The 60948-nt window shown below is 32.7% G+C and overlaps 3 protein-coding genes across 7 annotated transcripts; 2 read left to right on the top strand and 1 right to left on the bottom strand.

The window, feature by feature from the left end:
* The first annotated feature begins 7005 nt into the window (after positions 1–7005).
* LOC134683305 (CD151 antigen-like) lies at positions 7006–26938 on the top strand. Of its 2 annotated transcripts, none has more exons than XM_063542508.1 (8): positions 7006–7104; positions 8066–8157; positions 8513–8704; positions 13130–13204; positions 18998–19102; positions 25052–25195; positions 25507–25590; positions 26782–26938. In XM_063542508.1, the coding sequence occupies exons 2-8, from the start codon at positions 8107–8109 to the stop codon at positions 26842–26844; spliced, it is 714 nt and encodes a 237-aa protein (XP_063398578.1). In that variant the 5' UTR covers positions 7006–7104; positions 8066–8106; the 3' UTR covers positions 26845–26938. The 2 variants fall into 2 exon arrangements, with proteins under 2 accessions (XP_063398578.1, XP_063398579.1); XM_063542509.1 differs by lacking the exon at positions 7006–7104 and adding an exon at positions 7928–7950.
* Positions 26939–28598: 1660 nt separating this feature from the next.
* On the top strand, positions 28599–37092 carry LOC134683304 (CD151 antigen-like). Of its 2 annotated transcripts, XM_063542506.1 has the most exons (7): positions 28600–29179; positions 31003–31194; positions 32371–32445; positions 33626–33724; positions 34661–34843; positions 35336–35419; positions 36458–37092. In XM_063542506.1, exons 1-7 carry the CDS (start codon positions 29114–29116, stop codon positions 36515–36517), a joined length of 759 nt encoding a protein of 252 aa, XP_063398576.1. In that variant the 5' UTR covers positions 28600–29113; the 3' UTR covers positions 36518–37092. The 2 variants fall into 2 exon arrangements, with proteins under 2 accessions (XP_063398577.1, XP_063398576.1); XM_063542507.1 differs by lacking the exon at positions 32371–32445 and having other exon boundaries at positions 28599–29179.
* Positions 37093–40775: 3683 nt separating this feature from the next.
* LOC134683303 (zinc finger and BTB domain-containing protein 49-like) lies at positions 40776–58865 on the bottom strand. 3 transcript variants are annotated; one of them, XM_063542502.1, is made up of 5 exons: positions 58768–58865; positions 51347–51746; positions 47985–48212; positions 45919–46961; positions 40776–44135 (listed from the first exon to the last, which is right to left on the bottom strand). In XM_063542502.1, exons 2-5 carry the CDS (start codon positions 51737–51739, stop codon positions 42008–42010), a joined length of 3792 nt encoding a protein of 1263 aa, XP_063398572.1. In that variant the 5' UTR covers positions 51740–51746; positions 58768–58865; the 3' UTR covers positions 40776–42007. The 3 variants fall into 3 exon arrangements, with proteins under 3 accessions (XP_063398572.1, XP_063398573.1, XP_063398574.1); XM_063542503.1 differs by having other exon boundaries at positions 58801–58864; XM_063542504.1 differs by lacking the exon at positions 58768–58865 and adding an exon at positions 58600–58704.
* Between the last annotated feature and the right edge of the window lie 2083 nt (positions 58866–60948).

The raw sequence follows: 60948 nt of genomic DNA, 5'->3' as shown, positions 1-60948 counted from the left end.
GCTTTGAAAAAAGAAATATCAACTTGGACAAAATGGCTACCGTTTAAAAAACGACTGTGTAGAGAAGATTTTATTGAATCAGCAATATTTGAACTCACGAACAATGAGGCAAATATTTGTACTTTTGGTAGATATTATTATTGTCTCACTCTTTTTATTCATTTTCTGCTATATCTACTTATAGAATTAACTTTCAGTCGTTGAGTTAATGAAAAATGTCGTTGGACATTTTTCTTATTCCAGCTTAATATGCAGCCACCGATTCAAATGAAATTTGGCAAAATAACAGCTTTAACGCCACAAAGAACCGACACATGTCGTTGTTCCTGCCAAGTTTCAGGAAGATCAGAGAATAAGAAATAGGATCACTGTACATAAGAGTTAAAACAGTTTTTCATAAATGTAACGTTGAATATCCGTTTCTTCCACATAGCTTTGTTATGTTTATCCTCAAATATACTAGATATTACTTAGTATATGATCAAGAGCTGTAAAAACATAATTTAAAACATATATTGAATTTGTTTTAATATTGGTTCGTGTTTCTAACATTTTTATTTTGTTTTGCGGATGAAATTTCGAAGATTCTGTTTTGAATCCTAGGGGTTGTAGGAATATCGTGCCCAACGTTTGAAAGTAGAAATAGAGCAATCAGTATTCGCCCTTATTACAAGAAGGCATGTAGTTTGCGCTTATATATAGGGAGGTGGAAAGCTTTGCTTGCCTTGGTAGGACTGAATGTCAGTCCTTATTAAATTCACTTATAAATTTTCCAACAAAAAGGAGTTTAATTTAACCTTAAATGGATAAACAAGCCTGGCACGGGCAGTAGCAATTTGAACATACAACAAATGGAAGTTTTTAACGACCTTGACTGGCTATACAGCCCTTGCACGGTCGGCTATTTGAACATATTAAGATCTATAAAATATTTAAGTTTCTCACAGAAGGTAACCAAAGAAGGTAACCAAAGATTTTGCGACGATGCAAATATTAAACTTTACAATATAAATAAATATCTTTAACCAATGAATTCAAATAGCAAAAGCTATGCAATTAACAAATATATACTTATTAAGATTCATGTTAATTATTTAACAATGAAATACATTAAATATGAAATTATGAGTTTTACCAAGGGAGCTAATAATTAATTAATAACACTGTCTGCCACACAGCATATCGGGGACTCTCCCTCTGGTATCTTTCGCCTCTCTTTTATAGCTGACTATGCGGGCTTTTTTCTAATTATTGGGGTCACTATGAACCGGTGCATTATGCTGACGTATATTTTTTAATTTTCTGTGTCATTTAGTCTCTTGGCAATCATAATACATATATTCTTTTATATACATGTATATATATATAGCGATGTCGTTATTACGACATAGCTATGTCGTAAAAACGACATAGTGATGTCGTTATTACGACATGTTATGTCGAAATTACGACATATCGATGTCGTTATAACGACATGCTATGTCGAAATTACGACTTGCTATGTCGTAATTTCGACATAAATTTTTTTTTTTTAATGGCCCTTGTCGGCTTCCGTAGAATTAAGATATAGAAATTTTACAATGACAGATGATATGCACCTTGAAAGTTAAACATCCTATGATAAAAGTTTTGTACATCTAATAATATTTTTTTCTATGGAAAACCGTATACATGTACTTCCGTCCCATCCTTCCTTCATACATTACTTGCGACAGTACTGCATTTTTAGTTGAAATAACTTAAAGGGTAAACATTATTAAATCAATTTCCACAACTTGAGGTAATTTATGATAAAATGACATCTCAAAACGAACAGAACCAGAATCAACCAACATATAAAAAAACGAATAAAACTTGCAAAAATTAATCGAGTCAAAAACCCTCTTCGACGCCGCATTTAAAAGTGTAACGTCGTTTTGTAGGAACATCGTGCCAAACGTTTGAAAGTAGAAATAGAGCAATCAATACTTCAATTAACCCTTAATACCAGAAGGCATGTAGTTTGCGATTATTTAAAGGGGGGTGGAAAGCTTGGCATTATGATGACCTATATTTATTAATTTCTGTGTCATTTAGTCTCTTGGCAATCATAATACATATTCTTTTATATATATAAATTGTCGTTATTACGACATAGCTATGTCGTTAAAATGACATAGTGATGTCGTTAAAATGACATAGTGATGTCGTTATTACGACATGTTATGTCGAAATTACGACATAGCGATGTCGTTGTAACGACATGTTATGTCGTTATATGTCGTTATAACGACATGTTATGTCGTTATAACGACATGTTATGTCGTAATTACGACATCGCGATGTCGTCATAACGACATGTTATGTCGAAATTACGACATGCTATGTCGTAATTACGACATAATTTTTTTTTTGAATGGCCCTTATCGGCTTCCGTAATATACTCCTTCTGAGTCTAAGTTTTTACTAAGTGTGTAAGCTTCTTTCAAAAGAGGATTTAAATTACAGCATTCAAATCTCTTTAAATATAATAAAGTTTGTGTTTTAATATTAAATTCTATAGGAAGTCTCCCCAATTCAGCTCTAGTTGCAAGATCAGATGCATTCTTTCTAGTTCCTAGTAAAAAATTACTAAATTGCAAGACTAATTTTTCAATTGGACTTTTTTCTGCAAAACTTAAAATATCTACTTCTTTTCCAGAATTTAAAGCTCTATTTTTTGCTCTAAAAAGAGATATATATGTGTCTAATTAACTAACCGCGGAGTTGTATATCATTATTGGTTTTATGAGGGAATCAAAGAGGTGGCATGCAACTTTGACTGGTAAATTATTCAAAGACTTTGTGTACAGCTTTCAACCGAAACAAAGCTTTTTGGACATTTTTGACAAGTTCTTTTTTTTTTTTTTATGAATGAATGAATGAATTTTATTTCTCATAAACTACAAGTTACATAGTTACAGAGAATATATAAACAATTACATAAAATATTGAAGCACATGTGAACAATACAAACATAAAGCATTAAATTACAAACTAACCAGGAGGAGTGACCCTCACATTTATAATTTTTATAAATCTACAAAGTTTTTCAAGAACAATATGATTATTAGAGCTCATTAATTGTTGATATTTATAAATATTTGGACGAAGAGTACAATAGTATGGTAACAACCTATTTCTTTCTTGAGTAAGAGCATTACATGACATAACATAATGATATTCATCACCTACGTCACTTGATTCGCAAAGATGGCACAACCTATCATTTCTTGATATGTTATTCCAACTTCCCGTCTCGATAGGTAATCGGTGACTTCCACATCTAAATTTACACAATAAAAATTGATTATATATTAACAATTTAGAAAAAATAGCTTTCTAATTTAATATCAGTTTGTACTATGAGACATGTTGCCATTGTATTTAATTAATAAGCCTAAAAATAAGTATTCTGATACATTATCAATGTTACTGTTTTTAAAATTTAAAAATGTTTTTTTCTAGTTTAGTCCTATTAAATATCATAGAATTTGTCTTTTTAATATTCAATTCTATCTGCCATTTATCACAGTATAAAGCTAAATTATTGAGACTATTCTGTAGCCCTGTTTTAGTTTCTGAACAAGTCATCTGCAAAAAGCAGGCAACTTAGTTTTGAGTCTATAATTTTTAGAGGATAACACAAGTCATTTTCAAAAACCTCTGTGATGTCATTTATGAATATATTAAATAAAGTAGGACTCAGTGAATCACCTTGTTTTACCCCTCTTGTAATATGAAACATATCAGTTACCATGTTTTTGTATTTAGTTGAAGACCCAGTGTCGTCATACTGATGTTTAACACAACAGTTTCTTTCCTATACCCCCATATTATAAAGTTTGTATAAAAGAGCATCTCTCCATACAGAGTCAAACACCTTTCTTAAATCTACAAAACAAGCATAAAATTTCTTTTTGTTTTTATGTAAATACTTATTTATTAGAGATTTTGATATCAAAATGCTATCTGCAGTTCTGTGGTTCTCTCTAAATCCAAATTGGCTGTTACTTAATTGTTCATCTATAATTTTAGTAAACCTATTATTTAGAGTTGCATTAAATATTTTTGCAAGACAATTAATCATAGAGACTCCTCTGTAGTTATTGGGATCATTTTTATCTCCAGATTTATGTAACGGGACTAAAAATGATTTTCTCCATGTTTGAGGGTATTTCCCTGTTAGTAGAATAAACTTAAATATGTTTACATAATTTTTAATCATAAATGGGTTAGAGTATTTTATAACTTCATTTATAATTCTATCAGGACCAGCAACTTTCCCTAATTTAAGTCCATTAATTTTATAACTTGTTTTATTTTTGAGAAACTGAATGGTTTATCTGTTTCTAAATTTTCTATAATATTATTTTCTATATTCTTAAGTTTATTTTCTATTTCCCTTTGTAAGGTAGTATCAATTTGAGTTGGATTTCCTTGATCTTTACCTCATCAGTTTGTCTTCTTCTTTTGATATTTCAGGGATATTTGATATTTCAGGGATATCATCCGTTTCATCTGTTCTCTGTTTTATAAATGATTTTAGAATGTTCCAATATTCTTTTGGACTTTTACCACTTTTATCCGACAGTGAAGCAAATATATTTTCTTTATATTCTATTTTCTTTGTGTTAGCTTTACCATCTTTTAAATATTTTTACACAGAAAAAAATATTTTTGTTTTAAATGATTATTGATAGGGTTATTTTTTATTTTATTACCAATGGAATTAATCTCTCGTTTTGTTTCATAAATAACATTATGTGACCAAGGTTGTCTTTTTTTTTCTTTCTTTTTTTTTGTTACTTCCAATTTTTTTTTTACATATGCTATCTCAGAAATATTTTGTAAAATATGTGTTAGCTTTTCAATTGCTTCATCAACACCATCTTGAGTTTTAGTAATATCAAGTCAGTGGCGGATCCAGGAATTTTCATAAGAGGGTTCCCACTGACTGACCTAAGAGGGGGCCCGCTCCAGTCACGCTTCAGTGGTTTCCTATATCAGCAACCATTTTTTTCCCAAAAAGAAAGGGGGCCGGGTCCCCTGGCCCCCTCTAAATTCGCCTCTGCAAGTATTTCCAGACTAATAATTTGTTCTCTGATATAATCAGTAGATAGAGCATTAATCACCAAGTTCTTTGATTATTCTGTCCATTTATAAGATCTTATAAGTATTAATACTCTTCCATTTATTATTATCTAATTTAAACTCAGTTTGGAGGCTGTACAGTAACCTTTTGTATTTGGCAGTAATGCTGAATCAATTTTAGCATGATCTGAGAGATATGTAAAGTCAATTGTCTTAAAATATTGAACTGAGGACAGAGACTCCCACTCACTAAAGCATAATCAACAGTGCTAAAACCATTTTTAGACATAAATATAATAACCTAACGAGTCTCATAGTTACCTTCCGTTTACTATACGTAGCCCCCAGGACAAGCAGAGATCAAAAAGATTTACCATGTGTATTTAAAACTTTATCTTGGTTACTATATCAATGGCATAGTCTGATGGAAGTAAATCTGAACCATCAAAATTATTTATCTGTAAAGAATAATTTTTAATATAATCTGGTAATTCCCCTTGTCTGGAGTTTAAATCTCCTATAACCAATATCTTATCCCTACTAGATAGAGTGCTCAACTCATGGTCAAGCATAATAAAGTCATTTTCAAAATACGTAGATGAAACTGGAGGAATATAAGAAGCACATATATAAATGTCGTCTGATAAACCAAAAAAATATTTGTCCACCTTCAACCAAAGTCTATTTTCTGATAGTGAAGCATCCTTTAAATAACTAATTCCCTTCATATATTCTTTTCTGATGTAAATTATTATACCTCCACTATATCGTCTCGACCCTAATTTCTGTTAACGACATTTTGAAATTAAGTTAAATCCCTTTTCTTTGAATTCCTCACATTCTCCTTTCCAGGTTTCTAATAAAATATTTATATCACTTTTTTATATTATTTAAAAAGAATGGATCATCTATCTTGTCCCCAAGGCCATGAACATTCCATGATGAAATAGAAAGATGTTCTTTCCTAGATATCATAAAATTAATATATATATATAAAAAAAAAACTCCATTATTTTGGTCTGAGCTAACTTCATCTTGATATAAAAACTATAATATTGCAAATTTTTCAATATATTATATATATAATAAACCATACATGTACATAAAATTCAAGTAAATTACACTTGTAAACTTTTAAATATATGTATCCTATATATACATTTATACTCATATTGCAATGCAAGATATTCAATAATGAAAAATAAATAATGAACTTTTAGTATTCATTATTGAATTTGAATAATGAAAAATGAATAATGGACGTACACACGTACTTCAGTCCGGTCATTTTCCCGTCTGGAAGGGATGAATTTAAAATGCTTTTCCATTCATCAATATATATTTTAAAATTCATCACGAAGACGTCTACATCAACAAACATATTTTTATTAATATTAGTGTTGGTATTGCAAAAGTCCACCAATCGTGAACTGTTTTTAACGATGAAATTTCAAGTTTTTACAATTTTAACGTTTCAGACTGACCTCATCCGCCCATATAAATATTTTCCTGTGTAAAACCTTCCTGTAGTTGGACTCTGCGTGATGAATAATTATTGAAATAATCATATGGAGATATATCATATACAAGCAATGCTATCAAAATTTGAAATGGTGGGGGTTTTATGTGAAATCTTTTCGTCACAACTTTTGCAAGGATAAACCGATTATAAAAAAAAATCAAAATTTGAAGGAATATGGAACTAAAAGATAAATATAAATATAAATACAAGAAAATGGACACAAAACATAAAGAATAGAAAAAATCAGCCTCAAAAATGTAAAAATTATATAAAAATTGAGACACTCGTTAAAATTTTTATGCTTCTTTTCTTCTTTGTCTGTTCTTTGATCATTCCGTAAAAACAAATAAACGTTATCGATTTTTTTACTTTTTTCTTTCTATTATTTCCGGTCTTCAAAAAAACGTCGTCTGCATTTGGAGTTTGACATTTATATGATATATATCTTTGTCATTTAAAAGTCTTCCTTGGTAATTCATAAATATCAAAGCCTAAAATTTCTAACTGCTTTATGTTGCATATCATGGTACTGTTTTATCATGTTATGACTAATCACTTGCAGCGATGTTGTATAACGTCACGGCAGTGTAACGTGACGGTACCCAAATTGCACCTATTTTGACAGTTTTTTCGCCTACGTTTTTTTATCATCAAGAAATAAATGTCCTTAATGTGTTTATTTTGTAGCCCTATCCTTCTTTATTATATAGGTACACCAATTTGATTTTTAATCCATATGGAATCATAGAAAAATTGGTCTAAACTGACCTCCAAACCATCAATTATTCTGAAGTGAGGAGTACCCAAATTGCATCCATGCTTAAATTTGCATTGTCAAAAGTCTAATAACAGAGCATTTGATTAATTTCTTTAAATATTTTGAACATTTGGATATTAGTCCATGCTTTCTATTATTATTTTTTAAGAATTGATACTTGTAACATATTGTATTTGCTCCTTTTAAAAAGATGACGTTTTGATGACGTCGCATGGCGACGTTTCAGTACATTTTGCTTTTTCAGTAAACACTTCATTTGTTGATAAATACTGTGAACGTTCTGTGCATATTTAAATAGTTTTACCTACTTTGAAAGATGTGCATAGTATCAAATAATAAAAAATACAAATTGTTTAGTCTTTAGGAAATCTTGTAAGATTTGCGTTGCTATTTTTTGCTAAATAGGTGCAATTTGGGTACTAGGTGCAATTTGGGTACCCTTACGTTACCCAAAGTGCACCGACCGAGTACCCAAATATTGCACCCTTTTGATGGTCAAATGCTTCTTCAACCACACAAATCATTGTTGCTTGCTTGGGTATTATGCATTTATGAGGCATTTCGTTATAACTTACCTATATGATAACTGTTGATATTTATGTTAATTGTCTTTTAAAATCATTACAAAGTTGTAAAAGTGTTTTACATTTTAGCTTTATAGATTTATTGCATTGCTGAAAGACGCCGAGGAAGCATGTATAAATGTATTCGAAACACAGTTTTGGTATTCAACATTTTATTCCTGGTAAGTATATATACGGTATGATTTATCATTCTCAAACTTGAACTGTTCCAATTTTTTTGCACCATCCAAATATTCCCCCCTTCCCACACACACACAAATATACAATGCGAGTCTCTTCAGTGATATGCGAGCAGTATACAAATTTGAAAAATTTACAGCTTCATATAAAAAAAATAATAAGAGCTGATATCATCAAAAGGTATTTTTGAAAAACTACCAGTACTCGTTTTGCTCTGTTGACAAGTTGAGTGTTGACGACTGTAACAGTGACCTATTTTAAGTGTTGTTCAGGTTGTTCACAACCTTGTCTTTTGCCTTTTTCTTCTTTGTAAATGTTATTTTATGTTTATTTCAGCTCTGTGGACTAGGAGTTTTAGGTATAGGAGTATGGATCCGTATAGATATGGTTCAATTCGATGAATTGCTTGGAAAGTCTATGGTTCCAATAGCTGCTTATATACTTATTGCTGCAGGAGGTGTTGTATTGCTGATTTCTTTGGTGGGATGTTTAGGAGCATTGAAAGAGAATAGAGTTCTGCTTGGTCTGGTCTGTATATACAAAATATTTAGAAATTACTGCATGTAATGTGGTGTTATTTATATGAGAAACACACAATCTTGACTTTCCAAGTTGAGTAAGTATTGTATCTTTAATGTCATTTTTCAGTAGCAAAAATTATTCTATTTGAATATTTGAAGTATTTTTTGAAAGGTAATTAGCAATTACTGTACTAGAGTCAAGGATTTAATTGCTATTATGCATTTTATGAAGTTGTGTTTTTCAAAATATTTTTTGGAGGCTATGAAATGAATGGTGCAAAATCCTGCATTCTAGGCATTTCCAGAGAGATTGACGATGTTTTACATTTGGACACTTTTTATATAAATGTTTCGTATTTAAAGACTTTTGCTAACACTTTTATTTAAATTTATATGTATGATAATCATCCAAATATCAATTTGAGTCTGTCGCCAGAACATAGAACAAACATCGTTTCAGTGGAGTTTGCCAATTTTTCGGTGGCTGGTTTCGCCAAATCGTTTCAGAATATTTGGTCTGTTGACATCCTTATCGCAATGATCATGGAGCATGGCAAGACCTCACAATTTCTCGCCACTCAGTCATGCTCTTTTCAAATTTTCAGTTGTTTCAGGGCAGTCTGTTTTTCTAGCGGTAGCACACTAACATCAACACACACTATGATTGATGTCTTCTTCCGATTCCTTTTCCATCAGCAATTCGGTAGCAGCATCGGTAGTAACAGTTTTGTTTGCAAAAGTGAATTGAGATTTCTTGTAAGCACCGTAATACAGTAGCCGTTTCAAAATATTAAACTCGATTTTCTATCAAACTCGGGATATAATGTATATATGATTCTATCTATAGTAAATATGAAATGGGTACAGGGAAATTGGAATGGAGTTTGCACCGTTTACATGTAGGTCCGTGATTTCAAATTATTTCTTGAAATAGTCGGTGGTATTTTAGCTCAGGGCCAGAATCTATAAAGTTACAGGTTAGGGGTTGGGGTGTTCGATTCCGAAACACTGAATATAAAGACACAAAAGTCCGTAGTCAAGAATAAGTAAAGAGTTACTAAAGACGAAATCCCGTTTTAAAGGGGTGGCTGTTCCTCAATATTGTCAAATTAGAATATAATGGGATGTTCTTTCAATTTTTAACGTTTAAGAAACATGGATAAAAACTAATCCATGCATGTTTCATATTATTTATATGTTTTATGTATCTGTAAAGAGAAAGATTAAAGTTGGTGAAACGTGAGAGAAATGAATACGCAGACAGGACTGCCCCCTAAAGTTGCGATGCCCAGTACTTGATTTGTCAGTCTACTTATCGTTTTTGGATTAGCTCTATTGAAGTTATATTCATAACTCAGACTCTGTTCACCAAATAATAGTTTACTAGAGGTTTTCCTTCTTTACGTTCAGTATCGCTTTTCCTTCTTCTGCATGCAAAAGCCTGTTTTTAACCAGAGATCCATGATGATTATCGTTACTAGGTTAATGTTATCGAGAAACATCACCCATTCAGATGCTGAGTTATGGCCAGGAAGAATGATTTCAAGAAATGAATTGATGTCAAGAAATTACGGTTGAGACAGAACAACAAATGACTATCATATTTATATTTATATAATAAAAAAAAATCAGTGTCGAAATTTAAGTGAGGCAATTGCCTCACTTGCCTCAGGGCAAGTTACGGCCTTGCTCCTGTACAGATCGCACATTTTTTAGGTCAAAAGGTCACGTTATAAGTCATTTGCACTGAGGGGAGTGGACACAACGCCTGCATAAATATTACTGTTTTACCACTTCATATATGATGTTTAATATATTAATTTTTCTATTGTGTATATTGTATTGTATAGTTTGTATATGCCTTCAACCCCCAGGGGTACCCCATAAATGTGCATTTCATTAATAAATAAATAAATATAAAATTTGGTACAAAATTACATTTCTAATTTAATCTAATTTTCGGTCTTGAATATTTTCAAAGGTCACAGGTCCTTTCAAATGAAACGCATACGTCAGTTCGTAAGGTCGCCTGTCGACTCCACAATGTCGTTTGTCGAACCCACAAGGTCGCCTGTCGACCCCACAAGGTCGCCTGTCGACCCCACAATATCGTTTATAGACCCCACAATGTCGTCTGTAGACCCCACAATGTCGCCTGTCGAACCCACAATGTCGCCTGTCGAACCCACCAAGTCGTTTGTTGGACCATGCTGGGCCTACTTAGCTCATGTAGACCTGCGTATCGTTTATTTAGTCTGCCAAGGTAATGCTCTAGTATTGTAAGAGACTGTCAACCTCTCCCACGTGATATTCTATTTAGTCTGCCAATGTAATGCTATAGTATTGTAAGAGACTGTCAACCTCTCCCACATGATATTCTATTTAGTCTGCCAATGTAATGCTCTAGTATTGTAAGAGACTGTCAACCTCTCCCACGTGATATTCTGTTTAGTCTGCCAATGTGGAATGTAATGCTCTAGTATTGTAAGAGACTGTCAACCTCTCCCACATGATATTCTTTTTAGTCTGCCAATGGAATGCTCTAGTATTGTAAGAGACTGTCAACCTCTCCCACGTGATATTCTATTTAGTCTGCCAATGTAATGCTCTAGTATTGTAAGAGACTGTCAACCTCTCCCACGTGATATTCTGTTTAGTCTGCCAATGTAGAATGTAATCTATACTATTAAACGAGAAGACCTCATTTTGGGTGTCGCTTCTCTTCTTTCCACAATAAATTAATCATCATGCCTCTGTGTCCTATGGGTACAGTGCATAATCGCATTTGTCATCCATTCATATGATTATTCGGATTAAGTTATTTTGGGTGAAAAACGAGAAAAAAGACGTCCGGATATGTTTCCGTCATTGGGCGAAATTTTAAGTCAGATTAGACTTCCGGTTTGCGTTTTTCTTTTTACTTTGAAACAAATACCTATACTACGAATAAAGTGTATTTTTCTGTCTGATATAATTTTCAAGTATCCGCGGCAGTCACAGGGTTTATTTAATAGACAGGGTCTGAATAATCAATCAATGACCGCTGTGCATCAATTATTACACTGAGAATTGACTGTAAAAAGAAAATACACTTTCGGGACGTCTGGAACGGGTGTTTATCAGATCGAAATTTCAGGATTGACCATTTCGGGATCCGGGATTTCTTTTTATTTTAATTTCGGGATGTCGAGATATTTAATTTGTAAAATAAATTCAGAACCTCAGGATTTCATGTTTTTAAGCCCGGGATATTGGGATCAGGGCCCCTCCGCAGTGGCGGATCCAGAAAATTTCATACGCAGAGGCCCGTTGACTGCCTAATTGGGGCCCGCTCCGGTCATGCTTCAGTGATTCCCTATATAAGCAACCAATTATTTTCCAAAAAAGGGGGGGCGGGCCCCCTAAATCCGACCCCCCCCCTTTAATGAAAGTTTATTATATACATATAAGCGCTAAAATTATTCATGTGTCATTAAAATTAATAGAGAACAAACAACAAAAAGTGGAAAAAGGAGGAGCCGGGCTAGAAAATCAATTATCCTGTCCCAAATTACCTATGACTTTTGATACCTTTTTCTGAAATTCTCAAGTCACTAAATGTTTTACAAAAAAAGAAGATGTGGTATGAATATCAATGAGAAAGCTCTCCACAAGAGACTAAAATGACACCGAAATTGACATTGAAAGGTCACCTTACGGCCTTCAACAATAAGCAAAAGCCGATACTGCATAGTCTGATATAAAATGCCCCGAAATGATAATGTAAAACAATTCAAACGAGAAAACTAACAGCCTTATTTGTGTACAAAAAATGAACGAAAAACAAATATCACTGAACCACTGAATTACGGGCTCCTGACTGGAATGTTCAAAATACATGTACACTAAATGTATGTTCATAATGAAATTAATAGAAAACAAAAAATGGGAATTTTGGAAATAAAGGAGGAGGGTTAAAAAAACATTTTCCTGTCCCAAAGTACCTTTTAGTACTTTTGATACTTTTCCTGAAATTCTCAAGTCATTAAATCTTTTACAAAATTCTTCCTACAACACTTTACATCCTTTCAAATACGCTCTGAATGCCCGCGATTTCGCGGGTTTGTTCTAGTGTTCTAGTATTGTAAGAGACTGTCAACCTCTCCCACGTGATATTCTATTTAGTCTGCCAATGTAATGCTCTAGTATTGTACGAGACTGTCAACCTCTCCCACGTGATATTCTATTTGGAAAAAACATGCTTGTCCTAACATGAAGACAAAAGTTGAAATTTCCAATATGCAATTTAAAGACCAGACAGCTTTAAAAAAAGCGTTTGCTATTTCGTAAAGGATTAAAATGTAAACATATTAAAAAATATTGAAAGAAAAATTGTGTGACGCTAAAACGTTTCCGAAATATACAAATGATGATTTGCTATGTTTTATTTCAGTATTTTACATTTATGTTGTTTATATTCATGATGGAGGCTGCTGCTGCTGTTCTAGGTTCACTGTTCTATGATCAGGTAAATAATATCAGGACTAGTTAAAAAGTTATCATTTCAAATTCAATGAAAGACTGCTACAGACAGTAGCGAATGAAACCCCGTGTACTTGTTTGGCTGAATAACAAAGTTTTGTTTGCCCCTTTTATGTATAGTAGATAAACAACTAACCATATTAGTTAGACAAATTAGCGGTTAGTTTCTTCTGAAATAACGGCTGTTAACCTCCTGTTTACTGCTTTACTGGATTTCCTTCTAAAACGCATAGAGAGTTCTTAAAATTGTTGCAGCTATGATACAATCGTAGGACCTCACACATACTTTAAGTACAAATGTCTTTCTCTAATGTCATTAATTTCATAAAACAAGTTTCTGTGTGCACCTCATTCACTGGATGTTTCATAGCCGAATAATTACATTTGATGTATGTTTCATTATAATACTTTATTTTGATTGGCTAACTGTATATCATTTGTTATTCCGTAAGCAATTGTATCAGTCAATAAAACTTTTCATTCATGATAACAGTTACACGTGGTCCCACAATAAAGTGCACTGGTGAATAAAATACACAAATTATAAAATTCGTACTTTCGTGATCATAGCAAATAAATGTACTTAATTAAGAATTGAATGCTTCTTTTTGTAACTTTATAGGGTTGTAAAAGCGTTGACAGTGCGCACATTTTTAGTATGAAGCGATTCCGCGCGTTCATACAAAATGGACTTCGGTCAACGCTTTTACACCCCAATAAAGTTACAAAAAGAAGCATTCAATTCTTAATTAAGTACAATTTCTTTTGAGAAAATAAGTAAAATTTCTACTTTGCACTTGCATCTTATATAGAAACTTTTTTAATCATTTTTTAGTCCCTAATTGGAGAGATACCTTATACCTCATTCGAAAGCTCTTCAGTGGAGGAATAAAACGATAAAGTCGATATGTTCCGCAACGTATATTACTAAATTTACTTATCAAAGTAATACTAATATGTATTTATATTTACATATATTTTTATATATGTGTTAACCAATAATCGGTCACACTTGCATTGTGTTTTATAAAAACAAAAAATTGAGCTGCTTGAAAATATTTAGTTAAGAAATTTCACATCACAAACTTTTATTAACTGCTGAATGATATCCGATTTTCTAAAATGTCATGTCGAATGTTTATGCCTTAATTGGTGTAAAATATTCTTCTTCTATAGTTAGACGTTGTATCTTAGCCGAAATAAAAAAAAAAGTGATATGTTTCAAAAATGTATCTTCAATGTTTTCATAATTTTTTTTGTATTTTTTTGTTTGTTTGTTTAATGTTTAATGGACGGGAGTATGCCTGTTTCTATCAAATTGTATCATGTTTATAATATTATAAAAAGATAAATATTTGTTTTAATTAAACACTATTAATTTTGTCACAGAATCTTTTCCCCTGTACCTCTAGACGTTGTCCGTACATTCTTCAGCAAGCATGCGCACCCTCTATAGTCAAGTTACAATCGTGCAGCAACAGAGATCATTTCGGGATCGCGCAAAGCTCTGTTGCAAGATTAAAGACGTGGAACACTGAAGCATAAAAAATGGAAGCAAATTGTGAGAAGAAATATAATTCATCCAGGAAGCCAATCTAATTAAAATATTGATCTCTGATTACGTTATACTGCATTCAATCTTATTTTAATTGGTATACTGCAATGCAATGCAGTATAACGTAATTTTAATTGCAATGCAGTATAACGTAATCAGAGATCAATATTTTAATTGCAATGCAGTATAACGTAATCAGAGATCAATATTTTAATTAGATTGCCAGGAAGCAACAAAGAAAAGAGATTGTTTTGATAATGTGTGTTCAGAGACTTAGCAAATTATTTCATAATAACAGAGTTGTACCTTTTTAGTGAGCCATGATCACGTTCTGAATTATGTGTTATAAGAAACACGACAGTTATATCACATAAGAATAAGAATAAGAACAGACGTCTTTCCACGGAAGAAAGAAAGTGTCACACGGCAATGAACAAGCCCTGTGTAGATCTAAATCCAACACCGCTACTTGATAATATTGAGGTCAACAACGATGACTTACCTTCCATCAGAGATAACCCGAATCGTTTACCCAATTTTCGGAGAAAAGAAGGAGAAACAAAATAGGCAAACGAAAAGGAGTCAATCAGCGCTATGAATACATTTTGTGCAAAATTTAAAAAAAAAGACGTTGATGAAATATTGTCTGGTACAATTAATACACAGGACAGAATAATGAGAACTAAAGCAGCAAAGACCCTGGTGTAAGAACAAGACAAAGTATGACTGTAATGTTGGCAGCTAACTCAAACATGGATGTTAGTTTACCGGGAGAAGTTAATGCCATCCTCAATCACATCCAATATTTCAAGACCACAGTTGACAGCCCATGAGTTACATACTAGAAAAAAGTTTATTTGGACAGTTGGATGGAACTTCAGATCAAGAAAGATAATTTAAAAAAATAAAATGTTATGCTCTAACACCTGGTTTGTCTAAGCTTGTATATATTTAAGAAAATGTGGTATGAGTGCGAATGAGACAACTCCCGATCTGAGCAATAATTTGATAAAGTAAACCATTTTAGGTCTAAGTACGGTCTTCAAAACGGCGCCTTGGTTTACACCAAACAGCAAGCTATAAAAAGCCCCCAAAATGGCTAGTGTTAAACCATTTAAACGGGAAAACCAACTATATTAAAAACCCGATCAACAAACGACAATCACTGAACATCAGGTTTATGACTAAGGACAGGTGCAAACAAATGCAGCAGGTTTAAACGTTTTAAATGATAGGTACCACCCTTCATCCTTTCCGTGAACAATAGTGTAATGTCACAACATAGAAAGACACTATATAAAATATCAACTAAAATGGTTTCACTCAATTAAAAGACATTGGAAAACAAACAAGTTATACACTAAACGAGTACATTTAATCTATGACACGATGCAAATACAAAATCAATAACATAAGGGCTGAGAAAATAAACTATTTCAGAAACTCAATCATATCCTTGAACATAATGCCGCCATGTACATGATAGAACGATAAAAACCTTGAACATAATGCCGCCATGTACATGATAGAACGATAAAAACCTTGAACATAATGCCGCCATGTACATGATATAACGATGAAAACCTTGAACAAAATGCCGCTATGTACATGATATAACGATGAAAACCTGAACATAATGCCGCCATGTACATGATAGAACGATAAAAACCTTGAACATAATGCCGCCATGTACATGATAGAACGATAAAAACCTTGAACATAATGCCGCCATGTACATGATATAACGATGAAAACCTTGAACATAATGCCGCCATGTACATGATATAACGATGAAAACCTGAACATAATGCCGCCATGTACACGATACAACGATGAAAACCTTAAACACAATGCCGTCATGTACATGATAGAACGATGAAAACCTTAAACACAATGCTGCCATGTACATGATATAACGATGAAAACCTTGAACATAATGCCGCCATGTACATGATAGAACGATGAAAACCTTGAACATAATGCCGCCATGTACATGATATAACGATGAAAACCTTGAACAAAATGCCGCCATGTACATGATAGAACGATGAAAACCTTGAACATAATGCCGCCATGTACATGATAGAACGATGAAAACCTTGAACATAATGCCGCCATGTAAATGATAGAACGATGAAAACCTTGACCATAATGCCGCCATGTACACGATATAATGATGAAAACCTCGAACAAAATGCCGCCATGTACATGATATAACGATGAAAACCTTGAACATAATGCCGCCATGTACACGATATAACGATGAAAGCCTTGAACAAAATGCCGCCAAATAAAATGATTTACACATGTACAGGCAACAGAAAATAGTTTTGTAGAGTAAAGAACTTATCAAAGCTGGTATAATTAAATTACAAATAGAGAGACGTGATATAACTTTAAGAAAAAAAAAAGTAAACAATAAATGACAAAAATAAAATCCAGTTCAAATTGTATCAACAGGTCAAATTATGGCGAGAATTTATCACAATGTAAAACATATCATGCTAGGAAACACAAGGACATGTGCTGAATGCCTACTTTACTGACAATATATTTTATTGATAGTCAAAAATATAAACTTAACTTCAACTTTCACATATACTGAACATGATGATAGAAAATGAGGTCAAGGTCAGATAAACCGAACTGAAAATACATGTGACCTTGTGAACTTACATTCATTCCAAACACTTAATATTGCACATAGTATAGATAGATCTGTAAAATACAAACTCAACCAGGAAAAGGAGTATGTTCGATAAGGTCCTAAAATGGCCCCCTTTCTTAGCGTAAATTTCAAATTCGGATTTCTCGACCAATATCATGATAAATTATAGCTAATACATTGAATAGCTAGGATATAAACCATTTTGTTGAAAATTTTACGTTTCTGCGTTCCAGTATGACGTCACAAGTTGTACTCATATTGATTTTTCACGAAAAAATCAATGAAAATGGGTGTATTTCCATAGATTATTGGACAGGAAATATAGAGCGCATACGTCGACAACAAAGATCTTTTAAAATAATGTTTGTGGAGACATTTCACATGTCTTATTTGAATCTTAAGCTTGTCGACGCCTGCGCTCTATGTTTCCTGGTCCTTAATTTGGTTGAAATCTAGCTGATTTTGTCAAATTTCACCAAAATCCCTTATTTTGACCTTTTTTGGAAGATAAAATCAACATGATAGAATTAAACTTTGACAAAAACCGTTCAGTTTAACTTTCTAACATGTCTTTAAAGCAACTTAAAACATTTATTGTCTTGTAACTATGAACTTTATAATTGGGGCCAAATATGGCCCTTATCGAACTTACTCCTTTATTATTGGTAAATGAACCATGAAAATGAGATTAAGGTCAGAAAAACCATCCCAGACAGACATGTACGCCTTACTATCATTAAATGCTTTAAATATAGTTGACCGATTGCATATAATATCTTAGAGAAAAAAGTAACTATAAAAACTTAGTATTGATCAATGAACCATGAAAATGAGGTCATGGTCAGATGATAATTGCCAGACAGCTATATATACACCATGCAATCATCCCACACATCAAATATAGTAAATATATTGCTTATACCTATCCTATTAGACAAACAGACAAAGAAAAATCTGAACACTGAGCAATGAACTGAAAAAAATAGGTTACAGTCAAATAAAAAAGACAGACTGATATGTACAGCGTAAAATATTTTTTGAACTTAACCACTGAACCATGAAAATGAGGTCAAGGTCACATGCCATCTTACAATCTTTCCATATACCAAATATAATACACCTTTTGTTGATAGTATCTGAGATATGGACTTGACCACCAAAACTTAACCTTGTTCACTGATCCATAATACGGGGTCGAAGTCAAGTTATCCTATAACTCATACTAAGAGAGAAATTAATAATACTTAAACAATTCTGAACTTTTTTCTTGTAGTCAATGAACCATGAAAAATGAGGTCAAGGACATTGGTCATATGACAGACGGAAACTTTATAAGAAAAGGCATCTTTATACAAATTATGAAGAATCGAGGTCTTCTTACTTCCAAAATATTAAGCTTTTAAGAATTTTGTAAACGCCGCCGCCGGGAGCACTATCTATATTGTCAAGCTTTCTGAGACAGAAGTCGCAAGCACGACAAGAATCACTAAATATTTTATGTTTTATAAGAGAAAAAAGCATTATAGACTGAAATTCTTCGACCTTTTCATTTTTAGGTAAAACCTTTTATGTCGACATACGTGGAATCAGCCATGATGACAAAGTATGGAGATCCTCATTATGAACTGGTAACCAAGTCTGTTGATAAACTTCAGCAACAGGTAACAGTTGTATTTTCTTTTGTTTTACTTAACCATCTGTGGTGGTCACATGATTTTGCAGTTTAAATAAAATTAGTGAATTAGCACCAGGTAATAAAAGAAGAATGTGCCTGGGAACACGAATACCCCCGCTCAAGCTATTTAAGTTAAAAAGGGGCATAACTCCAAAATGGTAAATGCCCCACAACCCAAATCCGAACGTCTGTGTGCAGTGGTTTTTAGCATTATCTATAAACTTCATGAAATTTAGATGGACAAACGTTCATGATAGTAAGACTGCAAAAACCATAATTTTTTTAATTTTCCAAGGGGCATAACTTTTGAGTGGTAAGTGACGCATTGCCTTAATTCGAACACGGCCTGCTTGTTTTGACTCTTAATTGATATTGTGTATGAGGTTCATAAAATTTGCATGATGCAAACTTTAAGTTACGAGGTGGATAAAAATGGGACGGATTCCCCTGTTGTCTCCGCCAGAGGCATACCAGTGCATTTGCAACTGACCAATAGTGATTGTTGAGTGACTACTAGTATTAAAATATGAATCATATGCATAATGATCACATGGATTTTAAAATTCGGCGGAAAACCCAATGATAAAGATAAGCGTGCTTGATGTATAATTACACTTTCTAACCAAGATTTTGTAAACGTTGTATGGTGTTTCTTACAGTTTGTGAAAGGTTACAAAAGTAGAAACAAATGCATCGTTTAATCAGTGTATAATGTTCCTATTTGAACTGTCAAACATGCATGCACTTATTGTTTGTAATGCTTAAAACGCGAGAAAATAGCTCCTGTAGAAGATGTTTGAGACATACAGGACATCGCTCATCCATCCCTATATAATATAATTGTCAGTTAATCGTCAGACATACAGGGCATCGCTCATCTATCCTTATATAATATACCTACCTACCTACCTAGTCCTTATTATGCCCGGGGGCACATAGGGCAAGGACTAGTTCTTTCCACTCATCTCTGTTCTGTGCTTTCTTTTCTATTACACCCCAGCTGATTCCATGTTCTTTCATTTCAGCTTCAACTGTTCTTCTCCAATTTGTTTTGGGGCGTCCTTTCTTCCTTTTCCCCTCAGGTGTCCATCTTAAGGCTACTCTGGTCAAGTCCTCTGCTGGTCTTCTTAGAACATGGCCAATCCATCTCCATCTTTTCTGTTTCAATAAAGTCTCCATGTTGTTGGATCCTGTTGTTTCATGGAGGTCTTTGTTGGTAATCTTACGCGGCCAGAATATCCTTAAGATCTTTCTAAGGCAACCATTGTGAAAACTGGAGAGCTTGTTGATGTCTTTTTCTGTCATTCTCCAGCATTCCGCCCCATATAGCAGCACTGCTAGTACACAACTGTTATATAATCTTATTTTGGTGTTCTTACTGATGTTGCTTGTCTTCCAGATGTGTCTTAGTTTTAAAAATGCAGTTCTTGCTTTTCCTATTCTGGCTCTGATGTCTTTGTCTGCTCCTCCTTCAGATGTTACTATGCTGCCCAAGAAGGTGAAAGATGAAGTGCATTCTAGGGGTGTTCCATTTAAATCTATTAAAGGAGGCTCTGTGGTATTAAGAGGCATGACTTCTGATTTCTTGATTTGATGTTTAATCCAATCAAACTTGCATTCTTTTGTAACTTAGTGGTTTTGTCTTGCATGTGTGTTTCTAGATGCGACAATAAGGCCAGATCATCTGCATAGTCCAGATCTTCTAGGTAGTTAAAAAGAGTCCACCTAATGCCTGTGTTGTTGCTGTTACTGATGGTGGAATTCATTACCCAATCGACAACTATAATGAATAGAAGGGAAGACATAACACAGCCTTGTCTAACTCCAGATTTTACTAGAAAGCTGATGTCTGATGAAGTTCCCACAGTGCATCTGAATTCTGTATAGAACATTTTGATAAGTTGTACTATTTTTGCTGGTATTCCATAGCATCGTAGAATCTTCCATAAGCTTTCTCTGTGTATGCTGTCAAAGGCTTTTTCAAAGTCTATAAAGTTGATTATTAATTGTCTCTGCCATTCTGTGCACTGTTCAATGATGTTTCGTAGCACAAATATGTGGTCACAACAACTCCTTCCTTTTCTAAAGCCTGCCTGTTCTTTTCTGAGTTTGTTATCAATTGCTGTTTTAATTCTGTCTATTAAGATTTGGTGAAAATTTTGCTTGGGATTGGTAATAAGGTGATTTCTCTCCAGTTGTTGCAGTTTGTGAGATCACCTTTCTTAGCCAGTCTTATGATGTTACCTTCTGACCAGTTTTTTGGTATCTTGATATTTTGCCAAATCTTTTTGAATGGTGTATGAAGAATATTTGCTGTTAAGGTTGGATCTGATTTAAATAGTTCTGCTGATAGTTTATCGTTTCCTGGAGCTTTATTGTTTTTAAGACTCTTTACTGCTTTGATAATTTCCGATCTTGATGGAATTTCTATATTTACTTCAAGGTCGTGCTCTGCTATGGGTATGTTTGCTGTTGTTTCTGGTTCTGGCCTATTTAATACTTCTTTGAAGTGCTCATTCCATCTATTCTCTTGTTCTCTTTCAGATGTTATTAGATTACCCTGTTTGTCTTTTACTGGCATGTTGGTGTTTCTTTTTTGACCACAAAGTTTCTTCGTAATTTGGTAAAGATCGCCCATTCTTTGCTCAGACGCAGCTTTTTCAGCCTCTAGAGCCAATCCCTCGATGAAATCTTTCTTATCTTTTCTGGTGGCTTTCTTAACGTCCTTGTTACAGTTAGAGTATTGGTCCCTTAGTCTGTCTTTTAGTCTATCAGAGTGAGTGTTGCAGATCTTTTTCTTTAGCTCTTTCCTGTTGTCAATCAGCGACCAAGTCTCTTGTTTGATCCATTCTTTGTGCTTTTGGCGTTTGAAACCCAATATTTTTTCACTGGTCTTTTTAAACAGATCTTCCACTTCTTGCCATTGTTCATCTACTGTTTCAATTTCTTCAGTGTTGTTACTTTTTAGTTGTTCTAAGAGTTGAAAGCGATTCTTCAGTTCTAATTTGAAGTCATGGTTGGTTTTCATGTGTCTGAGTTTCCCTGTGTCGAATCTCTGTACCCTGCAAGGTTCTGATGCTCTCATTAGTTTGAGTTTGATGTTTGCTGTGACAAGATGATGGTCACTTCCAACATCAGCGCCTCGCCTTACTCTCACATCCTGTAAGGATCTCCTCCATTTGCCATTAATTGCTATGTGGTCGATCTGGTTTTTATCTCTGCCTCCAGGTGATACCCAGGTCAGCTTATGGACATCCTTGTGTCGGAACAATGTTCCACCTATTACAAGATTGTTCAGTCCACAGAAGTCTACTAGATGTTCTCCATTTTCGTTCATGATCCCACAGCCATGTTTTCCCATTATTCTCTCAAAACCACTGTTATCTTGTCCTACTTTAGCATTAAAATCTCCCATGATGATTGTTAGGTCTTTTTTCGGGATTTTCTCTATCTCAGCTTGAAGCATTTCATAAAATTCTATTTTAATTTCTTTATCAGCTTCATTTGTTGGAGAATAGACTTGGATGATTGATGTCTTTATAGGTTTTGTATTTAGTCTTGCTGTTATTATTCTTTCACTGACTGGATTATACTCAATGAGTGATTTAGAAGATGATTTGTTGAGAATGATGGCAACTCCCCCCTGGTGTTTGTCATCGTTTCTACCAGAATATATGATCGTGTCTCCTGTATTTGTCAAGTTTTTGCCAAACCCTGTCCATCTACATTCACTTATACCTAATATGTGCAGCTTGTTTTCCTTCATTTCTCTTAACACTTGGGCTTGTTTTCCTGCCTCATACATGGTACGGACATTCCAAAAACTCAATTTAGGTTTGGTTCTCGCATTCAGGATACTTTTCATGTGACTAGCTTCCTGCTGGCTTTCACTAGTCCCATTCATATGCGCAGAATTCTGCTGGTATTCTGATGTTACGAGAAGAGTTAAAAAATTTTCTACTCCTTGTTTCCGTAATCAGATGCTGTTTTATGAGTAGGGGAGATTACCCCCTAGCTCAACCTCCAACCTGGTGGACCAGGGTTATTTGTTTATGGTTTTCCTTCCAAAAGATAGATGCCTTCCTTGGCTTACGAGTCTGATCTACCCGTTGATTTTGATGTTAGAGTTTTCTTCTCTTAGGAAAGTTGCCTTAACCAGGCTGCGACCCTCTCCTGGCCGACTATTTTACCCATAGTTGGGGCAAGGTTAATGAGTGCTAGGGCGTGTCCACATACCAGTGGGCCTACACACTGCATTTCTGGGGCCCTTGCTGCTCCGAGATCCCCAACAGATTCGCCTGATTTATTGCAATCAGTTACCGTGTGCTACCGCGGGGAGGCTACTGCTGAAGTCTTGATAATGTAGAGGCTATGTACTGGCAGGAAAGACTTACTCACTCGGCTTTCTTTTCGCAAAAAATATTGCTAGCCAGCGGCATAAGACATCCAAAGGACAGTCCCATACACTAGACGCATAACATTACCCTGTGATGCACTACCATCACCAACACACTTATATAATATTATTGTCAGTTAATCGTCAGACATACAGGACATCGCTCATCTATCCCTATATAATTTAATAGTCAGTTAATCGTCAGACATACAGGACATCGCTCATCTATCCCTATATAATATAATTGTCAGTTAATCGTCAGACATATAGGACATCGCTCATCTATCCCTATATAATATAATTGTCAGTTAATCGTCAGACATATAGGACATTGCTCGTCTATCCCTATATAATATAATTGTCAGTTAATCGTCAGACATATTGGACATCGCTCATCTATCCCTATATAATATAATTGTCAGTTAATCGTCAGACATATAGGACATCGCTCATCTATCCCTATATAATATAATTGTCAGTTAATCGTCAGACATATAGGACATCGCTCATCTATCCCTATATAATATAAATGTCAGTTAATCGTCAGACATATAGGACATCGCTCATCTATCCCTATATAATATAATTGTCAGTTAATCGTCAGACATATAGGACATCGCTCATCTATCCCTATATAATATAATTGTCAGTTAATAGTCAGACATATAGGACATCGCTCATCTATCCCTATATAATATAATTGTCAGTTAATCGTCAGACATACAGGGCATCGCTCATCTATCCCTATATAATATAATTGTCAGTTAATCGTCAGACATACAGGACATCTATCCCTATATAATATAATTGTCAGTTAATCTTCTCAGATGAATGTATGAAAAGTGCACGTGATGATAAAAACGTTTTAAAGAAAAAAGCAGCAATAAAAGAAAGTAGGACAATTCCGAAATTTCCTTTGAGTGATTTGTGACATTATTGTGAGATATGACAATCGGGATTATACCTATTTTTCTTTCGTCGGAATCAATATCTTTAGTGCAAAAAATATGTTTAGATGATTGATTCAATGTTAAAGTTAGAAAGAAATGCAGAGTTTGTACAAACAAACTACGAACGGCAAACTGTCAAAGCATTTCAGCGAATGTATAGTTTGTCAAAGTTTATGCAAACTTTGCAAAAGTATGTAAGAAACACATGATCTCAAAGTGTGCTCGCTAAACCGTTTGTATTGTTTTTGTTAGAAAGAAATGCACTCTAGGTCACGTCTATTCTAAATGGCGGCGCCAAACCAGATGCCCCGTGAAGGAAGGGTACCAAACTTTGAACTATTGGCTTACTTCAACTCTTATAGGGTTCGAAAGTGTAAGAAAATTGCGAGGGTGTAAAAAATCTACTCATTGTTCAACCTCGAATATATCTGAATATTCAACATACAACATTTATCAAGTGTTAATAATTTCCAGACTTTCATCCGTTCGAACTTGCTTATCATATCAATTGATTATCTGTATTATGAAACGGGATTTGACAAGTATAAAAACTTGTTGTTTGGTAACTTTTGATTTTGGTCTTTTTCAGTTCAAATGTTGTGGCTTTGAGGAACCTAAAGACTGGGATAATGCCACAGCTTTCACGAGTGCCACTGTTCCCGTATCATGTTGCAGAAACCAGAACCAGCCTTCCTGTAACACTGCGTACAACAGTACTAACATCTATGATGAAGTATGTCCATATGGAGACTTCTAGTTGTATATTTTTGTGAACTTTCCTTTTTAGGTTGCTTTCTCCTGGCATTGCATAACATCTTTTAATTTGAATATGTATGTGTGAATCTAAGTACTGTGACTGAAGCACATAATGCTTCAAATTTGTTACATATTCTTTTAAATATAAGTTGGTTACGAATTATCTTTCTCATTATTTTTTGCAATGGTCACAAGATCGTGCTAATTAAGGTTTTTTTTTCAAATTCGTTGACCATTCAAAAAATAATTTCTAAGTCTCTATGTAACAATTTTAGTTTCTGTTTGTAGGGTTGTGTAGACGCACTGTCAAACTGGATGACTGGTAACCTTATTTATTTACTTTGTGTAGCAATAGCCGTTGCCTTATTTCAGGTAAGTTCTTTAAATATGGTATTGGCCAGCATATCATTGGGTTATTTATTTTTTTAGAAAACAAATGTCAACGTGATATTTTACCAAATTTTAATTTTATCAGTCAAGTAAATTGAAAAAAGTTGCATATTTTACAATTGTCTTTGTATGTGGAATACCATTCAGACGAAATGTAAGCGTGATTCAAACTTTGAGTATACAGAAGAAATGTAAGCGTGATTCAAACTTTGAGTATACAGAAGAAATGTAAGCGTGATTCAAACTTTGAGTATTTAAAAGGTTGGGGGAAATTGTCCGTCTGAAAAAAATGTGAATTCCAGTCTTATTTTGCACGATGTTTAAGTGATTAAAAAGAAGACAGGACGATGTTCCAATCCGAGAGCGGAACCGATCCGTTTGTATGAAATCATTTCCATCTACCTGCATATCATTTGGAAAGGAATCAGTGCTATTGATGTGTCACTGTTTCAAAAATTCGCAAACTTAATAAAAGATATTCATTGTGTTAAACGGGAGAGCCAGGAAATTCTGCACTTTTAGCGTAGACGTCAGTATATCAAAGCAAACTCATGAACACTAAATGGGCGAACAGACAAATAAAAGTACACGATACACAACATAAAAAACTAAAGACTAAGCAACACGAACGCAACCTACAACAAGGGATGATCTCAGGTGCTTCAACAAAGTCATCAAATTTTGGAAAATTTAAAGAACATCGAAAAACGAAGTTAAAACATATTGCTAACTTCTTTTCTTTCTTCCTAAAAAGTTTTCGTATGAAGTCCGCTCCATAAGAATAAAGGAAGTCGGCAAGAAGAGGAGCACAATCGGTTCCTACGGGAATGCTGACAGTTTGTTGAAAAACACGTCCATCAAACGTAACAAATATGTTGTCAATCAAGAAATCTAGCATCTTAATTATGTCAGTTTCAGAGAATTATTTGTTTGAATCAGAGTGATCTTTTTAAAAGAAGGATTTATCCCTCCCTAAGACAAGATACTTGTTTCTACCTTGGCCATTCCTTTTTTTATGAAACAACGATATACTAACACTTTAAATTTGTCTTTAAGTTTGTAATGGGCAATAACGTAGCTAATATCCTGTATTTTTACCATTTAAAAGAGTCATCTGTTTTTCCTCAGTGTTACTTATACATGATGATTAAATCAACAATTTTTTTCTTTCAGATACTAGGAATGGTGTTTTCTCTGTGTCTGATAAAACAGGCTGGCGACGACAACTATGTTTAGATAATTTTAAAGATATTTCTATTATAATTAACATATTTTTCATATTATGTTTGTATTGATTTACTTGTTATGACATTAAAATTTATTGTCTATATATTTTATTTGAATAATATGCGTTGTAGTCGGTATTATTCTTTTAGATTTTTAATAACTTGCACAACTGCGTACATTTTCAAAATAAGGAAATGTGGTATGATTGCCAATGAGACAACTAAGTTCAAAAGAAGTGGATGAAAATGATTAAAAGTACCTTCAACAATGAGAAACAAATACGACAGACATGAACCAACGAAAACCAAAGAATTACAGGCTCCTGACTCGGGCTAGGTACACTATAGAATGTGGCGAGGTTAAACACGTTGGTTAGATTGGTGGGTTTTTAATTCCATATGTACAGTGTTAAATATTTCAATTGTTATCCAGGGAAATAAATGAATTGTAAGGTTTTGGTCTGAGAATTTGTAACTTTAAAGGCTGTTGTTCAGTGGTTGTCGTTTGTTGATGTGTTTCTCGTTTCAAGTTTTTCTTATAGAGTAGCCCCCCGTATTCCTGTTGGAATTGTTTTACACTTGTCATTTTGGGCCCTTTATATATAGCTTGCTGTTCGTTGTAAGCCAACTTAAAGGATACCGGCGTTATGAAGACCATACTTTGCCATATAATTGTTGACTTTTTACACATTGTGACTTGGATGGAGAGTTGTCTCATTAGCACACATACCAACTTTTCTTATTTCTCTTTACTGTGAACAAAAAGTTATGGAAAAGTCGACCAATTGGTGTGCATGGTTCGTTTCAATGTACGCCTATATACCAAAAATATAATTTAATTGTGAAAATAGATGTCGAGTTTTACATCAACTTAGGCCAGAGCAAGATGGAGATGAAACGATGTGCCTTTGGTGTTAAGATAATATCTAGTTTTACAGGAGATACCCGCCTTACATGTACTCCTTTCTTTTTATGTTATAAATCAGATTGCTCTATACAGCTTAAGTTATTTGGTTCATATATGTACCGATCTTAATTAAAGTCTCTAAGTGTATGTCTATGCAGAAGTTTGTAAGATAGGTCATGTACACTAACACTATTGTAACTCTTTTACAATAGTGTCCATCTAACAGCAGAATAATTTATATCTATACAAGTGCCTAATACTTAATCTGGTTCGGATAATTTTAATCTGTCCTCACCTTATCCGTGTAAACAATTCATTAACAACATTTTATAAGATAACGTGTAAGAACTTTAATAGGCCACAGCAAGTGAATGTATTCTGGCGGGTTCAAAATTTTACGAATATCTATTTTTGTTTTAGCGACCTTACAGTCTCGTAATCGGGAGGTAACTCACTCGAGCTCCCTTCGCCACATTTTAGAAGAATCGTTATAAATAACAGTACACTTTCAGTATGTCCTATGAGGGTCCATAGGAAACATGTGATAGGTATCCTTGTTAAAAATGAAATTAAAGGGACCCAACCCATATAGGCAATACAAATACTGGTTTCGTTGTTGCGAGACCGTACAACAAAAGCAAATGTATGGTATTGTAATTTCATTGACAGTAGAGCTTACACAAACGTAAATTATTGCAGACAATATAAATATAAAACTTCCATTAATGTGATATAATAATAAACCATTGCCAAACATCTAAAAAAAAAATGAAAGCTTTATGGTATTTTTTATTGTCATTTTTTTTTTTTTTTTTTTTTTTTTTGACTGGCCTTACAATTATCAGCACTCACTTTATTTAGAAAGTGGATGATGTTCATTGAGTGCTCGGTGTTGACAAGTTATACAAAACGTCATTACCTGCGAATTATCTGACGTTGTAGGGATGTATCTCTTTTAAATGACTTCTAAATGGACATTAAATGAATCAACTTTGTACAAAAGTGAATAAAAATTTCTGTGTTTTCGGCGGAAAAGAAATCAGTTTTGTTACGTACAAGGAAGCACTTAAATTTTGCATTTATAAAGTAAAATGTCTATTCGTTGCTAACAATATTGTTCGATCAGTGTTTTGGTTTGAGAACCCCTAAGTATTGGAATAGAACGTTTTCTATCTCTCTCTCCTAATCTTATATTGAATAGTGTGCCAATGTTTTAAGCAGAAAGAATGAATCTCTTCGACAAACAGCAATAAAAAGGACTTCTGTAAATACTGTGATTTTCACTGGAATTTTATATGTTGTGATATTTGTTTTCAAGGAATTTGAGATTTATTGCAATACAATTTATATTCGTTAGAGATATGATAGCATCATGACAGGGTGTTGTAGTTATAAGTGTGTGAAGAGGTCGGTCATCTTCTTTAACGTATTCTTTTGGGTAAGTATCTATAATAATCTAAACTAACAAGTAAATGTCAAAAGTAATTATATTGAGAAGGATAAAATGAAAATATAAAATAACTTCTTCACAAAACAAAAAACGAAAAACAACGTTGAAAGTGAAGCTATAACCTAAACAACAATACGAAATACAAATACATATGTATTCAAAAAAATGTTGAACTCTAGTTGATATAAACTTTTAATCATTTAAAACACAGAATGTTCTGGCAACTTATGATTTATACCCATCAAACGAAACACAACAGTTCTCGTCCAAAAGATGTATGAATTATATTGTTTGTTTAAGGGAGACAATAAAATGACAGCAATAAGCTTTGTGAAAAAATGTTTAATATGTTCTTTCAAATTGAAAATTCAAAGGCATGAATTCTTCTGTTAAATTGAGGATGCAAGACGACTCCTGCATGATCGAAACTGCTGCCATGCATAGCATGTCAACATGCATAGCCATGCATACTTGGTATCAATGTTCTGACCCTTCGGAATGCAGTTAAAAAATCAGAACCAGTTTAAGTTTGGACTTTTCAAATATATGCCCTTTTGAAAAGCAGATTAGTAATATACGACAAGCACCGAAGGCAAAGAGCACAAAGTTAACGTTAATTCGGGAAAAAATGAGAACAAAAACTCAAAAGTACATCAGATGAACTTTCCGGTATTGACACCATTCGAAGAAATTTAATTGTTCACATTCTACATGTAACAATTTTCACCGCTGAATGTTAAACTTTGCGAAGCTTACTGTCCATATCGTTCAAAAACAGACATAATTTGAAATAGAAACTATAATACTGAATATATGTTTGCATATGAAAATTGGTACCACAGCTGTTTAATAAGTTTGGTGTTTTTTTTAGCTTTGATGAATATGCAAAAAGGGTGCCTATTGAAGTTTCAGTGACGCCTGGCAACTCCATTTTAGTCCCAGTGTTTATATAATTTATGACTATACATAGCTCCCAGGAGGATAAACACGTCAAACTGTTTATATACCGGTTAAAAGATAGGGTGGTTGTATGAAGTCTATCTAAATCTAAAGTACTGTTTATATAACATTAAGAAGTTTGACATTTCAAAACGTGCAGATCTTTAGTAAGTTCTCAAAACGTTTGATAGACTTCCTGGGCTTCTTATGAATCCCCCTCAGTCAGCAAATATAGAGGTGTAGTTACTAATATGTGTTAAGATAGAACTGTCTCCGTGTTGCACAATAAATGAATCTATCACAAACAGTTCTAAAGTATTCAGATCTTCTGCATATAATATATGGACTGATTTCACACATGGAGCCAGGTTGTATTAAATATTTGACTTGGTGTCTTTTACACGTTTTCACGATGTTTACTTTTGCGGGTACGCTGGTTTAGATACAAAACATTGATGGTATAATGTGCGTAAACATTTTCTCTTGTCCCTAGATTTTTTGTCAAAAAAAGTAACAAGTTCAAAATAGAAATGGGTTTAGATGTTTAAAGAATTTTCAAATTTGTTGGAATTATGTTAAAAAAAAATAAACTGCATGTCTCCATATCATCAGCTAAAAAATGGTAGGAGAACTTCAAAGTATTTAATTAGGAAAAGGTTAACAGAGCCATGAAAGAGACCGATAAAGTCGTAAATTGAGTAAATGGTTCTAATGAACACTGAACGACCATTTCTTTTCTTAAAATATTTTCTATTTTCAAGATTTACGTAATGCATGATGTGAAATCTTATGTGATATCAGATACATCAATATGGATAACAATGTGTTATGAATTGTTTTATATTTGATATTTAACCAGCTTTTATTTTTAGTTCACAGGACCTGGCATGTTAAGCCTGGGGACGTGGTACATGTTGAATATAAAGATATATTCCCCGGTAGTGGACAAAGGATTGTACATTATTCCTGCCTACGTTGTTATGGCAGCAGGGGTAGCGGTTACTATGTTTGGGATCATCGGGTGTTTAGGTGCCATCAACGATAACAGGTGTATGATATCTTTCGTAAGTTGCAATTGTTTATCAATCACTATGCTTCAAAATGAGGCAGAATTTTGCTTTGGGCCGCCTCTGTGGGCATTTTGAATCGTCTTTGGTTCTAATGTGGAAGGTCGTGTGTAAGGTCCTTACTGGAACGTCAACATTGGTATTTGCTTGGTTTTTTTTTAACCAAGCAAGCAATATTCAAGAGAAAGATAACAATTGATCGATTCTAAACCAGAAAAAGTTAAAATTCAAGACTCTGCTTCCAAGTAGGATAAGTTCATATCTTATTTACATGTAAATGTTCGGAATATGTAAAAAAAAAAATAAGATGTGGTATGATTGACAATGAGACTACTCTTCACAAGTTACCAAAATGACACGAAATAAACAACTATAGGTCATCCGGCGTAAGGACTTTGACAATAAGCAAAGCCAATACCGCAAAGTCAGCCATAAAAAGGCCTCAACATGACAAATATAAAACAATTCAAACGAGAAAACTAATGACCTAATATGCATATTATACACGTAGACTCATATATATACTAAAAAAGTTGGTATATACATGGAGCAAGGCTGAACATTAATTATTGAAAACTCTACAAAGTGATGCCCCGGATTTGGGACGTGGAAGGGGGAGGGGCACTCCAATCTGAAGTAACTGTTTTATAACAAAGTCAATGTAGCACTTTCTTGAGATATAAGTCTACCTGGAAGACAAAAATGATGCCCCCGCAGATGCAAAGTGTGTTATTTCAAAATACACAAAGTTGACCATGGGAGTACTAATATATAGATATATAATTAACTGTAGGAGGACTGAGTTATCCGGAAACGTTATGCACCTCTTTATGTACTCATATACTGCAAACAAGGAACGTTCACCCATCTCAAAAATGAGCAAGTATTAAAAATACTAAAACTCTAACTACATGCATGCACACCTTCAATATGTGTACAAACAGCCAGCAAAGTTAAAACTTCCTAGCATTCAACTTTCAAATTGTCGGAGATGTTATTCGGATACGCTATGCATGCAACTCGTATTCAAGTATATACTCAAAAAATAACTAAGTTCCTAAAAGATAAAATAGTTATGAGTAAACGAGTCCCCAGAATACTGAACCAAATAGATTTTGAGTAACTTAGAATTACTAAAATTTGTCGTTTACTCTCTTCTTTCTTGTATTTCAGTTTTTCACTTTTGTATTGATTGCATTTGGGTGTGAAGTCTTCTCAACTGTAAAGTCATTCTTAGTTTATGACAAGGTACGTGTTTAGATGACAGAGACATCAACAAACAATCTAGTTAACGGCAGTAAAACTTCCGATCCACCTTAATGCATTAAGATCTAATATCTGCACTTAATCTTTTCAAATTAGAAAATAATGACAAAATCGGCAATTAAGGCTTAGGAAATGTATTACTGTTACGGTATTACTCATTACAATGCTTACGTTAGTCATTTGTTGTGACATCCTGGAGTGGGATGACACGCTTTTGGTGTGTGGGATACAGGGGGGGTTATTGTGTAGGTTATGGCGTTAAAACAAAGGGACTTGAGGGGTGGGGTGGGAAGTAGGAAGTGGGAAAAGTACTACAAAAAAGCAGGATGTGGGAATGTATCTGTTTTCTTGGTACATTGGCTGATACCTGAATTTATATTGATCAGGCAATGTATTAGACTTTTTATCATATAGAATCGATGTACAACTGAGTTATCAGCATTTGTGCGTTTGTACATCGATTCCATATGATAAAAAAGTTACTCATAACAGGCCGACCACGTGACGTCCCATAGAGCTGATATTGGCTTATATATCAGCCTGGTGAATGCATAAACAGAATAATACACGGTCTTTTCAATATCGCCCGGGTATCATCCCGAAGACCCCAACCCATGCCAGCCCGAAACGAATGTCTAGAGCTTATATGGGCCATGGGATGATACTCAGACCTATATTGAAAAGGTCATGTGTTAGTCTTTTTCCATATAGTATTGATAACGAACATACCCAGGCTGATAACCACAAACAGCCCGACCACGTGATGTCAAATAGGGCTGATATATGCCGGTTATCAGCCTGGGTCACGGCGAATGTTTTCCTTATTTCCTTCCGCCCTTTATCCATATTTTATCCATATCCGAAGACTATAATTTTAATGATGAGATATGGTAAAATGATAGTAACTTTCACGGAATACTAAATACTGATCATGTCACCGTCTTTGGATAAATTTCTTATTATCAAAATATCTTTCATATCAAGTTATGATCCAAAACTTCCAATTTCAAAGCACGATTATCGGAATATTCATCATAGCCATTTTTATGCAAATAATGTAAGGTCTTTCAAATAAAACACATACCACGTAAACAGAAGAGTAGAGAAAAAAATAAAGAAGATAAATACAATAAATATATCATGAATTTTGTGTATATTTTAGGTTTCGTCGTCCATAGAAATGAGATTAGAATATAGTATGAAATACCAGTATCACTACAACACAGAACATTCTGATGTAATAAACAACATACAAAGGGAAGTAAGTACACAATACACTTAATCTAAATATACCACCGTATAAAGAGAAGTAGGTATATACTACACTTAATCTAAATATACCACCATACAAAGAGAAGTAAGTATATACTACACTTAATCTAAATATACCACCATACAAAGAGAAGTAAGTACATACTACACTTAATCTAAATATACCACCATACAAAGGGAAGTAAGTACATACTACACTTAATCTAAATATACCACCATACAAAGAGAAGTAAGTACATACTATACTTAATCTAAATATACCACCATACAAAGGGAAGTAAGTACATACTACACTTAATCTAAATATACAACCGTACAAAGAGAAGTAAGTACATACTATACTTAATCTAAATATACCACCATACAAAGAGAAGTAAGTACATACTACACTTAATCTAAATATACCACCATACAAAGGGAAGTAAGTACATACTACACTTAATCTAAATATACCACCATACAAAGAGAAGTAAGTACATACTATACTTAATCTAAATATACCACCATACAAAGGGAAGTAAGTACATACTATACTTAATCTAAATATACCACCGTACAAAGAGAAGTAAGTACATACTATACTTAATCTAAATATACCACCATACAAAGAGAAGTCAGTACATACTACACTTAATCTAAATATACCACCATACAAAGGGAAGTAAGTACATACTATACTTAATCTAAATATACCACCGATTGAAACTTTGATGTAGATTAATTGTGTTATACGTACAATAATTGATTTTACAGCTGGCATAGTATTAGATATTCAGTTATTGATTCGCGCAAGGTATCACCACTATTTTGACTGCCTGAAGACTTTCATTTCAATCTTAAAGCTTCATCTCTCGTTTTATCATCCATCCATACTAAACACACATAATTTTAAATCTGATTCTAATAAGTATTCTAACCATTTCAGCTGAACTGTTGTGGTCTTCATAAATACAGTGACTGGCAAGACTATCGTTACTATAGAGATGATAGTCTAGCTGTAGCGAGAGGGAGAGAGACAGTTCCAGTCAGCTGTTGCCAAGATACAGCCGGTACTTTATGCAATGTTGGAAATAAAGTACCACGTGATTTAACACAGATATATACAAAGGTATATGTTAGTTCTTTGTCTGTTTATAATTTTCTAGTGACATCAAATTATTAGTTATTGTGGATCACCTATTTCATCGTTTGTTAGAATTTCTCATTTGTACAAAGTCGTAAAATTGTATGCAAGCTCGTTATTTTTTGGATTTTGTGGGGGTCATTGCCCACAAATGTCTGTTCATTCGAATACGGTATATGACAAAAAAAATCATCGTGCTATATATACACAGACTAAGCGGCAATAAATATATCAAATGGAATATATCTAATGAGTATAGTAATCTTGATGTATGTTTAATGTCATTTTCCTTTGAATTTCTGTTGTTGTCTCCTTTTTATAAAATCTTCCTATCATATACTGCACATTATTTTTCAATTCATTACCTGAATAATATAGATATTATATGAATTTCCAAATATAATAGTTTGGTGTTTTAGGCTGGCTATCTATCATACTGTGATATTGAGTTGCTTGATAAATTACAGTTTATTTCAGGGATGTCATACTGCCCTTGAAAACTGGATACAAAGTAATATGCTAATTTTTGGATGGACCTGTTTTGCAATGAGTTCTGTGCAGGTTTGTAATACATACATCTTTTTTTGTCAAGAATATAAGACTGTTTTGACTTTTGCATACTTTTGATTCCTATACATAATTATATTGACAATTTTTTTGAGAAAATAATATATGGAAATAACAATGAATGGAATATACGTATATTAAAAAAAATATTTACTGAAAATAATATATGGAAATAACAATGAATGGAATATACGTATATTAAAAAAAATATTTACTTAGTTCCTACATAAAATGTTTCACAGGAAAATATGTTATAGCATGCAGTTATAGCCGTAACTTAAAACTTACTAATTTAAAAAGCTGAACATTTTTTTCAAAAGCCAATTATTCTGGAATAAAAGGTTCATTATTTTGAGCAGTTCTCCACTGAATAATAAATACGACGCATTATTTTATAGATATAAGAAGACAACTCTTTATCCAAGTCACAATTTGTATTTACTTTCTCGGCAGAAGAGTTACGAACGATACAAATTCCATTATTGTATAGAACAATAACGTACTTTGACCTCTAATAGTATACTTTTACAAATTGTGACTTAGATAAAGAGTTGTCTTCTTATATCTATACAAAACGCAAGTCAACCTTTACGAAATGGTACGGGTTTAATTCATCGCAATTTCATAAGTTACGTATTAACATAGTGTTTACTAGTACTTCTTACCGGTTAATGATCGTTATTGGGATTAGCTGGTTTCAGTCAGTTGACTCTGAGCCCTTATTGGACAGGTTTATTGTCGAATACGGATTCCTAGCTCTCATAAAAGTTTTTGTTGAACAAATTTTCATGTTCTAATCTACAAGGTATTGGGGTTTTCAATTTTCTCTGTTTTACGAAAACTAGCTTGTAGGATGAAATTTTCATTTAGATAGGTTTCTAATTAGCCTAGGACTCTGTAAAGAAGGATTTCTAATTAATTCCGATTATATGTAGTTAAAAACTTTCTTTGCATAATTGTCTTATGTCATTAATATTTCAAAATGTTTTGATAAAAAAACCATCGATTTGTTATTTTGATTTACTTTTTCAGATACTTGGGATGGTATTATGCTGTTGTTTTTATAAAGCTATGAAAGATACGAGAAGATAACACAACGAAACTCAAAACAGTTAAATCATCCATTCTTGTATATAATGTGTTAGGGACAATAGAGAAATTTCATAGAGTGAAATTGGAAAATCCTACATAATTATGTAGACCTATTTTTATTCAATGTATTAACAGATATTATCATAACTTGGCTTTTAAAAACTACAAAACGTTTAATAGCATTAGAAAACATTATTCTTATGTGATGCTAGGCCATAGTAAACCGTTGCAGGATGTTCTAATTTGTTTCTATATATATTGTTAAGAGCAAGCTTTGATCAAGCTCACTCAGTGTATCATAACAAAAGCTCTTATTAATCATATTATTGACGAGCTTGAGCTTCAACAGTTCATTTAGAATATTCATTGAGCTTGTTTTAGATAATGAATACACAACTATTTAAGTGAAACGTTTTTTGTGCGTTTTTTTATTTTAAATACCACAAAGTATAGAACCAATTTGAATGTAAAATTTGATATGCGAGAAAATCACCATCTACCTATTAGTATTTGTCCAAACCATCTATCTTATGTAGAAAATATGTAGATCTTACATGGCTTGCATAATATTCATTCATTATATGAAATATGTGTCTTTAGATAGCTGTTGACATAAATATTTGATTGTGATATGTTTTATGACTTTTTTCGGATATGGAAAGGTTGGAAACCATTACCAATTTTGTTCCATTTACAATGACTTGATTGTCAGTGTTGTTCCTATTACGGTGACTTGATAGTCGGTGTTGTTCTAGCTACAATGACTTGATTGTCAGTGGTGTTATAATGACTTGATTGTCAGTGGTGTTACAATGCCTTGATTGTCAGTGGTGTTACAATGACTTGAATGTCAGTGGTGTTACAATGACTTGATTGTTAGTGTTGCTCCTGTTACAATGACTTGATTGTCAGTGGTGTTACAAAGACTTGATTGTCAGTGGTGTAACTGTTACAATGACTTGATTGTCAGTGGTGTTACAAAGACTTGAATGTCAGTGGTGTAACTGTTAAAATGACTTGATTGTCAGTGGTGTTACAAAGACTTGATTGTCGGTGGTGTTACTGTAACAAAGACTTGATTGTCAGTGGTGTTACAATGACTTGATTGTCAGCGGTGTAACTGTTACAATGACTTGATTGTCAGTGGTGTAACTGTTACAATGACTTGTTTGTCAGTGGTGTTCCTATTAAAACATTTGATGCATATATTTGATATATATGTTCCAGACCATATGTGTACACGTATTTGAACCGTATGTGTAGTAAAGTTACTAAGTAATCTTTAAAAAAATCCTCAAACATTAAGTAATAAGCATTGTGTATAAGTTTCATAACATTTGGTTGAGGCAAACTAAAGTGAGAGAAGGTAAACAATAAATTCAGCAATTATTCCATTTGTAAGGGACATAATTTTAGAACAGTTACAGTGACACCACCAAAATTGAAGCTTGATCTGTATTTTGTGGTAATTAACATTGCTTTATAACACTTATTTGAGTCAAACTAAAGTAAGACAAATGAAACCAATGTTGGGACTTACCACCAAGAGGAACACTTAACACTGTAGGCATTATCTGTAAATGCTTTGCACCTCCTATGCAAGTTTATGCTCCAAAAATGACAAAGTTAACTATCTCCAAAACACAGCTATGTGAAAACTTTGTAGCATTAAAAAAAATGTTTCCCTCAAGATGTGGTCATAATCTCAATTCGAGTTTCCACTGGAGTTTGCAACCATAATAACCCATTTAAATGCATCATAAAAGTCTTAAAAAAAGGAAATGACATTCATAATAATGACTAAAATTAAATTACCTTCACCAGCATTTTAAGAAAGTAACTTATAAATATAAATTAACAGCTAATCACCTCAAGATAATACAACATTTCTTTATACATAATTTAAAAGCAGTGTAAAAGAGGGACTAAGATACTAAAGGGACAGTCAAACCCATAAATTAAAAACAAACTGACAACGCCATGGCTAAAAATGAAAAAGACAAACAGACAACAATAGCACACAACATAAAAAACTAAAGAATAAGTAGCACAAACCCCATCAAAAAAATAAATAAGGGAGATAATTCAAAATGTTGTGTTTATATTACCTCCCTTAAATTATGTTTTGTACTTAGGAATTTGTTCATTAACCAGGACACCTATTGTTTCCCCCCTTTAACCCTAAAATGATGTGGTCATAAACCTTGTGTTTAAATTTCATAGATTTCTATTTACTTATACCAAAGTTTTTGTCAGAAAAAAACAAATGTCTTAAGATGACGACGATGATGACATGATACCAATAATTATATGACCACAATTTTTTTTGCGATAGTATAAAAACTGGTAAGACTTTGAACTTGACTTAATGTATAAATAATTGTATATAGGTAAGACTGTATATAGCATTGAATGTATTTGTTGGGTTTTTTTCATGAGTAGGTGAAAGGGCAATGCATAAAAAAATCATTTACATTTGTATGAATCAATTTTGTTTAATTAATCCCATCACTAAAATAACAAGTAGTATACCAATAGGAAATTCTATTTCTTCAATCACATGCTTCACAATACAATAGAGTCAATCTGTCTTCTTGGCCAGCAATTTTTCAAAATTGTGGGGTATTTGTGCATTGGAAATACATAATGTCGGTTACCAGGTTAATATTGATTAAAAAATATTGAGCACCATGATAAAAAAAAATACATCTAAATTTTCCCAAGAATGAAGATGCAGGAATAAATTGTCAAATCACGTTTTTTTTCAAACGTTAGTTAGATTAAACCATACATCATCATGATCATGTACATGTATGGTTTAAATTCTATTTTATAATATTTCATTTATTATATTGTTTCTGTGTAAAATTGAGGTCTTTTTGTAAATGTAAGAAGCTGACAATTTTGAAAACCTGACCGAAAAATAACAACGACAAAACCATCCTATTTTGAAGCTACTCTAGTCCAGAGTTAGAAATGGTAGGTATTTTGTTTCTGTGTATCTGGAAATTTGAGAAAAACTCTAGATAATTTTTGGTGACGATAATAGCAAATTACAGAGTAATTTAATTGGTAATTATGTCACCCGATCGACTATGTCACCCGATCGACAATGTCGGGTGACATATTGTTATTCCTCCGTTTCTTTGTTATTATTATTCTTATTCTTCCAATGATTTTTGTCCGGCAGCTTTTTTGGAGACAATGAAACCTGACTCTTGATTATAGTAAACTATAATGAGGAACAAAAAATTTCGGGTTGCAGTGGGTCTGAAGACCATTAAAAATGGCTGCCGTTACCATGGAAACGGAAAAAATGTGAAAAATTCCACTTTTTGGTTTTGGTTAATTATTTGGAGATGCTTATACTTAGAATCATTATATTTTGATACATTGTAGGTGCACACTATATACTTCTTTTGGATGATTTTTGGCACTCATAGGAACTACTATGTTGCCATGGAAACCACACCAAAAATTTCCAAAATATCAAAATGCTCCAAATTTTATGAAACTTCACAGTAATGATGAGCAACATAAGGTGATGTCAAATTTGGCGTTGGAATTTCGAAAATGTCTGCCGTTACCATGGAAACAAGCCAAAAATGGTCAAAATGCTTAAAAAACCTTAAAAAGTGGTATTTACTTTCTTAAAATGGTAGGTCAAATCCATTGAAACTCTGATGGTATGTTCACTCCCATGAACCAATGTTGTATCTGCCACTAAAATTTTGGAAAAGTCTTTGTAACCATAGTAACCAACCAAAATGTCAAAAATTTCCAAAATTTCAAAATGCTCCAAAATGGATGAAACCTAATATGATTGTTGACTTTCAGGTCTGCATGAGATTTTTGAAGTTGGAATTTCCAAAATGGCTACCGTTGCCATGGAAACTGCAGAAATGTCAAATATTTTCAAAATGCTCCAAACTTAATGAAATTTAGTATTATTGTTAACTGGCATGTACAGATGAGACTTTTGACTTTGGAATTTCCAAAATGGCTGCCGTTGCCTTGGAAACAGAAGAAATGTGAAACTTTTGACAATCCTCTAAATGAACTCAAAATTTACAAAAAGATGGAAACAGAAGAAATGTGAAATTTTTGACAATCCTCTAAATGAACTCAAAATTTACAAAAAGATATATCGCAATTCATAGATCTGTATTCACTGTTCTATTATTTTGAAATGGCTACCGCTTAGTGGCAATGGGGGAAGGGTGACATCCGCTATTGCTTGCAATGGCAATTCTAGTTTCTATTGCATTTCAACCAGTTTATATCTTGAAATTCAATTTATATCTTGAAAAACAATTTATATCTTGAAATAAAATTTATATCTTGAAAAACAATTTATATCTTGAAATACAATTTATATCTTGAAAAATAATTTATATCTTAAAATACAATTTATATCTTAAAATACAATTTATATCTTGAAATACAATTTATATCTTGAAATACAATTTATATCTTAGAATACCTGACCAGAACAGAAAAAAGGAAATGTTATATTCATGCTCTATTAAACATTTTGACTTGAAATTTATGTCAACTTGAGTAGGTCTGATTCTTAGCGATATATCAAGTATAGATTGGCACTGAATAAAGGCTTATTTTTTGGATCTTAAAAATATTATTAAATGTAAAAACAAGTGCATTTGTTTATAAGTAAAGGTCATCTGGTTTGTTGGTTACTATAATTACTGTGTGTTTATAAGTAAAGGTCATCTGGTTTGTTGGTTACTATATTTACTGTTTGTTTCATAGTAACTTTTGCTACAGTTTTTCAACCCTGCAGTTTTGATTTCAACAAAACTAAAAGAATTTATGAATTTTCATAGATGAATTTCATAGAAAACATAAAGAAGATACTAAAATTATCTTTCATGATTAAAATCTCTAGAAATATATTAAATGGACACAAAATACAAATTCAAAAAGACATTTCTTCAAAAATTGATATACAGATCATAAAGTAAAAAGAACACTAGCTTATCAAAATATATTTCGTAATCTTACAGCAACTAAATTTTCTATCAATTATTAAGTATATTTCATAATTTTTTCTCTACAGGTTTCTTATAAAAAAAAAAATGAAATAAAGACCAGATATGAACACAGGATGCATAAGACTAATAGGTTGCCCATACAAAATTTATATGAAATGATTCAATTTTCAATGAAAACAACATAAAGGAGAAAAGCCCTATGTAAATGCTAAAAAAATCACCAGATATCTATAAAGTAAGGATAATACAAATTGGTGTATTAAAAAATATATAAATACAAAACCATACCATACCATACCAATGAGTATTAATTCTGTTGAGTTTCCTTGCACTATTTTCAAAATTATAGTACTATCTGATAAAAAAAAATTCTCTTTAATTCAAAATGTCTTATTGCTCATCCTACATGGTAATTTCTGAACAGATTAATTGTTTTATACATAGAAACAAAACATGTATTTAACTATCAATAAATACACTATTGATAGTTTTGGTTGTACTGTTGGTATAATTGATATAATAATTGAGGATCATTATATGACTGAGATAAAGCTGAGGAACTGTCGATAGAGGGTGCTGTGTTTGGATCCTGACCTTGTTCCATGGAAGCACTGACAGATTCTACATCTAAACTTGAAATATTATTCACATCAACTAAATACATTTTTGTTGCCCCTTTCGTTGGAGAAGTTTGAAGTAATTCCACCTGATGCCGGTTATCCTGGCTGCTTTGAGCTGTAGTGTTGTTAGGTGATAATATCAATCCATGAACACTTGGTTCTAACTGTCCTCGGTCCTGTATAGTGATCTGTATCTTAGACAGATGTGACTGGTTTCCATCTGATGAAAACATAATTTGTCCCTGATTTGACACATGATTTTTTTGCAACAGTGAGCCATCATTCCTCAGTAAGTCTTGTTCCTCCTCTCCAGGGTAAGGTTTACTGTCATATTGTTGAAGCATAGAACTTTGTTGGTCTTGCATATAAACAGGTTGCAATTCCTGTACTTCTACTAAAGGAAGATTTTTTCCACTATTATCTTGCATTTGGATTCTTTGATGATGGAGGTCATTTTGCCTTTGAGGACTGGTCACATGATCTTGTTGATGCAGTAACAGTCTAGCTTCCTGTACTGTGATTCTATTTATATCTGCTGATAATCTGCTTTCACTTTGATCTGTGTTTTGATGTTCATGAGTCATGATATGATGTTGTAAATTATCAGAATGCACAAGAACTTGATTGTTTTGAACTGTATGCAAATTCTGGTCAGTGGGTAACAGATCAAGATGGTCAGGATTAATATTATTGAGAAGAAGAGACTGCTGCTGAGCTGATAAGTGCTGAATTGTAACGGGACGATTGCTTGAATCCATCGGTTCTGTTGTGTAGTGCTGAATTGTGACTGGTCGATTGTTGGGGTCATTGGGGTCATTGGGGTCATACAGAATCTGTGAATCCTGGGAAGAAGCAATCAAACTGGTTACCGTTGCATATGCCTGATTTGAATGGTTACCTTGGCTACTAGGCGCATGTGAATAAACCAGTTGTTCTGTTTCCTGACTGGCTTGAATATTTTGGGCAAAATTCAGTGGTTGGTTGTCATTTGTGGTTATTTGCATAGTAAATGTTTGGTTTTTATTATCGTTTTCTAGGTCTAACATTAGTTCATCACCTTGTGTTGGTCTGAGATTAAGCATGATGTTCTTAACAATTTCAGGACTATGCTTATGTTTGTTTGTCAAATGGAGACGCATGTTTCCACGTGTTGTGCTTTTGTACTGGCAGTCGGGACATTGAAATGGTTTTTCACCAGTGTGCGAGCGCATGTGCACAAGAAGCTGTGTTCGAGTTTTGAAAGTTTTCTCACATCCATAGTCTGTACATTTGTGATTACGAACTTTGCTATGTTTGTGAAAGACGTGACTTGTTAGACATGTCCTGCTGTTAAAGCCTTGACCACAAGTCTCACATATAAATGGTGTACCTTCTTCATGTATCAGTTTATGATCTTTCAGTTGAAACCTTGTGAAGCATTCTTTGCCACAAATGTCACATTTAAATGGCTGCATGCCTTTAGGTAGTGGAACACTATGACGAAAATATCTATGAAAATGTATATAGAAAAAGTTTGGATCTTTTGTTTCATAACCACAAATATCACACATTTTCAGAATTTTTTCTTTTTTCCTAATTGACATGGCCATGATGACATCCTCCAAGTCGGTATCGTGAACAGATATAATATGGGTTACAGCTCTTTTAGAGAATATGTAATGATTCCCGCAGATGTCGCAAATAAAATGACGTTCATTTTCTGGTAAATGTTCTGCTTTTTTTTCTATCTGTGCCACAACTGCTGATAACTGACTAGCTCTGTACGATGATGCCTTCATCAATCTGTGTGTACGCTTTGGTTTGTGTGGTTCCTGTGGCGGAGGTTTAGCCTCCATTGAGAAAGTATGAACAATACCTTTATCAGCAGGTCGAGACAAAATGTCTTCAAGTTCTTCAAATTCTGTCCTGGCAAATTCTTTAGCTCTTTTCTTTGGTGGAGGTCTCAGTGTGTATGTTTCTTTCTGTTCTGGAACAACAGCTGCATTCCTATAATTGAAAAATAATACTTTAGAGTGACAGTTGTACATGTGAAACACAAAACAAAAGCTTGAATCCCAAATTATTCTTATTTTTAGTAAGTAAGTAGTAGTTATTTCAAATTTCCTTTCTTTGGATTATATAGTCAATAAATGACTCAAATTATATAATGTTTGAATATATTGTAAAATTCTGCATGGTTGATCTTTTTGTAAAGTTATAAAGTTGTATAATGCAGAATGCTCAGAAACTTTTTGTCTGCAGACGAATGCATGGTATCTTTCTTTTGTTTAATTTACATACAGAACTTAACAATTACCACCAAACAAGATAACACAGAAACAAAAGCAGAACGACTTAAGCTTGCCTGCTAATAACTTGTCATGATTAAATTTAAATTCTACCATGACTACAGATTTTTACATGTATACATTTAACATTATCCTAGTCCATGAAAATATGTCTGCCAAACAGACTTTTTTTATATACATGTACAGCTTATAATCATTCTATAAATTAAATTCATTTGACATAGATCAATGAAAACTTAACCTCAACCACTGTAAGATGGCCCCATTGGCACAACCTCAACCACTGAAAGATGGCCCAATGGACACCTATCTTTCAATAAGCCATGAAAATGAGGTCAATTTCAGAAGAAAACCATCAAACCGACATGAACACTGTAGAATCATTCAATTACCAAATATAGTTGACATACTGCTTTTGAAATACAGACTTGACAACAAAACCTGAACCCTTATCAGTGATCCATGTGATGCAGTTGCAGTCAAAGTCAGGTGAACTTTGTCTGATAGACTGTAATAATAATAATAATGATGACCAAATAATGTTGTTGTTCTATTACCAATACTCACACTAAGTGATAGATTCAAGTTAAAAAAACACAAAGGAGTAGGTCCAGTAAGACCCCTTTTTGGCCCCAAAATATATCTGTTTTTACAAAATTGTAAAATGTAAAGTTTTAGTTATCTAATGGACAGAAGAATGCTTCTTCTACCTAAATATGGGTTGTTTTTTACCATACAATGCACATATATCGGGTACTAGCACCAATAAGTCATGCTAAATTACTAAAATCTTCATTATTCTAGCATTTTAGTTAAATTTAAGACGGGTTCCGTGTAAAACGAAAGTGGTCGCATTCGTGTCCATCCAAAATATTGAAATGTAAGTTGTATTTGATGATTATACATAACATATATAAAGGTTGAGGATGAACACGGATGCGGCCACTTTCATTTTTGACAAAAAACATCGGAAAAGTGACTTTTTTCTGCATATTTGGTAGATTTTTCATATGAAAGCTTGAATCGGAACGTTTTTAATGACCAAATTAGTTAAAATCTTCCACATAAATTAATTGAATCAAATGAAATAGGCACTAAAGTGTTTAAAAAGTGGTCGAAATCTTTCGTCAGAGAAATTTGAGGCCAAAATCGGTCCTTACCGGACCTACTCCTTTTGACCATCGACTAAGAAAATTAGGTCTAGGACATCTAACATATGACAATGTATGAAAGATAGAAACTTCCTAACGTAACAAAAGACATTTGTATACATGGTATTTAGTTCGTATGAAGTGTAATTCTGTGTACAAATATATGTAGTTAATGCTGCTGCTGGTGCCATATTAACATCTCTATGTCTTCAACTTTCATCACAGGACACTCCCACAGACAATAATAAATATATTTAACAAAGTGTAACCCTTGGACTTATAAATAGTCTGTGAAACAAAATAAAGTTTGTATGACACCCTTAAACTTACTTTGGTTTTGCTGACTTTATAAATGAAGCATAAGACTTTTTGAATGCCTTTGCTGCTCTCCCCTTTTTAGTGAAAGCTTTTCCTTTGAGTTTAGAGTGAGGCTTCCAATCAGCATCTTCATCACAATCATCAGTCAGTTCATCTATGTTCCCAGCATCCTCATCTTCACTAGGTTTGTTTTCATTGGTCACTTGATCAGGACTGAAACTTCCAGTGGATTCCATATTATTACTTGATGTAATTTTACTTCCTGCATCTGAGAGTCCATGGTCACTACTTATACTGCTGTTAATTGTTTCCTCATTGTTGTAGCTTGTATTTATTTTGCTTGCTGTTGTGGGAGATACAGTTTTCTTTACATTGCCAACTTTGTTTGAGTTTATAAATGCAGCATTTGTATGGATTGGATGTTTAAACTTAGTTTCAGTAAAAGAATTAGAACTAAAATTTGAACATGTTTTAGGAATATTGTTTTCTGTATTTTGAGATGGGCTTTTATTAGGTGTACTGGTACCCTTCATTGATGCTCTTCTTGTTCCGTATGAATGTAAAGGAATTGATGCTACAGAACTTGTCATTCCTTCTTCAGTCCCCTTCTTTGTTGACTGTGCATCATCCCTTTGCTTTTTGTTAGGAGGTGTTGTCTTAATTTGTGGTGACTTTTGCGCTGCTTTTTTGGCGGTTGTTTTCACCTCTTTGTTTGTATTAGTATGAGCTATTGAGGACTGTTCGTTTTTAACAATAGCTACAACATCTTCTCCTTTGTCCATCAGAATTGATTGACTGATATCAAACATAATAACAAAATCTTTACACATATCTAGCAAATGTGTTAGTTTAAACAAATTAGCAACTCTAGCAAAATGTCCCACATTGTCAGATGTCAAGGTCACTTTGCCATCATATAAATAATGAACCAACTGTGATGTGACATCAAGAGGAATTCCCTGAGGAAGTTCTATCTTCAGTGATGCATTCTGGGACAGATCTGACATCTTAGATAGGATAAATGGACATGCTGCTAGCAACACAAGTCTGTGGACCTAATAATATAAGTTAAATAATTGATAAAATTTATCATAATTGACTGCAACAATTAAATTCATTATAAATGTTCAGTTGGAATGAGAGAGCTAACTAATACTTATGTGCTACAGATATATGAGAAAGTAATATTATCATTGTTGAAACCTTACAAATATTTGCAACTTTGCATTGCTTGAATTTTTTACATTTTGTAGGAATGCTCTGGGTTTTTTTTTAAATTTATCCTCTCTCTGATATATAACCATTTATAAATTGGTGCTTCTTTACTTTGCTTTTAATCACAATATTTACTATTAAGAAACTTAAGTAAGCTATTTAAAAGATTTTGTATATGTAGTGAAAGATTTGCAGAAGTTAATTTGTCATATTAACAAATTTGATAAATTTTATTAAATTTAATTAAGTCTGCTTTATTTTGTAAAATTTCATAACTTTCTTGAACTTTTGGAATATTGTTATTCTCAGGATACTGAACATGTATATTTTATAATTTTGACAATGTATGATTAACAAGTTGTTTGCCAAGAAAGAAGGTTCATGTTTTCTTAAAATATTATCTCCCCTTTGATAATACTTTGTTGTAAAAGTAAAAGTAGTCTTCCATTAATTGTTGTTTATAAAGACGGTATGGTATGTTCACCTCTTGAATATATCTTTTTGGTCTTTATTTTTTTTAGTTCTATTTATTCATTTCAATATCATACCTGTATCTTCTTTTACTCATACCACATCAATTTATAAAACTATCTTTTATCACTTCCTACATTGTCCTATTAAATTAATAGGACAATGTAGGAAGTGTATTTTTATATACATGTAATAGTATTTGATTTTGCTATAAACATGATAAAAGATATTTAATATCAAGGTAGTTTGATTGACAATTTTAAAACAATATTCAATTTTATCACTTTTTTACGAATTTCCTTTGCAAATGAAAAAATGTGAGATCGTTCATTTAACAAAATCTTCTGGCCAAATGAGTGAAGTCCCCCCCTTTTTTTTTTACAAAATCTTACCCTTATTTCTGTATTTCCAGATAAGATTACTGAATCACAAAACAAGCCTTCCTTCAGAAGACCAAACATCTTTGCCATAAGTTGTCTTGGTAGGTCCACATGTGAGTAATCTTTACTGTCGGACTTAGGAAATGTAACTGTCCCTGTTCCTTCCTCAAAATTACCACGTTTCTTAAATGGTGACTGCTTTACTTTGTTTAAAGCTTTCTTAACTGGAGAATTATTTACCTGAAAGAATAAAAACAACTTATTACAATTATTATTATGATTGATTTATAATGGCTTGCTTAACATCCAAAGGCAAATGTTTCACCTATATGTTCAAGACTTTAATTATATGAATTGAAACAGGTACATAGAGTATAGATACTACCTGAAAATGGCAGAGTACATCTCTGACTTTTAAGTACAAATTGTTCTAAAACACTTGTAATGATAATGTATTTTCTATCTAAGCAGGTAAATTGAAGCAACTTTTTCTTTTTTGTTTCCTGATAGTTATGTATGGTGTAACATAATTTAACTGAACATTTTGCATGTTTTGTCATGAGATGTATCAAATAAAATGTCCTTTAGCTAGTCAGAAACAAATCTCTGTGAAGCAGATCCTGCTTACCCTTCAAGAGCACATTAGATGATCAGATCAAACTACAATCGTATAGTCTATGGTGAGGTTCATGTTTCTAAGTCTCATGTTTAATATACATGTAGTGATTTCTCAGATATGTTGTTTGTTCATACACCTTATCGCTATTTGTCCGCCATTGCTGGAAATCACACAGGTTCCCGTAAAATTTTGACTTCATAAAACAAAATATCTGACGCCACAATGGAAAAGTGATTGTTGTTGACATCAAAAGTTCAAGGGGCCGGGTCAGCAATAAGGTGTATTATACCTAGCATGTGAGGCGGTGTTTAGCTAGTAGCTAAAACATATCCAAAATTGATATTGCAAAGTATTAAATCTGTAACATTAGTACAAATCACATCTAAAAGAGTTCTGCTTAACCATTTTAACTAGAAAACCTTCTGTCTTCTACAGCAGCACGTTGAATCGGCATCCAGAAGAGCGTCAAGACATGTATACAGTTAATGTATCGTTACTGGAATATTTTGTGACAGAGTCAGACTCTACTTATACACATGTTATAACAAGCGTACCAAAAAAAATTATATAGATATATAGGAAGATGTGGTGTGAGTGCCAATGAGACAACTCTCCATCCAAATAACAATTTAAAAAAGTAAACCATTATAGGTCAATGTACGGCCTTCAACACGGAGCCTTAGCTCACACCGAACAACAAGCTATAAAGGGCCCAAAAATTACTAGTGTAAAACCATTCACACAGGAAAACCAACGATCTAATCTATAGAAAACAAGAGGCTCTCAAGAGCCTGAATCGCTCACCTGAATTTTTTTGGTTTAATCTCTCATTAATGATTATTTTGGCTTTTCAATTTATTTAAATGTTCTTTGAATCGTCCTATTTTCTTCAAAAGCAAAAAAAAATCATTTTCTCCTATGTTCTATTTTAGCCAAAGGAGCTATGTTTCTTGACATACAAGGAAATGAAATATAAAAATTATACTAGATACTCTGAAACTCATTGAGCCTAAGTTTGGCTGAAATTGATACAGCAGTTTCAAAGGAGAAGATTTTTTAAAGTTAGTCAACATGATGAACAAATTGTGAAAAAAGTCTTTAAAGGGCAATAACTCCTTAAGAGGTCAATTGACAATTTTGGTCAAATTGACTTATTTGTAGATCTTACTTTGCTTAACATTTTTGCTATTAACAGTTTATCTGTATCTATAATAATATTTAAGATAATGACCAAAAACTGCAAAATTTCCTTAAAATTACCAATTAAGTGGCAGCAACCCAACAATGGGTTGTTTGATTCATCTGAAAATTTCAGGGCTGATAGATATTGACCTAAGGAACATTTTTACCCCTTTTCAGATTGCTCTAAATGCTTTCGTTTTTGAGATATAAGCCAAAAACTGCATTTGACCCCCATGTTTTATTTTAAGTAACGACGGCCATGTTTTTTGACACATCAAAAATCAAAGCACACACTTTGTGCAGAATAATCTAAGGAACGATCATGCTAAGTTTCATCCAAATCTATTCAGTAGTTTCAGAGGAGAAGATTTTTTAAAGTTAGCAAATATGATGAACAAATTGTGAAAAATTGTAATTAAAGGACAATAACCCATTAAGGGGTCAATTGACAATTTTGGTCATATTAACTTATTTGTAGATCTTACTTTGCTGATCATTTTTGCTGTTTACAGTTTATCTTTATCTATAATAATATTCAAGATAATGACCAAAAACTGCAAAATTTCCTTAAAATTACCAATTAAGTGGCAGCAACCCAACAATGGTTTGTTTGATTCATCTGAAAATTACAGGGCTGATAGATCTTGACCTAATGAAAATTTTTACCCCTTGTCAGATTTGCTCTAAATGCTTTCGTTTTTGAGATATAAGCCAAAAACTGCATTTGACCCCTATGTTCTATTTTAAGTAACGGCGGCCATGTTTTTTGACGGATCAAAAATCGTAGCACACACTTTGTGCAGGATACTCTAAGGAACAATCATGCTAAGTTTCATTCAAATCCATTCAGTAGTTTCAGAGGAGAAGATGTTTGAAAAATTGTTAACGACGACAGACGACTACGACTACGACGACGACGACTACGACGACGTCGGACACCAAGTGATGAGAAAAGCTCACATGGCCTTTTAGGCCAGGTGAGCTAAAAACGAGAAACACATATAAATTACATAAACAAACGACAACTACTGTACGTCAGATTCCTGACTTAGGCCAGGTGCAAACATGTATGTATGATCAGGGTCTAGAATTATTGTGCCAGGATATCCATAGAATTAATAAAAACAGCAATGATTCCTTTACATCAGTAAATAATATTTCTACCTGATCATGCATCATCTCTATCATGGTTACATTTCATTAATACGTCATAAATGTATTTTCACAATTTTTTGCTGTATTATCTCAGACTCACCTTTATAACAGGACTGACATTAGTTTCCTTCACAGAATCATAACCAGACTCATCTTTATAACAGGACTGACATTAGTTTCCTTCACAGAATCATAACCAGACTCACCTTTATAACAGGACTGACATTAGTTTCCTTCACAGAATCATAACCAGACTCACCTTTATAACAGGACTGACATTAGCTTCCTTCACAGAATCATAACTAGACTCACCTTTATAACAGGACTGACATTAGCTTCCTTCACAGAATCATAACCAGACTCACCTTTATAACAGGACTGACATTAGTTTCCTTCACAGAATCATAACCAGACTCACCTTTATAACAGGACTGACATTAGGTTCCTTCACAGAATCATAACTTATCTTCTGATGAGAAGTAGGTTCCATCAAAAGTTGATTGGTTGTGAAAGTATTATCTGTGCCAAGTAGAAAACTAGTATCACCAGACACTGGTATGTCATTCCCATGATGAGTGTTAAAAAAACTAGATAGAAGATTATCTCCCCTTTCGTCCATCAAAATGTTTGTGGTACCCAGAGGGTGCTGCATATCGCTGCTACCATGACTACGGAAACTGTTGCCAGGTAGTTGGTGATCAGTACTGCGTATGTTTGTGAGTGGCATCGTATGCTGAATGATGTCATTGTTGCGTAATTGATCCTGTAAACTGAAATTCCCAACCGAATGGACAGGATGGACAGGATCCATTCTGATTCTGAAAAAACAAACCAAAAGTTAACTTATGCTTAAACAAAAATTGTACATATCAGTTTGACAACATGGACAAGCACAGATCCAAAGACCTTTAATTAACATTTTTTGAATTTTTCATTCGCTTAAAAAAACAACATTTATTAACAAAAGTTTAATTGTATAAAAATATCAAGTTAAAGCTAAATTCTAAATCAGTTATGTTGTGATAGGATTGCTTCCCTTGGTAAATGTGGTAGATACTAAGTCATTTGTCAGAGATGGAGCTAAAGAAGTACACGTATTCCTTTAACTTAGTTGGTTAAAACACTGTCTTGTAGCACAATGGTTCTGGGTTCTAGGAGGAGGAGAAGATGATTTTGTATGTAGAATCATGCTCTCTGGTTACAATATAAAACAAATCTGTTAGAATAATTGTCTCTATTGTATAATTCAATAAGTCCCATAAAATCTAACTTGAGGAAAACTGAAAATTAGCAGTTCTAATTAACATTGGAAAGAGGAGATAACTCTGGAAAAATTATTCTTTTTTTGGTGAGTTTATGGTTGATTTTCTTAAAATTCATGTACAAAATAGTGATACTTCGATGGTGTTACAAGTTTGTTTTTAACTATGTTATATAATATTCTGCTCATGAAATGTACAAAATTGAAGTGTTATGGGTATTTTTAATATTTAATATTTTTTGCACATTTTTCGGTAAAGAAATTGCAAAATTTTTGACTTTGTGACCATTTTGAAAAAATAATGTGAACATTTGGTATTGTTTATATATGTAAATAATAAGTGTTCAGCATCTAAAGCTACCTTGTTTAAAGAAACTTTAAACCACAAAAAGAAGAATAATTGCTAACTATTTCATAAAATTTCAGATTCTTTACCTTGACAAGTTGAAAAATTTAGTAAATGGTCAACCAATGATTTACGAAATCAATGTTGTTACAATGTAGTTTAATAAAAGATGTGAAAATACCTTTACTAAGAGTTGTTTGTTATACTATAAAGATGGCTAACATATCAAGAATCAATACATTATGCTAAATAGAAGTGGTAAATTTGTAATTTTGGATCAATTTTTATAGATATTTCTGCCTTTTTACAGAGTTATCTACCATTTCATTCAATACAAATCTCCATAGGAATTTTAAAACAGTGATTTTGTGGTCTTCCTCAGGTAAGACTTTTTCTGTGTATATTTGGTGTATGAAACTAGATTAAAACTTTAAAAAATCTTCTGTTGCAATTACTTTCAGGTAAGGGTAAAATGTATGCTAGATTGACAGTGGACTATTATTATCATAGGTATATATCAACATGATCAACTTTTGATTGTTTATGTGTTAATATTTGTGTGTCAACATAGTATTTTATTTGAATTCCTCAATTCATTAGTTCCATTTATGCCGGAATAAATAAATTTTGTGTATTTACTGTCTTCTGATTGGTTAAAATTATTAGTTTTATTTTCAATGTTGTCAATTTTTATGGTGACACGCCCACTCTGACGTTGTGTATTCATACGCTAACATGTGTGTACGTTGTTATTGTCAAGGTAAATAATATAAAAAGTTGTTTGAGCCGTATTTTTGATAGAAATTTATTTATAATGAATGGCAATAATTTATTTTGATTTTATTGAACCATAAAACTAATTTTTAACTCTTCACATTTAACATAATCCGCTTCGCGGATTATTCAATGTGAAGAGTCAAAAATTAGTTTTATGGTTCAATAAATTCAAAATAAATGATAGCCATTCATTAAATATCTATTATTTTTTTCATCTTCATCTTTTCATAAACACTAATAGACTAATACTGTAGCCATATAATTTTCAATTTAATGTAACTAAAAAATGAGGACATCATTGAAATATTGGAGAAGGTCACTGACACAGATCCGTTTAAAAGAAACATCCGGTAACCTGCCAACCCCACCCCACCCACCCCCCCAAAAAAACAAAAAAAAACAACAAAAAACATCATAGGACACGGATGTAACTCTGCTTGCATACACATGTATATATACATTTTCTAGGATTATAAAGGGACATTACTCAAGAAATACAAAATTTACACTATACAAAATTGTGTGTTTTGTGATAATAAGGATTCTGTTTAAGTTTTAAAACAAATATATAATTAGTGAACAAAAACAATTCAGCAGTTTTTTTTCTATTTGAAAAGGGCCATAACTCAAATAGTAAAAGTGAGGCTGGCTGCCATCAAAATACAAACTTTATCTGATATTTAAGGTATTAAGAATAGCATATAAGTCTCATCACATTTGGTTTAGGTAAACGAAAGCGAGAGACAGAAACAAAAAAATCAGCCATTTTTCCAATTACAAATTACAGGGGCAATACTCTAGAATGGTAAAAAAAGATGCTGCAGGAAGAATTGTGCCTGCAGATATTCATATGATGAAGACATTATCTTTCAATCAGTTTACTGTGAAAGTACTTTTGTTCGTGGAGTACCAATTTTCGTGGTTTTCGTTGATGTTTTTATCCAGGAATTTAAGTGTCTAATGATATAAAACAACCATTGTCCAAATTAAATCAAGACATGGGAAGATCCCCATCGGTAGGTTTAACAAATGATATGATTTAGAGATTATATTGAATAACGCCAAATCTGAGAATACTTTTATAGGAGTCACAGAACTACAATCTCATGCAGGATAATACCCATTTAATCTTTAATAACCTAAACTGTACAACTTTTGATCTTTTAATTATCATAAAAATATTTTTGATCGATGAAAGTCAGATTTTCGGCATTGGTATGCTAGTATGATAAAGTGTTCCTCTTATATCCTCATAGTTCTCCTACATATGGGAAATAATAGTTTCATGCTGAGATTGATTTTGATAAGAATTTTTTGACAATTCAAGATATTTTTACAGCACTTGTTTATGTTACTGTTTCTTTATGTGACATGTTTATGGCCTAATTAACACCTTTGATGGTCTTTAATCTGTTGATCACTTTATCATGGATTAATTTATAGTGCTATCACAACAATTTACACAGATCAATCTTTACTTTGTAATTTCGGGCGATATCTTTTTGCGCCAAAAAGTAACTCATTTGTGCCACAACTTAATTGCGCCAATACTTCTTTTGCGCCACCTATTTTTCAAAACTATAGGTATCATTTGCGCCAATAAAATAATCATCTAATTGCGCCAATTTTATTTATTTTTATTTGAAATGATTCAGGACCGTTATTGGTTCTTCTGTTATTTGGAGGAATTTCTGCCCATACTGGAGGAGGAAACAACGCATTATCCTTTATGTATGTTGATAACACGTAATCAGCGAATGTTTCTACATTGTACACAGAAATTTTAAACATTTTTCTGTAACAAGCTTCTGATTTTGACAGCAACAAGGGAATATAATGTCCATTCTTAAAGCCATGTATATTTTAAAGTTGTTTGAAATATTTTGGACAACATTTATAACATGTATAAAGGTACCATCACCAAAAAAATCCTTTGACACAGAAATTTTAAATTAGACTTGCTTCCTAATAAAATTATCCCGCTTTACACCACCAATTTTCTGTGAAATTCTGCTTGATTTTTAGATTGAGTTTTCTTAAATTTTATGAGTGTTCAGATGCATCTTAAGTGGAAAGTTTAGCTACAGTACATGTATGATATAATAGATAAAACATGTACAGATATGATATAGGTAAAACCAGAGACATATAATATAAAATATTATATGTCTCTGGTAAAACATATTTACAGGTAAATGTGGCGCAATTTCATTTCATTTATTGGCGCAATTAAAACCATCAAAATAAAAGAGAGTGGCGCATTTAATACCTTTTCAAAACTGCAATTGGCGCAAATTGATTCTGCCCGTAATTTCCTCAATCCAGACTATTTGTAAACTTCATTTCTGATTCGAAGGCTTTAATTTTTTTTTTTTTTTTTTAATTTTTGAAACTAAAATTCACGAATTTAAAAACCCATGAACAAGTAAATTTTGTTCAAACCACGAAAAATTGAGACCCACGAATTAAAGTCCTTTCACAGTAATAGAAGTCTAGTCAGTTAACTGCTAGTAGTCTGTTGTTATTAATGTATTATTGTCATTTCGATTATTTTCTTTGGTTACATCTTCTGACATTAGACTCAGACTTCTCTTGAATTGAATTTTAATCTGTGTATTTTTATGTGTTTATTTTTCTACATTGGCTAGAGGTATAGGGGAGGGTTGAGATCTCATAAACATGTTTAACCCCGCGGCATTTTCCGCCTGTCCTAAGTCAGGAGCCTCTGGCCTTTGTTAGTCTTGTTTTATTTTTAATTTTAGTTTCTTGTGTACAATTTGGAGTTTAGTATGGCGTTCATTATCACTGAACTGGTATATATTTGTTTAGGGGCCAGCTGAAGGACGCCAACATTTCTTGCTACATTGAAGACCTGTTGGTGACCTTCTGTTGTTGTCTGCTCTATGGTCGGGTTGTTGTCTCTTTGACACATACCCCATTTCCATTCTCCATTTTACCCAAATTCAAACTTGATCTGTGTGTTACGTTGTGGTATTTTAGGAAGCAACCTTTTTACTTCAGGAAAGGAAGGAGGTAGAAAAGGGGGGGGGGGTATATTTTTTTTCTAAGTCAGAAATTTTTAAACAAAAATATTTATTTTTTCAAAATTTTAGGTGACTCGTGGGTACAAAAATTTTAGCAAAAAATTAAACCTTTATTTTTTCATTACAAATTTTATTTATTACACTATTTAGTTGTTACTTTATGATATGGTACAAAAAAACAACCCAAAAAAATGATTTGGTTTGGCCCAAGATGACTTTAAAAATTGAAAAAGCTCCAAATTATCTCCCTTTGATGCAATTATGTCATTTTTTGGCCTTAAATTTGAAATATCTTGTTTTACTCATCGGTGACCTATATTTTTTATTCTTGTTTTCAAATAGGCTGTACATAAAATAAATAATTGTAAAATTTAAGCGATTTCTTATATTAGGTTATTTTTTTATTTCGATATTTCCTCTTTTTCTCCTATTAGTTCAACATAAAAAAGGGACATTAACAAAAATGTATGCTTCTTCCAGAGGCAGATTTTAGCTTAAATGAACGGTGACCCCATTTTTTTATTTCATTTTTCTTTTAAGTAAATGATAAAGTTCATTTATGAAAAAATATAGCGAAATCCTATATTAGAAAAAAAAAATCATTTATACTTAACACTTCAAGGTACATGTATGGAGGAAATCTGCATTCAGAATATTTTTTATGTCACTGCTTGATTAGAATATATGTTTTCATCAAACATGTCAAATTCATGAAATCATGAAACTGGGGATCAGAATATTATTTTTGTCAATTTGTTTTAAAAAAATAACACGACCCTTTAAGTTAAATAGTCGGTCTCATAAGGTCTAACTCTAAGCGTGACACATGATTGGCTGATATTTTTATAAGCTTCACATGTGAATATCTCAAGTGCACTATTTATTACAATGATGAGTGGGATTCGAGATCAAACCCAGTTCTGCCAACTTTTTATAAAGCAAATGCATGATAATGTCCAAGACCACAATTGTCGTCCCTTGATTTCCATTGTTCACGAATATAGTCCCTAGTGTTGACAGTGGGTTACTTGCCATTATTTTTTATACCCCTTTCAAATGTATTTCTCCATGTTTTTAATGCCTCTAATTAAAAGTAGGGGAGGGGGAGGGGAAAATTACACTGTAAAAAGATTTGGGTCCAGAATTTTAAAGTAAAGTAAATGATTTGGTCCAGCTGAAAAAGGTTAAAAATTAGCACCTGGAAAGAAGTCAAAAGATTTGAAGACGCCCTAAACATAAAATTGTCGACATATTTTGAAATAGAGCTGATATAGTTTTCTATAATTTTGATATAATTGTCCCAAAAATAGTTACTACACACCACACTGTAAAAATTTCTTTGAGAAAGCACAGGTGGGATTTTTTTCATTTTCATTTATGTTCTTAAAAGAAATGCACTATGAAATAATTGTGGTCTCGTACCTGGTTAAATTTTAAAAGATCAAAGAGAAAAAACAATAGATCAACAGAAAAAGCCACCAAAAAGCAATGAACATGCGCAAGTCTCACACATAGGCTGCCCTGCAAACCCCCACCCATTAGGGGGTAATATTAATGTTAAACTTTTTAATACAAAATTTTTAGAATGATCTCGAGTCTTTCTATATAGTTTGTACACTTTTGATAAGAACATAGAATTTATTTTTTTCCTGTGTATAATAAAATATTTTTTCAGAGATAACTAAAAATATTTTATCACTACTGCATTAAATTTAAAAACCAAGACATTTTATACTTATGATTCTTAAAGGTTATTGGGATCATGGAAGTATTATATTGACAATATAATACTTCCATGTTGGGATTGAGATTTCTTTATAGTTTTTTCATAAAAGGTTGTAAACAATACTTTTATGATATAAACTTTAATTTGTCTGTATCATTCATTTCTCTTTAATTTGTGGTTATTTTAATTTTTGTTTTAGATCATGACCAAGTTATCAAATATTTCATATTTTATTTACTAATAATTCCATGCTATTCCAAATAATGTCACAAAGTATTGACTGATTTAAAAAGGATCTATATGGATCAAATTTGAGAATATTTATGGCAAGAACAGACTGTATATAATTGACCTTGAACACTATTCTCAATAAGGTCACAAGAAATATGTTGTGTATCGTAAAAGTCCACGCTTAAAACAACAAACGCTTATAGGCTCAGTCAAATTCATCAGAAAATAATGTTTTGCATCTATGTACATGTTTTTCACACAATTTATAAGTTGACTAATATATAACCAGTGATTTCAATGTGTGACAAAGTCAGCAAAATGAAATAAAATGGCTTCTTTTCAGTGGTGGCGGCGAACAGCGATGCAACGATTGGAAATTCACACTTTCTCTGAAACCGACAATTAAATATGAAAAGGTGCATTTGTTTCTTGATTGTTGTCATTCCAAACTTACCAATATTATTTGTAATATATTCAAGATACTAACTACAGTGTATTTCAAATAAATCGGTCACAACAGGTCCTGTTTACCTCATTAGCATATTTTGTGTTATCCAACCAATCAAAACAAAAAAATATAAAGTATAAATATGCGCGAAATTTTAAAAAGCGTTTTTTTGTTGTTTGGTTTTTAAATCATTGTAAATAAAACCCGTAGTACAATAAATCAAGAATATTGCTTTATTTTTTTAGGTTATTGTCATAGAAAGATTTCTTTCAAACTGAGTTTTACAGTGCTTATTGTTGTGTGCTTGTCATGGCTTGAACTTTGAGATCTTTCAAAAACATATTTAAGTTTCACCTCAATTTTACTTCTTAAATGTATCAATCTAAGATTTGAAAAAAAATATAAAAAAATAGTAAATAAAATCAGGAGCGAGGGACGGATTGACCTTTTTTTATAATTCGTGGTTTTTTTTTAAATTAGGATTAGGACAAGTTGGGGTTGAGAGATGTCCATTCCTACATACTGAATATGAAACGGCAACTATACATGTTTTGTGTATGGCATTCCCGCCGCAAAAATCATTCTTACCATTCTTGCCAAGGACATTATTTACTGTAACGCATCATGCATGAATAATTCGTAAAAGAAGTTGGCACCGGACTACTGCTTTATGAGGATTTCAGAATTATGGGTGGTAATTTACCCTGAAACTACTATAACACCCCAAATAAATATGAAATATGTGAAATAACAGGAGGGATCGAGGATTTTTGAAAGGGGCATTATCAAGCTACCCAAATTTTTAAACAAAAGCAATTATAGATTTTATTTGGGACCAGCCAGTAAATGCTAGGGATGTATTTCCCATACTTTTGCAAAAAATGTGTCACAAGATTTAAATATTGACATTAAACTTATTGAGGAAACTAAAACTTTAAAACAGACTAAAATGTTAAAACCCCAATTAAAAAAAGTTATATCAACTATTATCAAACTCTTATTGATGATAAAATAAATAACTTAAATGAAAATAATAAAATATATCTATATAAATTTCTTAAATCTCATATGAATAACCAAATGAAATACTACCTATCACACCAAAGTACAGAGACAAGAAAAATGTTAACCAAAGTCAGAATAAACGATCATTGTCTCTTCATAGAAACTGGACGATATACCAAAATACCACGAAATGAAAGAAAATGTAAAAGATGTATATCTTAGACGATGAATTTCATTTTTTTCTTCCAACTGTCAAATAAATAGAAATAAAAGAGAAATCTTTCTAAAATATTATATACAACAATATGTAAATTTTAATACACTTAATTTTACTGATAAACTCGTAATAATACCTAATCCATCAACACCAAATGATGTAAAAGCAGTTGTTTCCTTTATTAAAGAGTCATTAAAACTGAGGAAAGGAGAATAGTAACTGTTTTTATCATATTTCTTATGATATTGTCGAGTTTTCAATATGTTTCATTATGTTTGTTTGTCAATGTATTTGCCACAACCAAAATTGGTTTTTGTATGTTTTGCAAATAAAGATATTATTATTAAATAGAAGGTGGCGTAACTTCCCTCCACACCACCTGATTCCGCCGCTGAAATTCCACCGATTTATTTTGTATTGCCGAAAACCCATGAGTCAAAATCGCCCTGATCGAAAAGTAAAATAGAGGAGCACAAGAACTGTAAATGTAATAAAGATTTTAGGAAAGTTGCCTCCGTTGAAATTCTTCAATTTTTTATTCAAACATCACACATTATGTTATATATATGCATTAGGCGAAAAAGATAATCCTGGAAGCCCTTTTGATGACAAATTATAATAAAGGTAAAAAATACGAACTGTAAACGGGGACATTTTGTGTTTCACCGGATTTCAACACCATTTAATAAAAAGATGATGAATGGATTATATATTTTTGCGTTTCTATATACTACGAACATAGGTATACTATAAGACAGTTGCTATTTTTGCCGGCTCCGGCACAATAGCGATTTAATATAGAGTTTGGCTATTTTGCCGGCCGTAAATAAGATCAAAATTTTGAATAGACTGGATCCGCCACTGACTATTTCATGTATTTAGTGTTTTGAATAATATTAGGTGTGCATGTATTTCTTGTTTCGTACATATGAACTTCTTCTTAAAAGAACCAATACTATTGCACC

The sequence above is a fragment of the Mytilus trossulus genome, chromosome 9 (genome assembly GCF_036588685.1).
Source record: "Mytilus trossulus isolate FHL-02 chromosome 9, PNRI_Mtr1.1.1.hap1, whole genome shotgun sequence".
Classification (NCBI taxonomy): domain Eukaryota; kingdom Metazoa; phylum Mollusca; class Bivalvia; order Mytilida; family Mytilidae; genus Mytilus; species Mytilus trossulus.
This window is presented reverse-complemented; position numbering and strand designations above follow the sequence as displayed.

What these genes read in the sequence shown, in the direction of transcription:
- LOC134683305 (XM_063542508.1), top strand. Translation starts at nt 8,107, where the DNA reads ATGTATAAATGTATTCGAAACACAGTTTTGGTATTCAACATTTTATTC. An exon ending in TATTCAACATTTTATTCCTG is followed by an intron (nt 8,158 to 8,512) that starts GTAAGTATATAT and finishes TGTTTATTTCAG; the next exon opens with CTCTGTGGACTAGGAGTTTT. An exon ending in ATAGAGTTCTGCTTGGTCTG is followed by an intron (nt 8,705 to 13,129) that starts GTCTGTATATAC and finishes GTTTTATTTCAG; the next exon opens with TATTTTACATTTATGTTGTT.
- LOC134683304 (XM_063542506.1), top strand. Translation starts at nt 29,114, where the DNA reads ATGACAGGGTGTTGTAGTTATAAGTGTGTGAAGAGGTCGGTCATCTTC. An exon ending in TCTTTAACGTATTCTTTTGG is followed by an intron (nt 29,180 to 31,002) that starts GTAAGTATCTAT and finishes TTTTATTTTTAG; the next exon opens with TTCACAGGACCTGGCATGTT. An exon ending in TAACACAGATATATACAAAG is followed by an intron (nt 34,844 to 35,335) that starts GTATATGTTAGT and finishes AGTTTATTTCAG; the next exon opens with GGATGTCATACTGCCCTTGA.
- LOC134683303 (XM_063542502.1), bottom strand. Translation starts at nt 51,739, where the DNA reads ATGGATCCTGTCCATCCTGTCCATTCGGTTGGGAATTTCAGTTTACAG. An exon ending in ATGTCAGTCCTGTTATAAAG is followed by an intron (nt 48,213 to 51,346) that starts GTGAGTCTGGTT and finishes TTATTCTTTCAG; the next exon opens with GTAAATAATTCTCCAGTTAA. An exon ending in CTGGAAATACAGAAATAAGG is followed by an intron (nt 46,962 to 47,984) that starts GTAAGATTTTGT and finishes TTATATTATTAG; the next exon opens with GTCCACAGACTTGTGTTGCT.